The sequence below is a fragment of the Malus sylvestris genome, chromosome 10 (assembly GCF_916048215.2).
Source record: "Malus sylvestris chromosome 10, drMalSylv7.2, whole genome shotgun sequence".
Lineage (NCBI taxonomy): Eukaryota > Viridiplantae > Streptophyta > Magnoliopsida > Rosales > Rosaceae > Malus > Malus sylvestris.
This window is the reverse complement of record NC_062269.1, coordinates 25019312-25083570: the sequence shown is the minus strand read 5'-3', so window position 1 is coordinate 25083570 and position 64259 is coordinate 25019312. Positions and strand designations below refer to the sequence as shown.

At 39.6% G+C, this 64259-nt stretch overlaps 10 protein-coding genes across 11 annotated transcripts; 4 read left to right on the top strand and 6 right to left on the bottom strand.

Annotated features, from left to right (window-relative positions):
• Positions 1-1215: 1215 nt before the first annotated feature.
• On the bottom strand, positions 1216-4922 carry LOC126585668 (mitochondrial phosphate carrier protein 1, mitochondrial-like). Its single transcript, XM_050250132.1, has 6 exons — positions 4560-4922; positions 2778-3127; positions 2660-2703; positions 1796-2010; positions 1579-1703; positions 1216-1490 (listed from the first exon to the last, which is right to left on the bottom strand). Exons 1-6 carry the CDS (start codon positions 4695-4697, stop codon positions 1433-1435), a joined length of 930 nt encoding a protein of 309 aa, XP_050106089.1. The 5' UTR covers positions 4698-4922; the 3' UTR covers positions 1216-1432.
• Positions 4923-13105: 8183 nt separating this feature from the next.
• LOC126585662 (monosaccharide-sensing protein 2-like) lies at positions 13106-17244 on the top strand. 2 transcript variants are annotated; one of them, XM_050250125.1, is made up of 6 exons: positions 13106-13543; positions 13652-13868; positions 14148-14714; positions 15139-16070; positions 16162-16349; positions 16560-17244. In XM_050250125.1, the coding sequence occupies exons 2-6, from the start codon at positions 13790-13792 to the stop codon at positions 17002-17004; spliced, it is 2211 nt and encodes a 736-aa protein (XP_050106082.1). In that variant the 5' UTR covers positions 13106-13543; positions 13652-13789; the 3' UTR covers positions 17005-17244. The 2 variants fall into 2 exon arrangements, with proteins under 2 accessions (XP_050106082.1, XP_050106081.1); XM_050250124.1 differs by lacking the exon at positions 13106-13543 and having other exon boundaries at positions 13564-13868.
• A 393-nt stretch (positions 17245-17637) lies between these two features.
• LOC126585667 (homoserine kinase-like) lies at positions 17638-19136 on the bottom strand. Its single transcript, XM_050250131.1, has one exon. The coding sequence runs from the start codon at positions 19027-19029 to the stop codon at positions 17920-17922; it is 1110 nt and encodes a 369-aa protein (XP_050106088.1). The 5' UTR covers positions 19030-19136; the 3' UTR covers positions 17638-17919.
• Positions 19137-20615: 1479 nt separating this feature from the next.
• On the bottom strand, positions 20616-24362 carry LOC126585661 (glutamate receptor 3.2-like). The gene is given in 8 exon segments (XM_050250123.1): positions 20616-21012; positions 21014-21268; positions 21525-21919; positions 22000-22031; positions 22158-22432; positions 22627-23281; positions 23283-23964; positions 24113-24362. Coding segments are annotated over 8 exon segments (2817 nt in total). The 3' UTR covers positions 20616-20739.
• Positions 24363-29457: 5095 nt separating this feature from the next.
• Positions 29458-31928, top strand: LOC126585666 (probable protein phosphatase 2C 27). Its single transcript, XM_050250130.1, has 4 exons — positions 29458-29885; positions 29984-30178; positions 30310-30515; positions 31162-31928. Exons 1-4 carry the CDS (start codon positions 29670-29672, stop codon positions 31718-31720), a joined length of 1176 nt encoding a protein of 391 aa, XP_050106087.1. The 5' UTR covers positions 29458-29669; the 3' UTR covers positions 31721-31928.
• Positions 31929-32077: 149 nt separating this feature from the next.
• Positions 32078-32933, top strand: LOC126584357 (uncharacterized). The gene has a single exon (XM_050248762.1). It carries the CDS (start codon positions 32295-32297, stop codon positions 32931-32933), a length of 639 nt encoding a protein of 212 aa, XP_050104719.1. The 5' UTR covers positions 32078-32294.
• Positions 32934-33294: 361 nt separating this feature from the next.
• Positions 33295-38703, bottom strand: LOC126585663 (protein NUCLEOLAR COMPLEX ASSOCIATED 4). The gene is made up of 15 exons (XM_050250127.1): positions 38275-38703; positions 38076-38168; positions 37899-37972; positions 37739-37800; positions 37573-37624; positions 37008-37108; positions 36214-36281; positions 35990-36091; positions 35191-35249; positions 34886-35060; positions 34594-34767; positions 34303-34465; positions 34160-34217; positions 33967-34072; positions 33295-33758 (listed from the first exon to the last, which is right to left on the bottom strand). The coding sequence occupies exons 1-15, from the start codon at positions 38638-38640 to the stop codon at positions 33555-33557; spliced, it is 1857 nt and encodes a 618-aa protein (XP_050106084.1). The 5' UTR covers positions 38641-38703; the 3' UTR covers positions 33295-33554.
• A 1994-nt stretch (positions 38704-40697) lies between these two features.
• Positions 40698-41090, bottom strand: LOC126585672 (uncharacterized). Its single transcript, XM_050250148.1, has one exon. The coding sequence runs from the start codon at positions 41004-41006 to the stop codon at positions 40698-40700; it is 309 nt and encodes a 102-aa protein (XP_050106105.1). The 5' UTR covers positions 41007-41090.
• Positions 41091-42529: 1439 nt separating this feature from the next.
• On the bottom strand, positions 42530-55445 carry LOC126585664 (alpha-1,3-mannosyl-glycoprotein 2-beta-N-acetylglucosaminyltransferase-like). The gene is made up of 18 exons (XM_050250128.1): positions 55173-55445; positions 54987-55037; positions 54523-54610; positions 46615-46677; positions 46109-46220; positions 45953-45998; positions 45753-45815; positions 45597-45663; positions 45455-45523; positions 45292-45361; positions 45100-45161; positions 44554-44643; positions 44358-44452; positions 43800-43862; positions 43654-43692; positions 43398-43568; positions 43050-43178; positions 42530-42951 (listed from the first exon to the last, which is right to left on the bottom strand). Exons 1-17 carry the CDS (start codon positions 55239-55241, stop codon positions 43062-43064), a joined length of 1335 nt encoding a protein of 444 aa, XP_050106085.1. The 5' UTR covers positions 55242-55445; the 3' UTR covers positions 42530-42951; positions 43050-43061.
• Positions 55446-57133: 1688 nt separating this feature from the next.
• Positions 57134-58742, top strand: LOC126585665 (amino acid transporter AVT3B-like). The gene has a single exon (XM_050250129.1). It carries the CDS (start codon positions 57278-57280, stop codon positions 58559-58561), a length of 1284 nt encoding a protein of 427 aa, XP_050106086.1. The 5' UTR covers positions 57134-57277; the 3' UTR covers positions 58562-58742.
• The last annotated feature ends 5517 nt before the right edge of the window (positions 58743-64259 follow it).

The following is a 64259-nucleotide window of genomic DNA, read 5'->3' as shown; positions in this document are numbered from 1 at the left end:
CAAATTCAAGACCCCAATCTCAAAATCCTTCTCGTCTTCAACGCCAACCCACAAAATAGGTTTCTCAGAAAACAAGTTTATGAGCAGAAAATGGCTTATGCCGATGTGATTCGCTTGCACGGCCCCATTAGACAAAATCATGAGCCTCAAATTCAAGATCCCAATCTCGAAATCCTCTTGTCTTAAACACAAAATGGATTTCCCAGAAACCGAGTTTCTGCCGACGTTCTTTGCTTAAACGGACCACAGACCCATGACGACCTCGCACGAAGAAGAGTTTTCCAGAATGAAGAAAATAGGAGCGAAGCAGGGAGGGGCGAAGAAGATTTGGTCTTAGTAGTCCGCCCGACTTTGGGGGGCTCGCTAAGACGGTGTAGTGAAGCGTTTAGTCTAGGTGACTCCTGTCTAGTCTCATTTAATTTACCAATAAACAAACATGGGACTATTCTAATATTTAGAGTCTAGTTTAGTGAATGTTAGTGAGCGTAAACAAACATACCCTTATAGAAAAATTTTTAATTTTGTTTTCAGAATTTTTATTTTTATTTTTTACATTTTTTATTAAACTTTATTAACATAATTAATTTTTGCCGTTGGATTAAAACAAATTGAAATCCAACCCTCCATATTGTGCCACATGGCATAACGGTAATATATCTAAATTTTTTTTCCTTTTCTCTTTAATTTTTAAAGGCGAATAACGTGGACCGTTGATATAGAATCCAACGACTGATATTGTGCCACATCATCTAGCTGTTAGGGGAGGTTTGAATTTTTTTTTTACTGTTGGAAATCCAACGGTCCAAAAAAAATATCCGTTGAAATCCAAAGGCTGAGAGGGTGCCACGTGGCACCAGAAACGGTAACATCTCAAAGTTCAAACCGCAAGCCCCACCAATTGAAAAATTGTCGGTGATTTGCACCCATGCGCGAGTGTTATGCACGCACCTGACACAAATTTTTTTATAACATAGTTGACGTCAGCCTTGCATCGGTGTGCCCTCAGGCGCTCGGGCCGTGGATTCGTGCCTCCCCTCTCCCACGGGCCCGCCCCTAGCCCAATTGCCTGCATGGGCTGGAGCGAGGAAGGTTGGGGATTTGGGTTGCTGAGCAGCCGGTCCCCATGGCTATTGACAACGCTGGACTTGCTCTTAGCTTTCTATTGGACTCATTAAACCTCTTTACCAACAGAACATTTGAAGTATACAAAATGTCTTCCAAGGCAAAGCTCATACTTTATAATTGCTGCTGCACATTAACATGAAAGCATGCAGCACAATTTATTTACATCTTATGTACCCAAAATTATAACGTTCCACGAAGCTAGACTGCCGATCAACGACATATTATGGATATAACAAAACTATTAACCGTAGCCTAACGAAGGATCAAAGAAATTGATCCGATTCAACTGTTCTTTATCTAATCTATGTTATTCAGCTGATATGTTAGATTCTTCAAGACGCCTGGTAAGCCCTCCACTAGATGGCCTAAAATTTTCAAACCAAAACTTGTCATTTAGATGAAATGAGAATGATAATATGTCGGCGTTGTGTGTGAATCAAGTAAGGTACTTACAGTCCACAGAGAACTTTGATGCTGTCATAGAAAAACCACTGCAAGGTAACAACAGGGCCAACAAGTGTAATTCGCACAGGAAGACTTCGAGTAAATAGATTAACGAGGCCAATGTTCTTCACAGCCTGAAGATAAGATATAAAACCAACGCATTAATTGATGCTTTAACCTTGAAATGCAGGAAAAAACCAACGAAAAGCTTAATTCGAAGGGCTACCTGCATCACATTGGCAGCCTTTTTATTGTAAAGAGAGGAAACGATGTTGTCTGCGGGGTTGGAGATCACAGTACCAACAGCTCCTGCTGCATAGGCCGCTAAACATGTCACACCAAGCTGTTGGGCTCTTGAGCAATCCTCTTTTCTCCTTTGCATAATGTTGTGATAAATCAGATCCACTGAGTGCTCAAACGTCGTGAACATTATCACCGTGACTGTCAAGAACATGAATACAACAGAAAATTTAATATCTCTTGTCACTACTGAATGCTTGATCACAATAAATAAGAAAAGATAGTAACTTTGTCATGCTAAATGCCAGAAAGAAACTAGCTGATTGCTTGGGTCAGGCTTGATATAAGCCAACAGGGTACGATTTAGTCTCAAAGGTTAAATGTAATATTTTTCTGTTCAGAATAGATTTAAGACTATTTTATTCTTGTTTAACATTTTCAATCAAACTTCTTACCCAAAATCATTACTGGAAACGCAGGACGGCTTTGTCAGAAATCATGTATAGGTTTGTGTACATTAAAAATTTGAACGAGAACTAACAGAGGCAGACAGCCAAAAGAAGTTTATTTCTAATTGAAAACAACCACACTAGCAACAATGCAGCTCTAGTAATGTCATATAGCCAACTAGCGTCATGATTTCATACTGCTATTTAACAGAAAACATGTATTAGATTCTGTACTGAATATTAATCTATTATTTAAAATTGCGAGATGGCATGAACCTCAAAACTGCATTAACTGCCCATTATACTGGCAAATCAGGACAGCGTACACCTTGAAATTTCTACTGTGAAAAACCCTCCATAAAGTATATTTTTAATTTACAATGCAGAGAGAGAGATATTACATGGAAGATTTCGACCCCAAAGTGGTAAAAGTCCTCTGTAAAAGCTGCAGTGTAGATGAGCTGATAAGAATAACTGAGAAACTAAAAGGAGAAAAAGCACAAGTTTTTGGTAACTTACCCAGCAATCCCTTCGGTTGAGTATAGCTTTGGAACCCCATCAACCAAGCCCTTTGCAAAGTAGGGCTGTGTTTGAACTCGGACTTTGATGGCTTCAAAAGGACAGAGAGCCACATCAGCAAATACTTGAGCAGATGCACTGCTGAGGAAGAATATGGTACTCTTGTTTTGATCTATCAATGCATCCGAGTAAAGCTTCTTAAAGTATTCGTAGAGACCAAATCTACAGCCACCCTGAGCACCATATCCAAAAAGCTTTCCAGACCAACCTCTCCAAAGAGAAGAGGGGCCTTGTTCTTTCCAAAGAGTAGAAAACCCTGTACCCATCCTGTTATATTTAATTGGATTTACCTGAATTGAACAAGTTAAATTATCAGCATCCGTTTTAGAGAATAATTATGTTCTCGACTGTCAAAAAAGTAACGAATTTAAAGACAAATAAAAATAAGGGAGATCAATCCTTGAAACATTAATTTGCATCCCCCAGTAATGGAAATGGAAACTGAAATGAATATATGGAAACCAACAGAACCAGTAATGGAAGACCTAGTTTGGGAGTGAGGTGCTTAAAAAAAAAGCACCTATGAAAAAAAGCTGTGAGGGTTTTAGGTGTTTGGTAAACTGAAAAAAAATGGCTTATTTTGGAAGCTGCTGTAAGAATAAGCTAAAATCAAAGGAAAAAGCTGAAGCTGCTATTTGTAGCTTTGGAAAACTGGCTTTTTTTCAAAGCACTCGAAGCTACAGTGCTTCTTTAATGAAAAGACCCACTATTAGACTGCTTTTTTTTCCAAAAGCACTTTTACAAAAAAGTTTACCAAACACTCTGCTGATTTATTTCACAGCCGCTTATTCTCACAGCACAGCCGCTTATTCTCACAGCAGCTTTTTTTCAAAGCACAGCAATACCAAACCAGCCCGAAATGGGAAGCAATGTAGTTGGTTATACTGACCTGAGACCCATGCCATTCAATGTATTAAATTTATCTAGAAAAACCATCAGCACCGAGATCAATTTGCGAGGTTTTGGTCACGGAGAAACATACCAACATACCGCATAACACCTATTCCTTTTTTGGGAACTTCTATTCTTTAGAGACAGAACAATTTTTTCTGTAAGGGCAAGGACTAGCTTACTATGTTTAAACTCACCAAATGAAAACTTCGAACTTGGTATCTTATTATCCCAAACAGTTTCCTGATTTCTCATGCCAAATCCTTGCACATTATATTAATTCATCTCAAACTACAACTAAATCAATCACTAAGTATACAAAGAATACAGCCACCTCTGCAGCTAGTCTATTACTAATAAAAATTGGCAAGACATACAGTGGCACTCAACTGTACTAACCAGTAACATAAACACACAAGTGCAAAACTATAAAATGGGATTTGGGGGAACACGAATAACTAGTAGTCTAGTATCGAACTCTTGCAAAATAAACTAAGCATGGATCTTTTATTCAAAAAATAAAACTTGAATGATCACAGTGACGAACATGAAAACAGCTACAATTCCCTATAAAACAAATCCATGAAACACAATACTCGAAATATTGTCACACAGAGCTGAAGATTAACTGTTTAATTGCTTAAGATTCTTCAGCTTCCAAGAACAAAAACAGCAATGCCAGACAATACAAAGCAACAAAAACCCACCAAACATTTTGTCACCAAAAGGAAAAGTTCTCAACCTTAACACACAAAACATCCAAGAAAATTGGAGAGCAAACTAAAAAAGTTGATTAGCAACAAAACGCAGAAAAAATAATGGAAAACTGACCTGCATATTAACTTTCAAGACATCGAGAGGCGTGATTGCGAGATGGGTAGCGCCAGCACTGAGCATTCCCCCTACAGTGCAGAGCCCATAATATGCAGGTGAAAATTCCTCACACAACCTTCCTTCAACCCCTGCCATGATCTCGACAATCTCAACACTCTCTCACTTCCAATCTCACATCCCTTTAAGTTCCAACCCCAAGACGAGCAAAACCCAGCTGATAGATTCTTGGGTTGGAGGGCCGGAGCTCCGCCAAATGTCGAACAGCGGCGGTGCAAACAGATGCAGGGAAAATGAAGAGAGAGAGAGAAGAGCTTACTTGGTCGTAGTTGCAAACTTGCTACAAACTTGCTTTTGGGCGTTGGGGGAATAAAGAAAGGGTAAAAGGAGGTTCCAGGATCACGTGGCAGCGGGGATTTGTGCAAAAAATTTCGATGCCATGGACGACTTCTCTAGCTACGTATACGTCCACGTTTACGGTCCAAATACATGGCTTTGCCATAATTAGACCCTCTCTTAACTAAACCAAACTGTATTGCTCTTTAGGGCGTGGGCTATAAGCTAGCCGTGAACGTATTCAATTTGAGTTTAGTTGTTGGAGTCTTTGCTAGACTATTCTTTTATGCATAGTAGAGAGAAATTTCGGCATCATGGTTTATAACTAGAACAACTCTCGTATCAAGTGAATTTAGTGTAAAGTCTGATGAAATTGAAATGTAAGAGGCCTTTACTTGACCATGATGGTTTAACTAGAAATTTTGACGCTGCTCTTATCTTGCTAGATCTGTTGCGGCTTCGCTTTTGTTGGATTCAAGTAGCAATGGATTTTACATAAGCGGTATCGTCCTAGATAGAGAGGACCCGACCCGTGGAGATGAGTTGATAGTGGACTTCGTTCTCGTATTAGTTATGTTTTGTACGTGTCGTGTCTAGCAGGTAATGTCTCGTCTGGCGAGTGATGTGGTCTCGCTTGTCAATGATAATTTTTGTGGTCTTTTTTGCCAGTGACAACATTGTGTGTGGCTTGGTATAGGTTTGCAGCGTATGTCATATTTGTGGTGAATTTATACTGAGGCACTTGTGTTGGTACAGAGGTGCTTACTTAGGGTACCCGTTAGAAGTTTACTTTTATGCATATTTGTGCAAATTATCTCTAGACCATGTCATTGAAATATTTATTCATACGTCAACCTTTATAATTGTGTACTTATGTGTTAATGAAGGAGGCCCATTTTTTGTGAAAAGGCCCACATTTTAAAATTTTTAGCTTGGCCTTGTTGTATTTGTGTGTTTGAATAGCAAAAAGAAAAACTTTTTCACACGATGTTGGGTAAACATTTCTCAACGTACAGAAAAGATGTTTTGAGTTCGAATTCCTTATCCAATAGATCCAAAAAAACATTTCTTCACATGCTGGTCACATGACTATTCATTGATTATGTGATCATCTCCTCCTCATATGTTGGTCACATGACCAAAATGGCGGGATTACATGCGGGTTGCAGTGCATGGAGTTCTTTGTCCCAGCCAATTTTGAACAATGCATAGCTTTAATTAGGGTTTTACCACAACTTACAATCTGATTCTAGAAAGATCTTATTCAAGTAAAATACCATACAAGCATCATCTTCATCGATGTCCGATTGAGCCAATTATCTCAGTCTATCCAACTCTAAACCACATCGCTTCTTGTTTATGCGTCATTTCTTTTTGTTCTATATGTGTTAGTAATACATAGAGGAAATCATAAATTAAATTAGATCTAATATTTATGTCCTAGCAAAAAAATGAATTCAAGAGTCTGAATAAATTCAATAGACATTTTAGAGTCTCGTACACCATCTATTAAAAGGTATCAAATCCTTGATTACTAGGTGACAAAGAGAACATTTCTGAATCATTTCGTGTACGCAAACATGTCATTGTAGTATGTAAGAACTTTTTTGTCGTATCCATGATAGGGTTATCAGACCATAAAACAAATTAGGAAGAATTTATCTACAATGTTATTTGGGCTCAGCCCAATGGGCTTAACATTATATCTTCTAATTTACAAAGGAAGGTCCAAGTTCTATCTCAACCCTGCATCATAACCCTATAATTCGACAGATTTGAATAGAAAGGAACAGAATCAAGATCAAGTCACATGGCGCTAGTTTTCAAGTTTTCCTACCAAATTCAACGGTTCTTAATTATTTGCTAATTACACAAATGATATATTGAAAAGTATAGATTTCCCTTCGTTCTCTCCATTCAATTAGGTGGCTAGCTGTAAGGCATTGATAAATGGTGATAGATGCCACATTCAACGTACTTTTTTGGAAGAGAAATTTCGTAAATGATAAACTTGTTGGGATCGGTTTGAATTTGAGTTTTGACGATTATTTGTTTGAGATTGTTCCTGCTATTGTGGGACGTCTAGTTCAAGAAGATATTATGGGATTTAGACTCGTGCTTGTGATTGTTTAGGGTTTTTCTTGGGCTGTAACTCGTCTATTGAAATACTTTTTTTTTATAATTTTTTTTAACAAAATAACTTTTGTTCACTTTGATATTTATTAACCATCTATGATGCTATGATAAATGTTTATAGTTAAAATAATATAGAAATTTAGTAATCACATATTTACATGTACAATTTATCAAAGAAAAATTATGATTTGAAGGGTGACTTACACGACAAGCAAAAGCTTATATGTGACAGCCCGTCCTGGAATCATTGTTATCGTTGATGTGAATTGACGGAATTGCCCTTGAGCGTTGGGGTACAATTGCATTTTCAACTAAGGTATTGGCCCAATTTCATAATTTCCTAAACAATTGGGATCAATGGAAACAAATGCTCTCTTAGTTGTGATTGGGTGGAATTGGACCACTCACTTTCCTTCTCTCTCTCCCGTACTCTCTCTCTCACAGAACTCTCTCTCTCCCATTTCGTACGGATACACCCACACTCAAACATCCAGACACATATCGAGAGGTTGGAAGTTACCATTACACTCCTGGAGACCAGAGGAACACACTGGTACCCATTTCAGGTAAGAACTCGTCCGTTATCGCGCTGAAATCTCAAGCTCCGAGTTGAGCACTATTCACGAACTTTGTAATGGTTGATTTTTAGGACAATCCAAACTCACAGCGAGCTTAAGAAGGTTCCCACGAAGCTCGGAGAGGTCCGTTTGACTTGTGTGGACGTCGGGAAACCTCAGTTCGAAGTTGGCCGGTTTTGGTGAAATTGTCCAAACGCGTTTTCAAAGGATTTGGAAGTTTTAAAAGGCATAGTCTTCTTCCTCTTGAATTTTGTGAAGTTCTGGTGAAAATTTCATGAAAAATGGTGTAGAAACGAGTGAGAAATCGTTGGGGGTGGGTTCAAAAAACCGAAAACCGAAAAAATCCGAGAACCGAACTGAACCAAAACCGAAAAAACCGAACCAAATGAAAAAACCGAACCGAATTGAAATAACCGAACCAAACCGAATTCTTTTGGTTTGGTTCGGTTTTAGTGATCTAGAAACCGAATCAAACCGAACCGAACCGAATTAATTAAATTAAATTTTTATTTAATTATTTGTTTTGGGTATTATTTTCTAAACCCAATTTGTAAGTTAAAATGTGCTTAACCCAATGTGTTGCCAAACTTTAAGCTCAAAATATTTAAAAAAAGGCCTATAAAAACTCTAAACCCTAACCTATTATTTCTCCCCCATATAAGGTTTCAGAACCAAACCTCCTCCTGAAGTACCTACATCCATCTCCATAGCACTGTCTACTTCTGCCCCAGCTTTCTTTTCCAAATCTACTCTCATATAACATGTAACAGAATCCATAAACATTTATTTCGGGTAGATTACTTGGGTAATTTGTGATGGAAAAGAATCCAACACACACTAAATAAATCCACCCACGCATTACTTTTACTAATCAAGTTGTCAACATGCAGTTACAAGCAAACAACCCTGATCTTTGAACAACATCATACAATTTAACTTTTCTAAGTCATTTGTACGATTTTTGTGTTGTGAGGTTGTTAGTTTGGACTTTGGAAGACTTGATTGATGATTTTAGTTCAACTTTAAATGTTTATTTTCATTGTCTTTGATTTTAGTTAGAATGCTTATGTTATGATTGTGTTGGATATGTTAAAATTTAAAATTTCAATGTTTTTCATTTTTTGAAAAAAAAAACAAACAAAAAACCGAAATCGAACCGAAACTAAAGCGAAAAAAAACCGAACCGAAAAAAATTGAACCGAACCAAACCGAATCGAAATGTCGGTTTGGTTTCGGTTTTGGCAAAAAACCGAACTGATTTAAATCGAACCCACCCCTAGAAATTGTCGATTACAAGGTTGCCTAGTTTTCCAGCACCGGTGAGTTTTCCGGTGTCTGGACGAAGAAGATGATGTGCATGGGGGGCGCGTGGCACAGTGGCCTCCCTGACGCGTGAGGGCGCGTGGACCCTAGGAAAATTATTTTAAAAATATTTCGACGTCCGCGACGTCGAGTAGATCACTGTGGTATATTCAAATCCCCAAATTGAGTAATGTATGAGAAGTTATTAGATAGTTTTGCCTATGTGCTTTAAAATAACGTTTTTATAGTTAATTCGCATATAGGTGAGACTTATCCCGAGAACGAGCGTATCCACGGGCGACTCGGGGGCTACGACCCGTCGACATACCAGTGAGTGGGCTTTTGTTTTCAGTATATAATTATATACTTGATATATTTCCCATAAATGTGTTTTAATTGAAAGTATGCCTTGAAATAATATGCCAAATGCCTTTATTTTCTGAATATACATTTCATGGTTGCATATATATATATAATTGTGGTGCTGTGGAGGCACAGGTAAGTTCAGGTGCATTATGTTTGGTATATGTGAACTACGAACTACTTGATCCCTATTTAGGGTACGTAGGCAGCCTAACGAAATGTTAGGTGCAGCCATACAATATATGACATGAAATAAATGAGATATAAGTTTATTTGAAGAATTGAGTAGTGTGATGAACATGTTTGGTTGGATATATGAGATGTGACTGAGAAACGATGAGCTCATAAACCTGCACCTCGGGTGATTGCGATTTAGCCAGAGAGAGTTGGCACAGGCCTGTAAATTATGTCACCTCCCGCACCATACGCTCACTTTGGATCCAATTAGATGCACAATCTTGTCGTACAGACCACTATAGGTGGTTCCGACTCGTAGGTGACTAACGTATTATCGCACAGCTAGTATTGAGAAAGTATAATTGAGCATAACTGTATCTCACCCAACCTTGTCGTACAGACCCTTTTTAGTGGTTCCGACTTATATGCAGTATATTGCCGTATAGGTCATAGTAATGACTCCGGCTAGATTGAGTTTGAGTTATGAATTCAGCCGCACAGACTACTTAGGAGTTTCGGCTAACATGTCATACTTCTATGAAATCATTATTACCTGGATTGTTACTTATTATATTTTGGCATGACATACATATGAAAATGATTATGTGAAGCATGAATTGAATGGTTATGATTTCGGATATATATATATATATATATATATATATATATGTATATGCTTACATCTTGATTATGGGAAAATTATACATGTTTTACAGCGAGGGGTAGATATGTTGATAAATGAAATGATTTTGTAAAACATTTGTTTTTGCCCACTCACGTTTTCTGTTTTGCACCCCTCCAGGTTTTAGGTAAGATTGTTGTGGGTGGCTCGGGATCTTCGGCAATTCTGACCTATTCGAATAATAGTAGGACATTCCTGGTACTGTGTAACTAGTACTTGTCCTACTGGATTGCACCTAGACTTATTATGCTCTGATTAGGAGAGTTTACGGTTGTAACTAACTCCTATCACTCCCTGCTAGTAGTGCACTTAAATAATCTGGTTTTTTAATTATTCGTATATTTGCTATCTTTATCACTTCCGCACTGTGCACATGGCTACGTCACTCTCACGTGACAGCCAACATGCCTTGACCTCGGTCGGAGTGTGTCATTATAAAATTCTCTTCTTCTTCTTTTTTTCGACAAACGATATATCTACACTTAGGGGTGGAGAACTAAGCTTAGTATCACAACAAGCTAGTAATAATATAGTTAAGATTCTTCTTTCAAATTTGCCTTTCAAAATAAATAATTGAAACCCACAAGTACCCTACCACATGGAATTACATGACCCACACATAGCTGGCTTTCAAATTGTTGGTAACTTTGACATGCCATCCATGGAATAGACCCAATACTTGTTGGCTTTAATTATGCAAATCCCTAACTTGTTAAATTTGATGCCCCAACCATTGATATAATTGTAAATAATACTAACCAAATACAAATAAAAAAATCAACCCAATTTAAAAAAAAAATACTCATTTCTTACCAATTACGAGTCATTATAATGACTCGCAAATTATAGTCTCATTCGTGCACAAATCACTTATAAAAACACACACAAAGAAGAAAAGAATATATGCACTTGTTAAACTGCAATTTGTAGCCACTTAGTACTACAGTATAGTGATATACCTCTTCACTTGTAAATGAGAGGTCTTAGGTTTAATTCTTGCCAAAGACGAATTTGAACTTCATTATTGCTAGCCTATTGTGTGGCTTAGCCCACTCCCTCAGCCTTTTAGTGTAGATAATATCGTTTGTTAAAAAAAAAAAAAACTGCAGTTTTGTAACCAATGCTAATTTTGGTCAAGCCTGTCTATGAGAATTTGGGGCCCTAGGCAAGCATTCGAAGTGGGGCCTTAGAGTTATTTGACCCCTATCCTTTATACATTGATATCTATAAAACGAACTCGCTAAATACATGAAATGTCTATTTCTACATCAATATCAAATAAATTAACATAAAAAAAAAGAAGAAAGATATACAAACATTACTTAAATTTTATACATCTTGCATTTTTAGACGCATGTGCTAATTTTGAGTACATAATCTAAGTTTTCAACCAATTCTTTTCAATTGATAAAATAACTAACCCATCCAATCTTTCTTGTAACATAGTTGATTGAAGCTAAGATTTCATCAACTTCAATTTTTGAAAAACTTATTTTTGCAAAAGCAACTGTAACTTGTGTGGCTAACAAAATTCTACGCACAAGACTCAATGACTCAAAAGTCTGTAAACTTCTTATTTGAACGAACACAAAGTTTGTAATATTAATTTTTATATAAACACCTATATAATAAAAAAAATTGAAGCCCCTCGAAAGTGAAGACCCTAAGTGGCCCGCCTACTCCGACTACCCTAAAAATGGATCCTATCAACTTGTTCTGACCTAGTATAATAATAAGCTCATGAGCTTAGTCTTACTTCACCGTTGAGAACAAATGAAGATTTTCATCTCCAAGTTTAACTTAGATGTAACTCGCTTCTTTTTAGATATGAAGTACTATCAAATCAAAATACTTAACAAACATTAGCTTATCCTAAAAAAGAGGTGATCCAGCCGCACCTTCCTGTACGACTACTTTGCTGAGGGCGGGCCCTGATTTTGATACTTATAACAGGTAGAAGGTAAGAGTAAAATATTTTCTGTTTAGAAAAGCAAAAAAATAAAACAAAATTAAAATAAAGGAACTCAAAGAAAGGGAAGAAAAAAGGCAAGCCGAAAGCCCTGCATACTGGAACTACACTTACGCTTGTGGGAAAAGGATCCTAACCGGATTTTTTTTTAGGGATTCTATAGATTTCATGAATGTGATCGTTTATCGTACTATCAATTTTCGTTAAGTACTATTTATATTTAATTTTAAATTTTAAATTTTAAATTTTAAATTTTAAAATAATTTCTGACTACATAATATACAATAAACGGTCATGATCACGAAATCCCTAAGATCTCTAGAAAAATAATCTGGCGATGATCATTTTCCCACTTGTGGATTCCTTGTCCTCTACTTGTGTTCCGTTACCATACGATTCGATTCACATCAATCTCTCAAATCAATCATTGCCTTAGTGTTATTTTATTATTATTTAATAAATAATATTATTTACATTAAAAATAAAAAAGTAGACTAAGTCTCAACAATAATGTGATTCAAATTCGTTTTAGCGAGAATTGAATTTAAAATTTTTCGCTTAAAAATGAAAATAAATATCACAAAATCGTAATAATAAAAGACTTCTTCTTTTCTTAATACAAGATTGATTTCAGCTTTAATACATGTCTTACACAGTTACACAGACAGGGACTCTGATATTTACACAAACAAATCCCAGTTAAATTATTAAAAAATTCTTCTAAACATGCTTTTGATTTGATTTACTTTTTTATTGGTCTTGTCCATTACGTAATAATGGCATTAATTGAAGATTTGAAGGTGGGAAATATTCAAGAGCTGAGCTGTGTTGGTGCTGTCCTCTGCTGAGACTGCAGGCCAATCGTTACGAATTTCTTTTAATTTTTTACCAAATCTTTATTTTTAGCAAATTCTTTAACTTGTTTTCTTTATATTTCTTTTGGTTTGTTAAAGTTAAACCTACACGGCCTTGGTTCAACTGGTTCTCTCCTCTCAAAACCCCATTAGTTCTTCTCACATGCTCTTCTCTAAGAAACAGAGCATCGTGTTCATTGGCCTTCTTTCGTTTTCGTTCGAGCAATATTCCAATCTAATCAGTATTAAAAGTTGATAATTCGTACTTGAGGAATATTGTTGTAGCCAACTTAATTACGTAAAACACGCGTTTAGAGGGTGATGGAACATGTAGCAGAGAGCTCAGCAGGGAGGGGGTGACGTGCAGGGCGAGGACAGAGGGAAAGGGGCAGGTGTCCAACAGCCACAGCTCTGTTCCGAAAGCTGCTTAACGAATGAGAATTGCTTTATTTTTTATTTTTGCAATAACCCTCCGTTTCGTTTTCCGTGGAAATTATAAAAAAAGGAGTGGGAATATCATCCGCAAAGAGTCAAAGTCTCGAACACAACGGAACAGACCCACCATCAATCAAACGCCTATATTTCAGGTAAAAACCTTAATCACCTTTTGTTGTCGTCTTTTGGTTTTTGCTAATGTTCTTCCTTTGTGTCTGATTTTTGTCTTGTTTTATGCAATGGGATCACTTTGTTGCTAGGATTGCTGACCTGGGTGATCAAGAACTGGTTCGATTCGTTGATATTTGATCTGGTTTTTTGTTTTTTGATTGGATTGGTTGGTTTTTCCTGAGATTTTGTGAAAGGGTTGCAATTGGTTTTGATTTTTGAGTGGAAAGATGAGTGGAGCCGTTCTTGTTGCTGTTGCTGCTGCAATCGGTAACCTGTTGCAAGGATGGGACAACGCTACTATCGCAGGTAAATCTCTCTTTTAGTATCTACAACTTATGCCTGTCTTTTTTCAACATTTGAAAGTTGATGCTTCTAAGATTGAGAGAAATAGTCACTTAGATGCTTCAAAGATTGGCCTTTTTAGCTTTGCTTTGATTGCTAATCGAGTTCAGTTCATGGGTCTATCCCCGAAATTTACTTCATTGGCAGTCCTTGATTCGTTTTTTCTTCCAGTAGTATTGGTTTTAGGTTAAGCTTATGCGATTATGGAGCTTGGTTGAGTTAACTTTTTGGTTTTCCTTGCAGCTTCTGTTTTGTACATAAAGAGGGAATTCAACTTGGAAAGCGAACCAGCTGTGGAAGGGCTGATCGTGGCCATGTCGCTTATAGGGGCAACTGTGGTAACATTTTGTTCTGGGGCTGTAGCAGACTGGCTAGGCCGCCGTCCTACGCTGATAGTCTCTTCTGTCCTTTACTTTCTTAGTGGTCTTGTAATGCTGTGGTCTCCCAATGTTTATATCCTTCTCTTGGCACGGCTTTTAGATGGATTTGGAATCGGTTTGGTGGTTACCGTGGTTCCACTTTATATATCTGAGACAGCCCCACCTGAGATAAGGGGATCGTTGAATACCCTTCCACAGTTTCTTGGCTCTGGTGGGATGTTCTTGTCGTATTGCATGGTTTTTGGGATGTCGTTGACAGATTCAGCCAGTTGGAGGTTGATGCTTGGGATTCTCTCTATTCCTTCTCTTGTTTATTTTGTATTGACTGTGTTCTTCTTGCCCGAGTCTCCACGATGGCTTGTGAGTAGGGGACGGATGCTTGAGGCTAAGCAAGTTTTGCAGAGGCTACGTGGCAGAGAAGATGTCGCTGGTTAGTCATTTTGTTCTGATTATCTTCGATTATTTATTGTGATACTTAGTTTCTAATTAATTTGCATTGATAGTAAAGTTTTCAGCAATTCATTTCTAGATCAACATTGACAGATAGCTTTCTGAAACTAAATTGGAGAACCGGTTTCAAAGGCAAGTTTTGGGTAATTGGAGCCGTCATACTTAAAACCCTGCCTTCTCACTTTGTCTATTTTTGTGAAGCAGAAGTCCTTTCTGCTTTCTTTTACGAAACCTTTTTCGAGTTAGCATAAAGGTGGTACTTTTTCTTTCTTACTTCAGATTGCACAATCTGCTGTGGTAGCCATTATAGTAGGAAAGTATGTGCTATTTGCTTCTGCTATATAACTATTCCACATGCAATGCTGCATTGTTTGAATGGTATTTGATCCTTCTTTGGCCAACAGGTGAGATGGCTTTACTTGTTGAGGGTCTTGGAGTTGGGGGTGAAACGTCTTTTGAGGAGTACATAATTGGCCCAGCAGACGACTCTGCTGATGACCACAATTTATCTGCTGAAAAGGATGAAATCAGATTATATGGGCCTGAACAAGGACAATCCTGGGTCGCCAAACCTGTCACCGGGCAAAGCACTCTTGGACTTGTGTCTCGACATGCAAGCATGGTAAATCAAAGTGGGCTTGTGGATCCTCTGGTCTCGCTCTTTGGCAGTGTACATGAGAAGCTCCCCGACACAGGAAGCAAGGGAAGTATGCTTTTTCCGCACTTTGGCAGCATGTTCAGCGTGGGAGGGAATCAGCCTAGACATGAAGAGTGGGACGAGGAGAGCGTTGACAGAGAAGGAGAGGGTTACACATCTGATGCAGCCGGTGGTGATTCCGATGACAATTTGCACAGTCCATTGATCTCGCGTCAGACAACAAGCATTGAAAAGAACGTGGGCCCACCTCCCCATGGAAGCCTTGCTGGCATGAGAAACGGCAGTCTCATTGGTGGAGAGGGAGCTAGTAGCACCGATATTGGTGGCGGTTGGCAACTGGCGTGGAAATGGTCTGAGAGAGAAGGCCAAGATGGACACAAGGAAGGAGGGTTTAAAAGAATGTATTTGCGCCAGGAGGGTGTCCCTGCATCTCGCCATGGATCTATTGTTTCGATACCTGGTGGTGATGCACCGAACGACAGTGAGTTCATTCAGGCTTCTGCTTTGGTGAGTGAATCGGCTCTGTACTCACGTGAACTTATGAATCAGCATCCAGTTGGACCGGCAATGGTTAACCCAGCTGCAACTTCTGCAAAAGGGCCAAGTTGGAGTGATCTTTTTGAACCTGGAGTGAAGCATGCCTTGGCTGTTGGGGTGGGAATGCAGATACTTCAGCAGGTATTGAAAATTCGTTTACTGAGAAGTCTAATAATTTGCTCGTGTAACCTCGACTGGACCAGTCATGTTTGTTTTTTTCTTTTCCATGCAGTTTTCCGGTATAAGTGGGGTTCTCTACTACACGCCTCAAATTCTTGAGCAGGCGGGCGTTGGCATCCTTCTTTCGAACTTGGGCATTAGTTCAGCTTCTTCGTCTCTGCTTATCAGTGCAGTGACAACCTTGCTGATGCTTCCTAGTATAGCCATTGCCATGAGGCTCATGGATATAGCCGGCAGAAGGTAAATATATATTTTTTGGTTATATCTTGACATCTTGCTTGAATGGCTAACTGAACGCGTACTGGTTTATATTTGTTGTTTGAAGCATACGATTTCGTGATCCTCAAAATAAGATGTTGAACATCAGTTATGTTTCAGTTTTGTTATGTCAATGTTAAATTTATGCATCACGTTTTCTCATGTAACAATTTGGAACCATTCTTAATTCAGGAGCTTGCTGCTCGGCACAATCCCTGTCTTGGTAGTGTCTCTCGTCATCCTAGTCCTCGGAAGTCTTGTGAATATGGGCAGTGTTGTAAACGCATCAGTTTCGACTGTCAGCGTTGTGCTCTACTTCTGTTTCTTTGTTATGGGGTTTGGTCCGATCCCCAACATACTCTGTGCAGAAATCTTCCCCACCAGAGTTCGAGGCCTCTGCATTGCCATCTGCGCCCTCACTTTTTGGATTGGCGACATCATTGTCACCTACTCACTTCCAGTGATGCTCAAATCTGTTGGCCTTGCTGGTGTCTTTGGCATGTATGCAGTTGTGTCCGTCATAGCGTTTATCTTCATTTTCTTGAAAGTTCCGGAGACCAAAGGTATGCCCCTTGAAGTGATTACCGAGTTTTTCTCTGTTGGTGCGAAGCAGGCTTCAGCTGCCAAGAACAATTAACTTGATCCATGTTGGGTTAAAAGTTTTGACGGCTGTTTTATCTTCCTACTTTCGCTTCGAATCTACATTTTCTTTACTTGTTTCGGAATTGGTACGGTTGATCCTTGTAGAAAGGATCATTGTATAATTATCCCTCATTTGTTATACCAGATAAAAATGATAAAGAGTTGTGTGTACAATTTGTTCCGAACGAAAATTGTGGGTTAACCAACCTTCATATGAAAGGTGATTGCTTCACTATTTTACTTCTCGAAATTTATCTTCCTCTCCCTATTGGAGCTCCAAAATCTGGAATCCATGAGTTCGTAACCAACTTCATCTCTCTTCCACAACACATTGCGCGACTAGACGGGCACGAAGAGTTGCACTGCAGCCACCTATCAACACAACTCACATGGAATCCGTGACAACAATATGGCTACAACCCTATGACATCTCCATCCACAAACTCCATCAAGCAGATTGCACATTCTGCGAGTCTTGCATCAACTGCTGCTTCGAGTGGCGACGATCGGAGGTTTTCCGGTGAAAAACATTTAAAAACCAGCTAGAACCTTTAACCACAAACTGTGAGTTCAAACATCCAAATCCAACTCTGTAGTATCCAACTTTAGAGCGTTACTCAATAAAAGGTGATTTCCAAACTCGTTTATTTTAGAGCAGAAAAAGAAAAGTGCGGAAATCACTTCGCTTCTAAAGCCATGCATTAAAGATGTCACAAGAGAGCTAACTACATTGATATATGTGGGGCAGCCAACACTTGTGCTCGAAACACTTCGTTACGCGGTTCTCAATTTTTATGTGAATACAAAATGCAACAGAGACACAAAAAACACCTCCTTCCTCGTACTACATTTGTATACAAAACGACCTAATCATTTTGATACCGAGCCGCTCTTAGTCTAGTGATATTTCTTATCTCGGAATGGTGCTGACAAGTCTGGCGCCAACCCGGTCGAGTCTACTAACACTCGCCGCGGCCTTCAACTTTCCCTCCTTTAGAAAGGCCGCCACCATTTTTTCTCCGATCATCTTTCCTTTCTCGGGATCATCCGTGACCGCCACGGCAGTGGGACCTGCCCCGCTAATGGTGCACCCGAATGCCCCGGCCTCGATTGCTGCCTTTTTTACAGCGTCCATACCGGGAATCAGCGGAGCTCGCCGCGGCTCCACGATCTTATCGCTCGACAAAGCCCTGCCGAGCCCGGGCAAGTCCCCCTGCAACACTGCCGCAACAAGGGCCCCGGCCTGGCTTGAATTCCAGACATGATGGGCCATCCCCACCTCCGCAGGCAGCGCCGCTCTCATCTTCTTCGTCGGAGCTTCAAACTCCGGCGTAGCCAACACAAAAAACAATTCTTTACCATCTGGAAAGATCAGCGGAATCAAATCCAACGGTTCATAGCTCCGAATCAATACGAACCCGCCCATAATAGCCGGAGCTATGTTATCAGCGTGGTAACCTGAAACCTTCTCCTCCGATTTCAACCCCGCGATCACCAATTCCTCTATACCCAATTTCCCGCCAAAAATTTCGTTGACCGCAACAGCCGCGGCGGCCGCGCTCGCCGCACTGGATCCGAGCCCGGAGCCCAAAGGCAAGCCCTTTTCCAGAGTGAGGGAAAGGCCCACCGATCGGACTCCGAGCATCTTCATGACTTCGATGGCAGCGATTCCGGCGCAGTTCCAGAGAGGGTTCTTGCTGAGCTTCTTGGAGTTGTGGTCACCGGAGATCTCGGAAATGGAGATCTCGCCCGGCGATACCTGGGGGTCGAGGGTGAGAGAGACGAAGTCGCCGAGGCCGTCGACGGCGCAGCCCAAGAAGTCGAAGCCGGGGCCGAGATTGGCGACGGTGGCGGGGGCGAAGGCCTTGACGGAGGTGAAGACGGGTTCGGGCTCGGTGGAGGTGAGGGGAGGTCTGGAGGGGAGGGAGAGGTTGCAGCGGAGGTGGAGGGGTTTGGGCTTCGATGATGGTGATGGGATTGCGGCGAAGAGCTTGAACGGAGATTGGTGGCAGATCGCCATTGGTGTACGGACTGAGCAGCTGAGGGAGCTTGAGGGGTTTTAGGATGGAGGAGAAGATGCTTGTTGGGAAATGGTAAGGATTTTTGAGATTTTTGAAGAAATGTTATGGGCTGGGCCGGGGGTTTTATGTAGTGGCATAGCCGCTACTAAGAGAAATTGAAAAGATACTTTTTTTTTTTTTTTTTCCTATGACTTTCATCTTAAACCGCATGAATCATCTTACCACTTTTATCTTCGAGAGCAGTTTTGTTCACTGCCATAATTCAGGTGTATATTCATTATATATCTAATCATTTGTAATGTGTTCTTTTTATTTAACTCTAGTTAACTTTTTCATAAATGTTATTCTTTTAATTTTGAAAAAAAATTAACCAAAATTTAGTGAAAAAACACGTGGTAGAAGATTAGGTGCATGTTCAACATACACGTAATAATCTGTCACGTAGTATGACTGTTCACTTTTATTTTAATCGATGACGTGATGGGGTGTCTAGGAAAGAAAAACCATACAAATATTATCGTAAATGCATTAATATCATGTACATTATTGGTGACAATATAATATCGATATAGCTAATCAATTGATTTGCCTCTTAAAATGGTCATTTAGTCTGACTTTACCTTTTAAAGCTGTTTTGTCTCACTTTGCTTTATAAAACTGTTATTCTCGTTTTATTTGGTCTTAGTTTACCCCACTTTTATTCATTTTGTTAAATAAATGTTGAATTAAAGGGTAGTATGGAATTTTATTTTTGACACAACTCTTTGCCTCAAACTTACCGGCTAAAACAGTCCCAATTCCGTCATCGATAACTCTAATTCAACCTCCGTCTGTCTCTCTTGCAGATTGATGTAGAGCTGTTGCAATCATTGGAATCAATGAGTGGCTTGAATTAAATTTTGAAACACAACTCATTATCTGCTTTTGAAACACAACCCATTATTTCTTTTTGCAACGACTGTAGCTATAGTTCCACACCAATCCACAAAAGAGACAGACAAGGCTTTGAATTAGAGATCGAAAATGGAATTGAGATTGTTTTAGCAGCCAAGTTGGAGGCAAAGAGTTGTATTAAAACTAAAATGTCTATACTACCTTTTAATTTAACGTTTATTTGACAGAATGGACAAAAATAAGGTGAACTGAGACTAAATGAGACGACAATGACACTTTCATGGGATGAAAGTGACAGTTGGGGGTAAATAAATTAATAAGCCTATCGATATATACATTTTTTCGATAATGAACATCGATATGTATATTGCATGTGATCTAATATCTTAGTGGATAGAGTGCTTGGTTTACAATATATAACTATCCATGCGTCCTAGGTTCTCCTTCCTATAAACTATTGTAATAATTTCGAATCCTTGCCCCTCCCCCGATAATAAGAAATTAAAAAAATACATTGCTATGTAAATTAACAATAACAAATCGATGGTCCATTTCATAACCAGATACACCAACTAAATGACAGCAATATATTACTCGAAAAATGAAATGACAATTCATTACCAAACAAAATGAGATGACACCACTTTATTTATCCAAATCACATGATTCTGTGTGTAGTGACCAAATGATATAGAAAACAAATTTGATGATCCATTTTTTCCGAATATTAATACAAAGGAGTAAAAGATAAAGTATGATATGAATCGTTTTTGGTCAGAAAAATATGAAATGATTCACTTCTTAATCATGTTTAATTAACGAGTTGGCCAAGTGTCACTGTCAGCCCTACGCATCTCTTGAGAGTTGTTGATTTGTATTCTCTTGGAAGCACTCCTTACCGATTGATCATCTTCCTTTTCATTCACATTTGGTACCACGCTTTCGTTGCGTTTCCTTTTCGACTTATTTCTCTTCGATTCGTCTCTCTTTTCGTCGACGAAGGACAAGAACGTGAGGAGATGTGTTAAGGTAGAACGAGAGCTGATGTTTCCGTGGCTCGAAGGCTCAGAATGATCTTCAGCTTCGGGCGGTATGGCGTTTGAACTGGCGTAACACGGAGAACAAGTGAATGAGTAGAGCAATAAAACATACAGCGCCGGCGATAAGGAATAGCCCCCAAAAGCTTTGTAGTTGAACCTGGTCGGATACGATGTCGGAGGTCTCTGAAGCACAAATCTTTCTGGAGAGCCATTTGTTATAAATTCTCTGGAGATCACCATTCTCAGAGAGAGTGAGTATGGCAGTTGACATGTCAATTGCCAAAGGAGAGTCTCTTGGAAATGCCTACAAAAAAACATGTATGATGTAGTCGAAACAGTTAAATGATCGTTCTCTGATATCTGACATGTTATGTTGTCAAACTGTAAATACGAACTCAACATGCAAACAAGATTTCACTTCGTTGAGTGGTCTAGAATGAAGTTTGATAACGTAAAGCATGTCAGACTGCTCGGCAAGAGAAAATTTTGAAACGGAAAGTATTAGTCTCCGGGCGGATTAAGCAATTTAAGACCAAAAGTAGTTAAGTTGAGGTACTCACAAATCCCCACCCACTTTTGGTGAACTCCGACCCCCTAATTGAGAACTCGCAATTTACTGAGAGGAAGAGTTCTATGTATGCTCTTTCATCAACCACAGCAGCAACAGTTTTGTCCTTAAGCGCGGTTGCATAAGCTTCTGGTGAGCCGAGAGGAACTAGTCTAGACTTTGGGATGTTGAGCTGTTCAACCAAATAGCTCTGAGCAAAAGATCCGATTTGGAATCCTATAGGTGCTGTGCTAGTTATCAAGGTATCGATGCCGGTGATGGGGGATGATAATTGTTGTACTGTGAGCATTGATGTCAGGCTAGCTGTGTAGCTTGAGTTGATCACTAGAACTACGAAAAGCCAGATGATAAGCACCGTGCGGCCTAGTGTGCTCCCGATGTTTTCTCCTGAAAGTTCGAAATAGATCTTTTAAACTCGCATCAAGTTCTTGGTAAGGACACAACATTTGGGGCAAAATTGAACTTACTATGAGCAAAAAACATGGTAGAGAAGCTAAACCTGAAAAACAAGAGAATGAAGGCAGATGAGTCAACAAATTTTCGTGCCACCACGAATCCCAGTCTCTGTAAATTAGTATCTATATGCAAAATCCGTGTCGGAATGTTAAATGTACAAAGTACTTACCATAAAATTGTGACAACCTGTTTCCTAGGAGGGCCTCGGAACTCATCGTTTTTTCTATGTTCAAGAATCCATATCACCAATCCAATGACTAGGAAGAAAAATGCTGTGACACCCCACATAAATGAAGAAAATGGCTTTAAGAATGTCCAAGCGGAATTTGAACCCCTAACTGGAGCCACCACAACTAGCCCTGACTCTATATACGGCTGAGTGAAATCCACAGTCCTTGTTCGGTTTGTGACGATCGCAATGTCACCCACAGCAGCATCAAACTTCTGCAAAAACAAAGGTCTAAATTAGATGAAAATTTGGAAACTTTGTGCTTCCCAATTTTATTGTGACAAAATAAGTTCCGGATACCCCTGTTTGTTTTTATTCTCTCTTGATTTATTCAAACAAAGGTCAGGAACAAACAGGGGTGTGCAGGAAGATAAAAATAGTGTGAAAAAATTGTTGAATTTTTACTTACGCCTGAAGCAACCATGTTTACAAGCTCATTGTAACTAGGGTTCTTGAGGCCATCACCAAACAGAATAAACCTATATGGAACTGCATAAGGAAGCAACTTTATGGCCGCAACGAATATCTCAATGCAGTATCCTTCAACTACATCAGTACCACTTGTTCGTGACACAAAGTCTTGAAAGCTGACTCGATTTGGTACTCCAATTCTCAATTTCTCTCCATTGTTTGGAAAAACCCACCCCCGAGGCTTAACTGTTGTCCCTCCGGGCCATACAACAGTGTCCAAACTGTGGTTCACCTTAGACCGGTTGAATAATTTCTCAGGGGGCACAAGAGATATACCAGAGTAGTTAGACCAGTATCCAGTTCTTTGATATCCATTTTGGTTTGTGTTAATGATTTCATAAGAAGGATTGAACAGCGACCTATCTGGATGAAATGCCACCGGACCGGTCAGACCGGTGGTATTTGTGCGCAAAATATTGTCCAGCAACTGCTTCCCACCTTGAAAAATGCTCAATGCACCCAGATTCAAAGTCCCTCCTTTAAGACCACCAATAGGTCCTGTACTAGTAATGTTGGAAAAGGCAATGCTGCCCCCTCGTTCCAAAAGCAAATCTATAGCATGAGCAAGCATCCAAACTGTGTCATAGGCATAGACCATAAGGATTCAACCCGATAGTGCCATTACTTAACTCGTTCCACCTCGATATGAAATCTCTTTTTCTCTTAGAATCCGGCGTGTGTGGACGAAGAGTCAGAGCGCCTTGGATGGAGCTAGCGGTTTTTGAAGAAAGAGGGGAAGTGGAATCCAAAACAGTGGACAGCCAAGTTGTGGCTATCCAGACATATCCACTCTCCATCATCCCAAGTTCTTTAGCCACATCGAAAACTAGGAGACCAGATTTGGAGAATGTGTGTAGAATAATCACTCGAGACTCCATCATTCGAACCTTTATCAACAATTTTTTTACATCCTCTCGAGTTGGTGTCGGGTCAGGTGGAAGCACTGCCTTGTATGAAATCTTGTGGCGTTTTTCGGCGAGTTTGTCACCGAGTGCAGCAACACCATTTCGGCTGTTATCATCATCGGTGAAAATCGCAATCACCTCTGACCAACCGAAATAACTAACAATATCTGCAATAGCAGCCATCTGGAATTGATCATTGGGTGCGGTTTGAACAAAGTAAGGGTACTGCAGACTTGCTAGGGTGGGGTCCAGCGCCGTGACTGACAGTAAAGGGACACGTAGGTCATTGGCAAGATGTGCAAGTATGTGAGCCATCACAGAATTTTGTGGACCAAGTATAGCGAATGTATCAGACTCCATGTACCTTAGTGCTGTGATCAACAAAGAAACAAGAACTACAAATTCAAGTACATGTTATTGATGCATTTTCGACAATATTAGTATAAATATCGATGCACCTCCTGCGCAGAGAATTTCTGTTGTAAAAACAGGCTTACACAAAGCGAAAAAGAATATTACCTCCAATGAGTCCAAGAAATCCGCTGTAGTTGGAATCATGAAAAGATATGGACAGTTTAGTTTTGCCAAGAATGCTTGGATCAGCATTCACATCATTCCCGGCAGCCTCAATGGCAATCTTTAAGACTTTTCCGTTGATGCTGCCAGCTGCGAACATTGCGCCAACATTCACGACAGCAGGTCTTGAGGCTGCTTCTGTGGAGCCTTGTATGCAGACAATGAGTATCAACACAAGCCAAACTAAATTCATCGCGATACTAGAACTGAGAACCTCACAAAGTTTTGTATATCGAAACAAGGTGGACAAATGAAACAATCGAATTCAGCTTTGAAATCACATTCAAAGTAAGAGTTAATTACAAGAAGCTTGACATTCAAGGGCCTTTTCATTCAGAAAGCATAATGAAGAAGAAAAAACAATTGGTAATTCAGACAGACAGACAATTTCCACCAAAAGCAGAAATCTGTCTCCGTAAAGCAATATTTTAGATATATAAGGAATGCCCACCAAACTCAAAGCATGAATAAAAGTGAAAAGTTCAGGTGGGAGGCAGGCAGAGAGGAATATTACCAGAGCCAGAGTAATGCTCACCAAGTTTCACACTCCTGTTTTCTCCTTCCGCACTTCTCTCTTTCTTCTAGCTTTTTTGGATTGCTGAAGGTGAAGCAATGAAAAAAAAAACGAGAGTATGATAATGACTACTGATGGATTAATTAGAAGAAACATTAGTTGAAAGAACAGTTCCATAAGAAAAAGGAATAATAATTATATTTATAAAAAAAAAAAAAGGAATAAACAAAAATGAGCACTCAGTAAAGTAAAGCTAGCTAGAACTTCAAAACTCGAAAGAGAGAATGGAGCCGAGGCGAGTTCCATTAATTAATTAATTCTTATGATAAGATTACTTCAATCAAAGGAAAGAGGGCAACTTGGCACGAGTTTGCTTCTCTTTTGTATCAGTCACACTTTGAAACAATGGCATGATTGAATAGTTTAAAGCTAGTGGGAGGGAGTGGTAAGTGAGGTACAACGTTAGTCTATAGGCCAGAAGGTGTAAGACAATCACTAGCCCTAAAAGCTTAAGATCGCGTGGAGAGGTAGACCAATAGGGGATGCAGACAAACATATAGCTGTCGCTGCACCTGCCTACTCTCGGAATACTCTGATACCATGTTAGACAACCACTAGCCTCAAAAGCTTAAGTTACCGAAGAAGGGCTTAACAACGTATATCAAGTTTGAGTCAAGAAAATAACCAAAGGAGATTTTCTTCTCCTTTTGTGATTGTGGGGAAAATTTGTACTGGTGAGATTTTCTTTCATTTTGTTGGGAAAAGGCAAGAAGTTGGAGAAGAACAAGGTTTAAGCTCGGTACTTGTCCCATTGATCATACGATGACATGGTGAAGAGATCATTTGAAGATATGACGTCTCTGAGTTACTTTGCCAAAGGTGCTGTGGGTTTTCAACTTTTCACTTGGAGTGAAAGCTCTTGCTGCGACTGCAACCAGGAAGCGCTTTAGGGTTTGTATAAAAGGGACTCTCCCCAGTCCACGGCAACAATATTCTTCATCTCAAACTTAAGTTTGTAGAACCTACATTGGGGTAGTGATTTGTTCTTTTAACTGTTACCCTTGCTCCAAGTTATGCGGGGGGTTGTGACAGGAGGGACTAACACACCGGCACATAGGCCGGCATAATTGGGGTTGATCTCAAAAGTAAGCTTCTTGAAGCTGCTAAATCTGCTTACATTCGGATCTTTCAAATCCAAAGAGTTGGAGCAGTGTTCACGATGATTTTCAGCTCACTAGGGTTTTTAGTCTTCTCTCTACTGGGGAGAAGATTGATATGAGTTTTTGCTTAAGATTTCTGATGGAGAATTGGATTTGGAAGAATTCGCATTCCATGTGATGATATGTAAATGAAATGAACATATAAAAGTTAAACCTCATCGACTCATTAATCTTTAACATTAATTTTTAAGCACATTTACATACTGCAAATAAAATTGGACTACTGTTTTTCTTATACAAACGGAGTAAATGCTGTGTGTCTAGTCAGAGTTTATGCATCTACTCGCGGATGCTCTTCTATATTTTGTATCCTTGTGTTCTGTGCAACTCTCATTTCTCTTCGCTTCTCATATGCAGTTGAAGCATACAGATAAATAATAATGATGCCAGAATAAAGGGTTGGCTTTACAGGATTTCCAACATGCCGAATGTAGCAAACATAAGGAACCGTCGAGAAAATGAACGTGCAGATGCAACTAAGTACTGCAGATATATGTCAATTTCGGTAACAAAAGGCATGCGAGAGGGGCGTGGATAATACAACAAGTGAACCACCACCTCCTAAATTCAACTTTCTCCATTCTACCTTTGCTCGAGGAATATATTCGTCGAGCATGTATTTCTTATTTGATTTTTTTTCTTTAAATTAACTGCTTGATGAATATTTCTTCAGGCTAAATATCTTTAGATATTTTTATTTTCAAAATCTCGACAAAATGGCATTGGGCAAGTTTCATTTGTCATTATTTTTTTTCCTTCATTGCATGAAACATTAACAATGATGCATGAACTCAACTTTTACGCATTCCGAACTATAAATTCTGCTTAAATTGTGTTCACATTATTTTATACACATACTATTTTGTGAATTGAGGATTGTGAAAGGAAAATAGTAGGAAAAAGCAAGAAAAATTAGGGGTTTTCTATCCTAAACTTGCATGAGCCACAACTTCTTGCCATTTGAGCTGCGTCGTCAATGAGCCACGACCTGCAATCCGCGCCGTTCTACTGAGCTGTCAAGTCTCTAAAGCCAACTTGTTGCACTTTGCCTGACGAATTTTATTATTTGTCGGCCAAACATCTAAGTGATGGGGTTTACGTGACGAATTTTGTCCGACGAAATGTTATCGGGCAAAATTATAGGCGATGAAAATGTATTTGGGTTGACAAAATTATTTCGTCCGGAAAGGGTTTTATATATGAACCAAAACTAAGGTCTAAAATATCGATGATATCGGAAATATCGGTAGTCCAAAAATACGGAAATTTCGACGGAAATATCAGGATATTATCGATATCGATAAAAATTGAATAAAAACCATGGAAATTTTTATTGAAACTGTGCATGATGTTTATTTAGCCAATTATCTATTAGTTTATCACAAAAAATTAGAAGGAAATGAATTGCATGATGGATTTAACTGATTTAAGTTGATTATATAGCGAGTTGGCAAACATTGTGAGTGTAGAAAATATGTAGTAATTAATGAAATAAGTTTAAACACACCATAATCATTTATATATAATGGATTAGTACAATATTTTACACTTTATGCATTGCATGGTAAGATACATGAATGACTTAGTACCACATAGAGTTCCTATCAAGGTCTAAAATATCGATGATATCGGAAATATCGGTAGTCCAAAAACACGGAAATTTCGATAAAAATATCGGGATAATATCGATATTTTAGACCTTGATCAAAACCCATGTTTTACTTACTAAAAAGAAGTTGAGAAAAGGTATGGAGACAACTATATCGTGGACACAATTGAAGTGATCAAGTTTGAGTAAATGACATATATTACCCATATATAATTTTTAGACAATTTCTGAATTTCAAATGTAGAGATTTCAATCATAATGAACTGGAATCGCATAGGGTAGCCACACCTAAATCTCCTTCATCAAATCAAACACACGACATGTTGTGAAAATGTGTTTTAAGTTCTTGGGCTGATTAATGTGAAAATAAAATTGTGAAAGACCTTTCTCTTTAATGTTTCTACAGTGTTTGATGATTTATGTGAAAATTTGATATTTAGTATAATTTTTTGCTCTCTTGACATGTTAAATAATATTGTCAATTGATAAATTTTTTTTTTAATTTTATTGAGACAACAAATCAAATACTTGAAACACACAACAACGTTTATTATATATTGCATCTCATCTATTAAAACGTCATTAAATGATTTTGACAGCTGCTATCAAGTTTAATAGCAAAAGGCTTTGCCTTTAAATGATTCAATGCCATGTAAAAAATTGAAAACTCGATTGGAGAGAGTTTGTAGCTATTTTTTTACTGTTATATGTTTATGTGACAATTTTGACCACTCATGCTTTAAGGTATCCGATGAAAAAATAAATTTAAAATAATGTGATGTGTGTGGATGGATGACATTGGTTTGGAATAATAATATATTTAGGATTTAGAATCTCCACTTTCTGCAAAAACCTATTTCCAATTTTACCGCTTTGAAAAACATGAACTAAAGATTGGCGCCGTCAACGACCGTCAACTACCGGTTTCCCCACTTTTGGTGAGAACCGTCCACAACTGTTATAATCCAACGGCTGCAAAAACACCCCAGCCGCAATTGTTGATCTCCCACACCTGAACTCCCACCCTCCTTTCCCATCATCCGGTTACCAACCCAAAATATCAAACACCATCCCCGCCAGGTGTCAGTCTCCCATCTGTCCGTATTTACGACTCCAACCGGGCGACCCGCGATGACCGGTTGAAAATACACACGTAGCCGGTTGCCCTCTGTTTTCTTCATCCACCAGAACTCTTTCAACGTCAAATCCTGCACACATCAAACCAAAAGAATTCAATTAAATAGAAAATAAAAACAATTTTCCCAGTTTTTGAGTTGAAAGCTTTGTGGGTTTTGTGGGCTTATTTGTTCCCATCAATTTCCAATTTCTCTTTCCGTGATCTTTGAAGATTTCGTTTAGCTAACCAAAACAGTAAGGCAAGTATTTTCCATCTCATAATCTCATCGCCCACCAACTATTTTCTTCAAATTTTATCTTTTTTATGTGTAAAGTTTGAATCTTTATGTCTGAGGAGTTGTAATCTTTTGTGTGTGATCTTATTAGGGTTTTTGAGTAATTGATTTTGTGAATTTGGGTTTTTTCTGGTTAAGTTTTTTGCTTGGTCTGTGATGGTTTCTGTATTTGGATTTGGTTTCTGTAGTTCTAAATCTGTGAGTTATATGAGTTGTATTCTACAAATAATAGCTATGAACTTTATGCTTTACTAAAAATAGAATAGAGTCGTGATTATTATGGGTTTTTCTGTTTTGTTCCCCGAAATTTGATATGGTTGTGGCTGATTTGGTGGTTTGGATTGTGATATGGATTTGTGGGTAGTCCTGGAAATTTCAAAGTTCTTTTCTTTTTAGGGAGTTTATATTTTCAGTACAGTTTAGGCTTGTAGCTTGTGGTTCAATAGGTTAACTGCGCTGTTTGATCTTTTATCTTTTAGTTTAACAAGTTATTGAGAAGTGAGTTGAGAATTTTCGGGTACTTTTCTGCTCAGATATCTGAAGGAACAACACAAAAGGAAGACGCGTAATTGGAGCTGTTGTGTGGTGTCTGTTCCTGATATCGAAATTTGTTTGCTTGAGAATAGTACGAAGCTCTTGAAGTTTGAACTACCTGTATGTGGAAAGAGTCCTTGAAAGGGTATACTTGAAGTCCAGTTGGAAAGGGTATACTTGAAGTCCAGTTTTTTTAATCCAGGAGTGGATTATGTTTTGGAAGAAAATGGCTGCAGGCACTGATTATCCACATCCGCTTTCCATGTTGGATGGCAGCTTCAGAAAGGAGAACGTTATTGTTACAAGAGACGAGAAATCAAGTACTTTTGAGAACTTAAAGCAACCGAGCGTTGGCAAACCTCCTCGGCGCCTCTCAGCTATTAGATACTGCGTGAGCACTGCCCAGTTGGCTCCTGCAGCTGAAGTGGTGAGATTGATTTCTATCAGCTATAACAATTGCATTTTATTATTCATTTCATATTAAATGGCATGAAATTTGATGTTGCCTTTTCACTCCTTGCTTAGGAGTTGGATATTGAGATTGTTAATTCAAAGTCCCCATCAAATAGTAACTCAGCTTTTGTACCTGTTTTTCGCTCTGGAAGCTGCTCTGAGATTGGATCAAAACCATTTATGGAGGATGAGCATATCTGTATAGACAATATACTTGATCATCTAGGTGCAACTGAGAACTTCACTTCTCCAGGAGCATTCTACGGGGTCTGTATTTCAATCATCGAACTATGTGTAAAATTGTGATTATAAAGATTAATACTACTTTCATGTGATTTTTCTTAGTATACAACTACCCTGACATGCCATTATGTGTCAATCATTTTGTTCCATTGCAGGTTTTTGATGGCCATGGTGGTACTGATGCAGCTTCTTTTATTAGAGAGAACATTTTAAGGTTTATAGTTGAGGACCCGGATTTTCCCTTCTGCACTAAGAAGGCTATTAAGAGCGCTTTCCTAAACGCTGACCTTGCTTTTGCTGATACCGGTAGTCTTGATAGTTCTTCTGGTACCACTGTACTTACTGCCCTCATTTCTGGAAGGTGAGTGTTATTATTATTCTATTGTCTCTTTACACATCTTTTGTTGATAAAGTGATTTTAAATTGTCTCGGTTCTGCTAGCGGCTGTATGTTAGTTTTCATATTTGCAATGTGCTTTATCTGCTCCCTCGTTGAAAACTTTCTGTTTTGGGGTTGTTAGAAACAATTTTCGAACAATTGCCAACGGATCGATTTTGAAGCTTATGGAGCTATATGCTGGAGAATTGTTAGTAGGAAAATTTGAATTCTATTGAGATCGTTGTACATTATAAGCTATCTTATTGCGCCACGTCCACAAGTAATATTTCATCTTTGCCAACGACATTTCTTGCTGTTACAATGTCATCCATGGTGCTTTCATCCAGGAATGCTCTCATGGCTTTATATCTCATGGCATCAATATAGAGCTTGTAACATGGTAATAAACGTTTTAGTGGGAGGCAGGGGGTCACATTTTAAACACTTCCGTTGTGCGATAGATGTCCGGCTATAAAATATAAAGTCATACCGAGGTAAACTTGATAAGTTTTTTTCTGTATGAAGAATGTACTGGAGGCTTGTAAGATTTTGACCACAAAGTTCTCTTCAATTACTTGTGTCTTTATAATTGGTATGATCCTGATGTGCATATGATTTCTCCTTTTCAGGACGATGTTAATTGCGAATGCTGGGGATTGCCGAGCTGTGCTGGGAAGAAGAGGTAGGGCAGTGGAGCTTTCCAAAGACCATAAACCCAATTGCGCCTCAGAAAGAATAAGAATTGAGAAACTGGGAGGTGTGGTGTACGATGGCTACCTCAATGGTCAATTATCGGTTGCACGAGCTCTTGGGGACTGGCACATGAAAGGCTCTAAAGGTTCCTTGTGTCCGTTGAGCGCAGAACCAGAGCTTGAGGAGATGATTCTAAGCGAGGAAGATGAATTCTTGATCCTAGGCTGTGACGGGCTGTGGGATGTGATGAGCAGCCAGTGTGCAGTCACAATCGCAAGGAAAGAACTAATGATTCACAATGATCCCGAGAGATGCTCAAGAGAGCTGGTTCGGGAGGCACTCAAGCGCAACACGTGCGATAACCTGACGGTGGTTGTGGTATGCTTCTCGCCAGATCCACCCCCGTTGCTTGAGATCCCAAAGTTAAAATTCAAGAGGAGTATATCGACGGAAGGCCTGAACCTTCTGCAGGAGGAACTAGATGGTAAATCATGATTAGATTAGATGTTCGATCAATCACAGTTTGAGGATGGTATTGAATGATGAGTTTTCTTTTTTCTCTTTTATTTATTTATCCAGAATTGCCATCAAACAGCCAACCATCTCTTGTTTTGATCTGTCTTATGATCTAAAGATTTCTGTTGGCTTTTGATTGAAATTTGTTGTACATAATAATATAGCAATAAATCAGGTTTTTCTTTCTTTCTTTTCCTGGTAACTAATCCACCCGTCTTCTCAAATCATAGAACCCTAATTTCAATTGCAGAAGTTTTAATTTAGAAGGGGAGCAATGAGAAAGGCATCATAAAACAAGCAATATCTTTTTGGAGGAATTTGGATGCGGTTGTGGGAACAGCCGGATTTGTTGTTTATTAAAAAAATTAATTTTCTTCAGTGGTAATTATTTCAAGATAAATTGGATTAATTTTTGAAGGAAAATCCTATGAGATGGATTCCAATTCCTAAAACCTATCAATAGACTTTCCCATTCCATTACGACCTACATCATTCTGTGGACTAGTAGTTGCTTTTCATACAAGTTAGGGTTTCGACTTCGGGATCGGAAAAGATGGCTGCTGTAGTTATGCGTCCTACTAAGGCAGAGCAATTGGACTTCCTTCACCTGAGGCAGCAACTGAAAGATCGCATTCGCATGAAGAAATCAGGAGGCTCTGCTGCTGCTCACTTCTGCTCGGTTAGTAGTACTGCCGATGATAACAAGAAGAAATTGCCTTTCGACAACTTCGGATCCTTCTTCGGCCCATCGGAACGTGTTATGATGAAGAGAGTGCGCGAGGAGAAGAAGGATTTCATGCCGGAGTTGAAGAAGTTGGCTTCTAGGGTTTTGAATTCCGGCGACAAGTCTAAAGCCAGCGTAAAGAGTCCTGCCCCCTTGAGCACGGCATTGAAGTGTAAAATGATCAAGGAGTCCCGAGTTACTCCTTTCTGCAATCGGACGGTGCAAAAATTCCAAAGCCTTCAAAATGAGGAGAGCCTGAAGAAGTTGGCAAAACCAAACCCTCCTCGGCAAAGTCTGAATCTTCTTAAACAATGCAAGGCTTGGAGCAAACAAAGCAATGTAGCGCAAAACCAAAGCCGGAACAGAAAGAATCTGTCTCAAAACATCCGATCAAATATCTGCGCTCCTTCTCTTTCCCTCTCCACTATTCCATCGCTGCAATTGTCAAGGCTGAAGCAGGAACTGTAGGTGGTTCCTATCAAAAGAAGCAGGCCAAAGACCGTGTGATGGGGGAGCAATCAGTTGATGTTTCTTCTGTGATCCAGGAGATATTCGGACGCAACCGCAAGCTCCCCAGGCCAGATGACGGTCATGAGGTTGCGATGGCGTCCACGTTTGACGACATTTTGAAGGAAGAGAGCAAGAGTGCAAAAATCGCAAGGGAGGAAGACTGGTTGCCACTCGAACAAGAGGAGAAGCAAGAAGAAAGGTTCAGAGCAGCAAAGAAGCTCAAGATTAAGATCAAAGTTTCCAAAAATTGATGTTGCATTTCTTATTGGAGATTTAATTAGGTTTAAGATATTTGGATTCTAATTAATGAAAGTATCAGTTTCTTACCACGAAATCCCATATATATTTGACTGTTTGAAATTAACAGGAAGAATTCAAATACTAAAAAACTGTCTAAAATTTACTAGTTATGCCAAACTTGTAGACCACGTCACTGGGTATCTAAGGTAACAAGGATACACCAAGAAAAATACATGTACAATGATAAATTGTCGTAGACCTATAACTCTATCGTTGTTGCTCGACATCATATGATTCACGAGCATATTCCGGCCCCCTTGTGTGAGTACATTTCAGTTATCAGCACTTGACGCGTTGTCGTTTGGCCGGACTATGGTCACATTCTTTATCTATTTTCCCATTCTCATCAGCGCTGTCGTTCTTTCGCTTACTGTCTTCACACGTGAAAGTCCAACCGAGAAACTGAGACTCGGAATCTGAGAACAAAGAGGTCGGAGCTGCTTTGTAGTATGCTAGTGGAGCCGACTTTATCCTTCGTCTCACCTGCAGTATAGTCAACACAGTGAACTAAGATGCCTCGAGATGAAACCATCAAATTAATTGCACAAGGCATATACTAACAGTAGCTTTCTACAATTTATGTTCTTGGGCTGCAAGTACCAGTTTCCACTACTTTTTCTTTGTGAGGATAAATTCCCAGAATGCATAAAGTCTAATATACTTGAGGAATTCCAAGACAATACAACAATACCTGCTCTCCAAATATTGTCGCATATGAACCTGAGCTAAAATCTCCAACAGATATTTCAGTGGTTTTGGCTCTGACTGTCAAATCATTCTCAAGTGATAAAACAAACCTAAGAGCAAAGGAAAATATATCAGGAAAAGTTCAAAGATATAAAGGACCATACAGTAATCGCGTGATCAGGAGTCGAGCATGAAACCTTGAAACAGCAGGGCAGTAGTGGTGACGGAGGGTATCAATCTCCCAAAGTGAGCTTCCTGTTTAAAAAGATATCTCATGAATATGTAAAAGTTATATGAAATGCAAAAGATTTGGAAATTAGGGGGGAAGTAAAATACTTACTCATGGCATTTGATTTCATAGGATCACTTTGTTCATTATCAAAAGGATCAATGCCTGATTTTTTGATTGACTTATCTGCCGAACCAGTTCCAGTGCCATCAGCACCATCAGCAGCCCTCTGTTCTGCTTCTGGATCATCTTTCACAGTTTCAACACCACCTCCCTGCACGAACATTAACTCCTCATATGCATCATGTATGAAAAAAGAAATAACAAAGAAACACCCACGAATTCAGGCCAAGAGGATAGTAAATTCATTGACAAAGAAACAATTAAAGATTGTCTTCATACCCGATTCACCAAGCAATTGATTGAAGGATGTCTACGTAGAAGATTATGAACCAGTGCAATAATAACTAATGCTCCAGACGGAGGAACTGAGATTGACAGCCTACTCAATTTCTTGGCAAAAGCAGCAGCCAAATATGCAGGAAGAAGTGGTGATTTTAAGCAAGCATCTACAAGCTACAAATAAAATAGCGATCATAAATTAACCAATCAGTTCAATGTAAATATTACCATTTAGTCCTATATGGCTTGTGTATAGAAGCTTAAACTGTTACTGCAGTAAGATTAGTATTACCTGAAAAAACTTTGATCGATGCTTTGCCATAAAAATAGAGGGAGCCAGTAATGCATAAAGTTTCTCATAAAAGTTGGGGTACTCTAGACCATGTTTTGTCATGAGGATAAAGAGACTGCTAAGAGCCATGACACTAATAACACCACCAATGTCATATGATCGAGTTAAGAAGTCACTGCACATGTCAATATATGTCATATGAGCTTATAGAAAGGGCAGTGCATGTTTTGTCAAGAAATTAAATACACTCAAGGTCACAAAGAACAAACTGAAAACCATAAATAAAATATGTTCAGTAATTTTACCATAACAAGACGGGGTTGGCTAGAAAAGGAATGACTGCCTGATGGAGAGTGGCAAGAACCTGAGAATCAAAACATAGCCCAGTCAGAGAATTATAAAGTAGAAAACTATATGTAAATGCAAGGTAAACAGAATGAACAGACAGGCACTAGATGAAAATAACATTTAGTCTTTTTTCCTGTTATAAGAGACTGAAATTTCATAATAGATTACAAAACAAGATGGACAAAAGATCCATCATACAAAACGAAAATCAAGAACAGCGAGGGGAACCAACTAGACCCCTGAAGCCAAACAAGACCAAACTAAACCCACCCTTGAGACAAAGAAAAGGGGTTGGGCTCGTGCGCGGGGGGGGGGGGGGGGGGGGGGTGGCACGAATCCAATAGAATCAAGCCAAGGCGAACATCCTTAAATGATTAGATATGGAGCCCAAATAAAGCAAAAAAAGCTGACTTTATCTCAACTCGTAAATTGCAATTTTGAAGGATTCTACCTTTGTTGGCCCTTTCTAACCATCTTGGTTATCAAAATAACACTAAAAGAAACAAAAATTCTGTGTTTATATGATAAAATTTTGTCAGAGAGACTAAAGGGGACGAAAGTCACAAAACCAAAGCGCATGAAGTACAGTACCACACATCAGGCACTGCTTCTACAAATATACTAGAACAGCATTCCATATAAAGGAAACAAGTATAGTCCAAATAAAGTGTATGGCTGGTAAAAGGCATTCAAATTAGGAGCTATGAAGAAAGGGAGAGAATTCATCACGTTGTGGGTAGTGGGTATGAGTCTTACCTCCTTGTACACATCAATTGGAAGTGGTAACCTTAGAAATGATAACCATGCTTTAGTAAATTTCAATTTCATCTTTTTGGCAATATTGTCTGCAGACAACACCTGAAGACATTGTGAATCCATAAGGAATGCGGACCTTTAATCTCATAAGCAAAATACAGAGGGAAATCTAGTGAATGAATACACAAACTATTTTGATAGTTGCATTGACACATCTAGATTACCTTATCCTTGTGCCTCTCAGTCTGTTTACCATCTGCCTTCATCTTCCCAGCAAGCTCTTCATATTCACCTTTAGACAAAAAAAAAAAAAAAATATCAATAAACAAAGAAACTTAAAAGCTCAAATGATCACAAAACAAAAAGATGTTATAGAATAGGAAATAGGGACGAAAGTGCTTGCTTATAGTTATCACTGATCACCATGTTAACTAGTCTGAAATTGAGACGTGAGGCATGAGGATACTCACAGCCCTCTGTTTATGTAGAAAATACTTAATCATGCAGGAAAACCCCACGCACACATTCACATAGATTACTGTGAACTTGGGTAGGTGAAACTATGAGAATCGTATATTAGAGCAACCAATTTGAAGCAGAATTGGCAGTGTTAATTGCCAGAACTTAAAGAGACTTTTCTCTCATGCCATGTTAGATCACAGAAGCATACAAAAAATACAAAAGAAAGATAACACTTCCTTCTAATGTTTATGGAATTATCCATGTATTACTCACTTTTTCGACTAATTATAATACTGTCCAATGAACTGGAAAAAAGGATCATTTTTCAGCATCTTTGCATTTCATTAAGTTAAAACAAAAGGTTGGCCATAATCATGTTTGAGGCCATAGCATGGATTGACTAACTGATGCATACTCTATTTTCCCTTTTGGTAGGTGACTGACTCATCCATTATAATATTAATAATAATATCTTCCACCAATATAAGCATTAAAAGGAAAGTAAAGTATGAGTTTAATTGTTTAATCACTGAGGGCGAAGGCAGAGAACACTAACCTGATCCACTCCACATCTCATGATCAGTTTTTTCAACTGAGCTTTCCAGAGAGGGGATGTGTGATATCAAATAATGAATCTTGTGAATTAATTGATCCATGCTGTAAGTAAATGATTTTAGCAGTCAAAAGCTAACCAGTTAAAGCATCAACATACTAAAGAATCTAACACCTATGCATTATAAATTAGAATTCATTGACTTGATCACAAAATTAAAGAATAGCACAGATGAAAAATGGACTTTGAGTCAAAGAAGAAGCCAATATTACGTAGAGGCATACAAGGATCTCAGTAACTTAAAAGTAAAATGTTTAATTCCAAGAAATCTTGATGTGAAACCAAAACATCTATAGTGTCAACAATCTGCATATGGCGAATGTAACAATAAAAATCTACGGTTATTATTACCCAAGAACTTCACCACTTGGCATTACCTCTGACTTAATCAAAGCACAGAAGGAAACGTTCTATATTAGGGTTATGTACATCTCTTAACAAGGGAAATTCAATGAGAGAATAAAAGAATCGAAATTTCCTATGTGATAACGTTGTGGACAATACTAACCTTTCTCTGGGATGCTCCTCATCATTGCCGTCTTTCTTCACATTTTTGTCCTCTAAGAGAGAGATAGAAACAACAAAGCAACCAAGTTAATACTAACACCACCACCGCTCGAAAAGATGAAAAAATGAAAAGCCAAACGTTTTGCAAGAACCCCAGCACAATGTACCAGAAATTCCATTTGCATCCAGAGTTTTAGCAAGCTTTTCCAAGCTAATGTAGGTAAAATAACTGCAAAAAATAGATGCAACAATTACAATACTTTTTAAGTGGTCAGTACCACAACTTTCCTCAATAAAATTACTATAATTAATGGAATGTGACCTTACCGGACATCGATATACTTGAAATACTTGGATGAGAGCAAGTCTAACAACAAATTAACCGGTTCCGTAGTGTAAACCTATGGATGACAACAGAAAATTATAACTTACTCTTCAAATTACAACAGAGAAACATGAAAAATAAAACTCAAATTAAGCTTTTGGAGAATCAATAAAACTTACAATACTTCGAAGCAGCCTATGGTACATTGCAGAGTGAAACTTTCCGCCATTTCCGAACTTCACAAACTCCATTATCGTGTCCAACACCACCTCCTAATCACATCACCAGCAAACCGAATTAAAAAATTGAATTCAAAATAACATAAAAAACATAAGAGAAAAGAGAAAAGAACTGAAATTCAAAAAATGGAAAAGCGACCTTGAGAGTTTCGTCAGATTGCGGCGAAAGCAGGACTTCGACGAGGGCCTCAACGAGCTCGTCGAACTTGGAGCGGAGCCAGGTGCGGTATATGAAGTCGGGGTCGTCGTGGGAGCCATCGGCGGCGGAAGGCTTGGAGGAAGAGGGAGGTAGGTCGGGGAGGAGAGGGGTAAAGAAGGACTGGAGAGAGAGGAGGGACTCGACGACGAACTGAGGCGGCGAGGCCGGGGAGACGAAGGAGAGGAGCTTCGGGAGGTTGTTGATGTGGGCCCGGGACGAGAGGAGCTGGTTCCCTAGTGTTTTTAGGTCGGAAAGCTTGGTGCTTTTTTGCTTCTGCTTCTGCTTCTTGGAGAGGATGGAGGCCATGGCTGCTTCTGGTAAAAGCTCGGCGGGAACGGGAACTGAAAGAGAGAGTGAGCGTAAGGGTTTAGGTTTTTAGGTGCAAGGCGACTTCAATTCAATGAGAACGACATGTCGTAATAGGTTGGTATAAATATAAACTTTTTCCTCTTCTGACAAAACATAAATATTTCACCAAAAAAAAAAAAGAAAAAACATAAATAATTAACAAAGTCCTCTAAAGTTTTTATTTTTTATTAAGGGACTAGCTGGTGGTCTTGTCATGACAGTCTTTCCTTTCGGGACCGGGAGTATTTCAGTATCTTTTGGCCACCATCGTGTGATTTACTAGTACCATGAATTGAACCCAAGATGTGCCGTATAGAATGCGGGCCTGAGATTCGTCTCCAACCACTGGACCACTCAGTGTGGTTAACAAAGTCCTCTAAATTTAGTACCTTCCAATTTGCAGTAGCTTTCATGAGGCGTTGTTTCGAAAGGGAATTTCACACAGAGGTGCCTCGAATGCGGATAATCTCTACAAGCAATCTGCCTCTCTCACCAACAGCAGCAATATCATCGGACGTCACGGATATTTTGGATAACTGAGTCACCGGCTCAGATGGGTCGAAGTCTGAGACGAAACAGTCCTCCACATTTTCCAATTGCTTAACATCGACATTGCTTGCGGCACAAGGAACGTTGGAACAAGACGAAGATGGAGTTTTCTTGATTGTTGCCACTTTTTTTTTTTTCTTATTTCTGTGATCATCCTCCCAAGTCGCTTATGATTGCGTCGTAATGTTTCCTTAATCACACTGCTTTTAACCTGATTATGTTCAAGAATGGTTTTTCATCCAGTACTTCTAGCAAGGAGGAATACCAAGTCTCCGAAATTAAAAGGATAGAAGCCGGCCTCTTTGTATCCGGCATGAAAGCTTTCATCTCTTTGTTCAACCTTTAAAACATGACAGGCTTCCAGGCGCTAAAGTGGGATCCAAAGTTGTTGAAAGGAAAATTCTTGTTATCGATACTGTCCGAGTAAGCCTTGAGCAGCAGCAGAGCCTCCTAATTTCTTCATGTCAGGTTCTCGTCTCTTTTATTTGTTGAAAGGAAAATTGCTCCACGTCGGCAGGATGCAAAACTTCAGCAGTTTGAAACCCTAACTTTTTCTAAAAGCAACTAGTTCACTTCACAAAAGACAGTGACCAAAAAAAGTGGTAAAGTGCAAAGACTGTAAATTGGAAATTATCAGGCAACTTGCATCAATAATTTCCTTAAAAATAAAATCTTACATTAAGATCAATTTCTTTAAAAAGCACTTGATATTAAGGAAATGAAATCCAATTTTCTGAATAAATAAAATCTCCAAAATCTAAATGGAACAACATCAGTTTTTCGAAACTTTGATCTTAATCTTCAGCTTCAGCTTCTTCGTTGCTCTTAACCCTTCTTCTTGCTTCTCCTCTTTTTCGAGCAGCAACCGCTCTCTTTCATCTTCCTCCTTCGCGATTTTTGCACTCTTCCTCTCTTCGTTCAGAATGTCATCAATTGTGGGCACCATCGCACGATCATCTCCGTCATCATCGTCCCTAGGGCGCTTACGGTTACACCCAAATATCTTCTGGATCACAGAAGAAACATCAACTGATTGCTCCTCCGTCACACGGTCTTTGACCTGATTCTCGAGACAGACTTTTTCAGTTTTAGCATCGGCTTTGCTATGCATTTCGGGTCAACAGATTGCTTCGTGTGCTTCAAGCCTTGCTTTGTTGAACAAGACTCTGACTTTGCCAAGGACGGTCTGGCTTTGCCAATAAAAACCTCCGGACGCTCCTCCTTCAAACGATATTTGATTGAATGTTTCAGGACAGGTTTGTTCTGTTTCGGCATTGGTTTCATGCTACATTGCTTTGCTGAAGAGGATTCAGACTTTGCCGAGGAGGATTTGCTTTTTCCAACTTCTTCATGCTCTCCTTTAGAAGGCTTCGGAATTTCTGCACCGTCAGATTGCAAAAAGGAATAATCCCGGGACTCCTAGATGATTTTACACTTCAATGCCTTGCTCAAGGGGGCAGGACTCTTTATGCCGGTTTTAGCCTTGTCCCGGAACTCAAAACCCTAGAGGCCAACTTCTTCAACTCCGGCACAAAATCCTTCATCTCTTCGCTCACTTTCTTCGCCATAACATGTTCCGATAGGCCGAAGAAGAATCCAAAGTTGTCGAAAGGCAATTTCTTCTTGTTATCATCAGTAGTACTACTAACGGAGCATCCGTGAGCAGCATCAGAGCCTCTTGATTTCTTCATGCGAATGCGATCTTTCAGTTGATGCCTCAGTTGAAGGAAGTCGAATTGCTCCGCCTTGGTAGGACGCATAACTACAGCAGCCATCTTTACCGATCCCAAAGTTGTAGAACTCTAACTTGGAAACCCTAACTTGCTTTCTAAGCAACTACTACTTGACAGAGTGATCGAACGTGGAAAGAGAAAGAATTGGAAATTGTGGCTTGTAAGTTGTAATGTAATTAATGGAAGGGGAAGTCTGTATTATAGTTGAGGCTTTGGATTGGCAGTGCTTTCTTTTTTCGTAGGTTTTCCTAATATCATTTGTTAAAAAAATAAAAAATAAAAAATAAAAGGGGGAATTGGAGAGTTTGTAAATAGAGACATCTATTTATTTATTTTCCTTCAAATGGAATAGACAATATCTTTTCACTCGGTTTCCAAAATATATTTGGGTAAGTGTTAGATCATTTTGGTGGTTAGAACATTGCGTTTCGATTTCAAACCCTTCCCTCTCTCGTAATGTAAATTGGTGTAAAATATTGTTTGTTCTGACAAATAGAGTATGAACATGGTCAATTTTGTTTTCTTTTTCATTTTCAAATTTAGTAAATTAACAAAAAAAAAAAAAAAGAAGGTCATGACACTTTTCCAATGGTCCACAAGTTTGTTAAAATTAAATAAATAATAATTTTAACAAAGAAATAAAAAGTAATATTTTGGAAGGGTAAACTGTCGGTTTACCCCCTGAACTTTCACCTCACTTTCGATTTCCCCCCTGAACTTTTCTATTGGAAAATTAAGGACTCAAACTAATTTTTTTAGCCAATTTGCCCCCTACCGTTAGTTTTTCATATATTCCATCCATATTTCCGTTAAGTGAGACCATGTGCATAACATGTGAGGATAGTTAAGTCATTTCAATTTAAAAATGATTAAAAACTGAAAATAAATAATAATAATAATTTTCCCTCTATTTTTTCCCGCTAATTCCTATCCTCAATTTTAATTTTCCCTCTTATTCCTATGCATGAGAAATAACATATGGTGTTATTGTCTTCATAAGTAGCTAAGTTAATCTTTTTTTTGAAGCATGTACTACCATTTTTATTTTCTCTAACAAATTAATAATTTGACAAATGCTAATGGTGTTATTGTCTCCAAAGCAGTGCATTAATATAAGAAACATGTCCATAAAAAAGACTAGGGTTTCTTATATTAATGCACTGCTTTGGAGACAATAGCACCATTAGCATTTGTCAAATTATTAATTTGTTAGAGAAATAAAAATGGTAGACAATAACACCATATGTCATTTCTCATGCATAGGAATGAGAGGGAAAAAAAATCGAGGATAGGAATTAGCGGGAAAAAATAGAGGGAAAGTTTTGCTTTTTTTATTATTTTCAGTTTTTTAATCATTTTTAAGAGTGAAATAACTTAACTATCCTCACATGTTGTGCACATGGTCTCACTTAACGGAAATATGGATGGAATATATGAAAAACTAACGGTAGGGGGCAAATTGGCTAAAAAAATTAGTTTGAGTCCTTAATTTTCCAATGGAAAAGTTCAGGGGGGAAATCGAAAGTGAGGTGAAAGTTCAGGGGGTAAACCGACAGTTTACTCTATTTTGGAATTCTGTATGCTACTACTACAAGAGTACATTCTGTCAAAATATCATACATGAAGGATTAGGATTACAATCTTCTTTCAGAAGGGAACAGTATCTGTTAAGGAAACAAAAATGTTCAAAACTTTCAACACTTAAAAAAGATTGGACACTACCACCTAAAGACCAACTGAATATGGAGACTGCTACTCGTTGAATGTGGTAACCCGGTAAAGTTTCCGAACAACTCAAATTACAGGAGAGTGAAGACATAGCTGGCTGCAGAGCTCGAATCACGAAAAACGCACCTGGCTCTCATCTAGGTTTAGTTAGCATTGGTTATCGATTTTGGTATGAGTTGCACTTGTGATTCAAGAACATACGTTTAGCATGAACATCAAGTTCTTGAACTTCGGAAGCAATGTTTTCTCCTTATGAACACTGTCCGGCAAAGAAGAGAAGAAAAATCTCACATGCTATTAATTTGTGAAACTTCAAAACTTTGAGCAGAAAATGGCGGCAATTTGAACCATACTAACCTCAACTTTGCATCAAGAATCATTAACTCCGAGCTGCTTGAGAGAATCTGGACCAACAAGGAATATACGTTGTGGGATATGGTACCGGAAAACAACTATTCCTTTATATGCTGTCCGTGGTACACCATCCTGAAAACAAAGGAAACACAAACAATCAACTTCAGATTGATAATTTAACAACTGGGGTTTAAAGAGGCATTTAGCGCATTTTATTTCCAGAGCTACTTGCATACTTAATGGAGACAGGACTTATCGAATCGAAAATTCTCCAGTCATAAAATCAAATGCATTATTCCTAATTTCAATGATAATTGAAGGAAAGTTGCACAATAAAAAAAGAAAAATGACCTTCCACTCTTCAAAAATACCAAACTGGCCAGCAATGTATTCGAAGTCTGGCTGGTTGTTGTACTGTATGCGAACATCACCACCAATGTTGCGTGCCTTTAGTACAAGATCAGATCCACTAATAGGTTTAGCTTTTTTCACAATGTCAGCAAAGTGTTTTATATACTTGTCCTGCAAACAGGTTGAAAAATGTATTGATTATAGATGTAAAGAGAGAGCATTCCAAGTCCAGCCAATGTATTAAAGCATCCATTACCTCCATCAGGTAGCTCAAATCCATTGATTTCCAGTCAACCTTTAGAAGCAAAAGGTAGAAAAGAGTAATTCAATATGAAAATGTTGAATAATGATAAGGACAAACTTAGAGTTGAGGAATGATACAGAAGAGAGATTGGTAATTACCGGGACATCATTCAGCTTTATTGGCTCAAGATATTGTTTGAAAAACTGTCCCAGACTAGAACCCTGCATTACAAGACATGAGAAATTTGACAATCCTACGAGGAAAGGTGAGGGGTTGGGGGGACTATTTTAAAGCCATCGTACTTGACAATATCACTTAGGTTTAGTTAATCACAATGCAAAACTACTATATAGGGATTAAAAAAAGAAGTTATATACGGCAATAAAAAGATGGGAGAAGAAACAAAGAACCATTTTAATTCAGAATATGAAAGTTGTTCCTCTAACATTGTTTGCATTTACAAAGAACAAAGGACCACCTTAAGATAACTCAGAACTTTATGAAATCTATTCCCCTAACAATGTTTGCAGTTTCAAGGAACAAAGAACCGCTTTAAGATAAGACTTCCTGACTTCCGGGATAGATATTAAATAAAGTCGGTGCAGAAATCAATACACTAAATCACTGAATTGTACGAAAAGTAAAGGCGTGACTGCTTGCACTATATAACGCTTAAGGTTAGGAGGCAATGAACAAGAAAAAGTAAGAATACATACATGTTCTCCAAAATTATATGTTCTGCACACTTCTGGCCGAATAAATTGTCGACCTTTATGATTCTCTTGTAACCTCAACCAGTCATCCCAGTAAGTGAAGCATAGTGAAAGCAAACATTTAGAGGATATGGATCTAAATTTAAAAGCATAGAGAAGTGTAAATCAAAATAAAAGTCATTTCAGCAACAAGGATATGCCTTTGGCCATTTCGGTGATAGCTCATCCCATGTAGATCTAGCCAGCATCCACCCGAGTCCAGGAAAGAAATCCGATCTATAAAGTATCTCTGCACAGTGATCAGACAGCGGATCAGAAAGCATAATGGCTCTGACAGTTTCTATTTCTGATAGCTGCCAATGTCTTTTGCCCAAACATCAGTGGAAAATACTGAGGATGCATGCACTTGTTAGTAAGATGATAGTAATGTAACGTGTTAACCGATAAGGTTAAAAAATGTAGCAGAAGACCTAGATGCAAAGATCATTGTCAAACCTTAAAAATAGGAGCAATAAGTTACAAACCTAAATGAGCCAGGAACCTGAACAAACATGCCTAAATAAGCATTGGGTCTCCCACAAAAACAAAAACATTTTCTCTATCCAGTCACAGAGGACAACAAAAAGGGGGTGTCGGATAGTGATCTTATTATTACATTATGCAATTGGTCTTGAAAAAATAAAAGTTGTATTGTGCTTGATTCCAATCTTAGGAAGATTAACTTGAAAAATTAACGAGAACTCACTAGGATCATGCACAAACTGCTTTTGCCCATTGTCATTCCACGAGGAAACGGCCATGATAGACCTACCAGTACCACAGTTTAATATACAAAATAAAATAAAAAAGTGAGGAAAAGTCAGAATTTCTCGAGTCCAGAACATTTATATAATACGTATTTAAGTCACAAGATCTCAGATTCATCTAGAAGACATACTTATCCTTGTCAAGAAGAGCTGCTGCAGCCTCAAAATAATTGAAAAAATCAGGAGCAATTTCCATATCATCTGTGTTCAAGGATGATGGATTGTATCATACTTAAGGTGGAAATAAAATAAAATTAAAAGATCGACAAGATAATCCAAGGAACACTTTTTCACCTTCAAGTATGATTACACGGCTGAACTTATGCTTGTAGAACAATCCATCCAATGCCCATTTGTAATGACCTAAATAAATAGGCATGTGATAGTGAGATGTACTAGTGATGCTAATATAACTGAAGAAGCAAAGAATCCTTACGCGCAATTTTGTAGTATGCAATCAACTCCCCAGGTCTTTCAGCATGAACTGGTTCATAATCCAAATGCTGCAATTAATCAAAGTCTGAGTTGATGGCTATCCATGTGTGTTTCCAACATCAAGGATACACAGCTTGATTATAAATGTACAACTTACTTGCATATAGGTAAGCTGATCATAGCTCAAAGCCGTTTGTTTGACAGCTGGATGCGATCCGTCCTATGAAAAATGAAGCTACCATGTTGAGCTATTGATTCTCTACATGGTCGCTATTGATTCTCTACTAGATAACTTCTAAAGAATAACAAGTGTCAATGACACCTATAATGTTTTACCAAAAATTAAGCACATGATACCTGGGAGACAAATAGAGGAAACTTTGAGGCAACAGAACTCTGATATCTGGATAATTGGATAATTAGGCCAGTGAGTCAGTACAAATCTAAAAACTGTGCTGTGTGGTGTGGTGTAAGAAAGAAACTTACTTTTTATGTGACGAACATGAAACTTACTTTAAAACAGACTTAACCGTTCTTTCCAGATAATCAGCACGATTGCATGCCATAATTACAACTGCTGCCACTGGCACCTGGTTTTTGTCAATCAGCCGACCTAGGCCTTTCCCTGAAAATAAAAAGTGACAAAAGAATAATCCTAAGTTCGTTGGAAAGTGTTATGGCAAAAAAATAAGTATCTGGAATGTGCCGAACAGCTCAATCATAGTGAAAAGAGAAGGGGGATTTCAATCTAAAAATTTAATTAACAAGATCTTCCTCCCCCCCAAGAGAAGCCTCTCATTCTGTCAAGCGAGTTAAATTGGTTCAAGGGGCTATTATAAGAAATAACTATTTGTCTAATAGTTGAAATCCACTTCAAATACATTCATCTAGCCTAATTCTGGTTTACGAAAAGGATTTTTTGAAAGCACACAAGATATCTTCTAAGACTAGAAAATAAGTAAATGGAGGTGCCTCTTTATATCACTATAAGAAAAGGACTTTGTCTAATAACCACATACTTTCAAGTTCTTGAACTAGGACCTTCAATTGTCCACACTCTTGCTCTAGCCGTTGCTTTTCTTCTACAATTGCAGCAGTCTAGTGTCAGAATTGAAAAAAAATAAAACGAATAAAAAAGTATGTCATCACTTTTTTTACAGAAAACCAGAATCTTACAAAAAATAAGGATGAGAAAAAATACAGACAATAATTTCATCAAAACTAACAGACTACCAAAGAGTAACAAAAGTAATATACAATCAACACAATAATCAGATCTGATCCAGATAAATTACAATAGAAGGGGTATCTTAGTATGTTTTGGCAAAGAAGCAACAAAAGGATTAAGCACCTCCAGAAACCATGTTGCTGCCTTAAGATATATGACAGTAAAGCACAAATCGAAACTACAACAACAACAACAACAACAAAGCCTTTTCCCACTAAGTGGGGTCAGCTATATGAATCCTAGAACGCCATTGCACTCGGTTTTGTGTCATGTCCTCCGTTAGATCCAAGTTTTTATTCTTCTGTTGAGATCTCCATCTAATTCTCCGTTCTCTTGCAAGATAGATCCTAGGTAGCGAAAACGGTCACTTTTTGTGATCTTCGCTAGATTGCTCCGGTCATTAGTGTGGATAAGTATATAAATGGATAGAGATAGGAAAGCAAACACAAGATGTACGTGGTTCACCCAGATTGGCTACGTCCACGGAATAGAGGAGTTCTCATTAATTGTGAAGGGTTTACACAAGTACATAGGTTCAAGCTCTCCTTTAGTGAGTACAAGTGAATGATTTAGTACAAATGACATTAGGAAATATTGTGGGAGAATGATCTCGTAACCACGAAACTTAAGTACCGGAGTGTGGTATCGTCTTGACTTGCCTAATCTGTCTCATTGGTAGATATGGCATCTTCTCTGGAAGTACTCTTCCTCCATCCAGGGGTGGTATCTGTAACTGGTGGAGATGCACAAGGTAATGTATCAATTTCACTTGAAGCTTACTTGTAGTTTCAGGCTTGGTCAAGCGCGATACAAACCATGTAGTAGGAGTCCCCCAAGTCGCCGAGCTAGGGTATCTGCTGAAAGAGGTGACAGACAAGGTAAGCAATCAGAGCTCCAGCTGATTGTTCACATTCTCCCTATCTTGCAGGCAGCATGAAGGATAAAGAGAAGAAAAATGAGAAGAGATGATATGGGATACTTTTGCTTTTGAAGAAGTAACTTTCCACAGGCTTATTCTTGAACTGGGTTGGAGGGTTTTCTGGTTTCCTCCAGAGTATAAGGCCGACTGAAGAATTTGAGGGTCAAAACAAGTCCATCAAATCTAGAGTACGTTCGACCCTGCTGATATGGGATACTTTTACTTTTGACAGAGTAGTGGATGTATCGGCACGTGTGCTGTTACGCTTGTCTCCACATGCTTCCTTGTATCCTTCTCACTTGCCCTAGCTGTTCCTCAGGCAGATGTGGTATCTTCCCTGGAAGCCTAAGATGTTGAAGATGAGTACTCGAGAGCAATGCCAGGTAAGTAATTCCAGGCAGTCAGTTCCTGGCTGGATGCTTGATTCCAAGTGCTGACTGATTGCTCTCTTTCTCCCTGTCTTGCAGGTAAGAACAAGGCCAAAGGAAAAGACAGGGAAAAAGCATGATATGGGATACTCTTGCTTTTAACCCTGATGATATGAGATATTCTTGCTCTAGTATAGCTTGTTTACAGAGGTATTATCGGGGGGAAAGAAAGCTGAAAATTTCGAAAGGCTTCGTTGGGAGTGCCCTCTCAGATAAGAGGAAGGGTTGAGCATTTTTGCAGGTCTGCCTGTCCGTTGGGGATGGAGGTTGACATATATAGGAGTCTCCCTAACATCAAGTAATAATGCTATTCCTTTACCCTGCTTGGTCATAGCACGGTAGTGGGAGCTGTCAGCTTCACATGTTTTAACTCTGTCAGAGCACTTTGAAAAAGTGGTCTATGGTATCTGGAAAGCTGATGTTGCGTGTGAAGATTACAGACAAGCTTTATCCAAGGAGATCCAGCTCTTGAAGTTGGGAAAGTGGTGCCTCTTCGGTTTTCGAACAAGCAATCCTGTCGGGGATCTGGCTCTCGAGATTCGGAGAACGATGCCTCTTCGATTTTTGAGAAAGCAATCCTGCTGGGGGTCTGGCTCTCGAGATTCGGAGAGCAGTGTCTCTTCGATTTTTGAGAAAGTAATCATGTTGGGAGTCTGGCTCTCGAGATTCGGAGGAAGGTGCCTCTTCGATTTTGGAGCAAGCAATCTTGTTGGGAGTGTTTTCTTGAATGTGAGTAAAGGTTCGGCATGTTTGCTAGTCTACCTTGCCACGAAGCACAGAGGTTGACACACAGGGACTTTCCAACTATCCAGCAGTGGTACTGTTCCTTTACCCTCTCTTTGATTTTTGAGAAAGTAATCATGTTGGGAGTCTGGCTCTCGAGATTCGGAGGGCGGTGCCTCTTCGATTTTGGAGCAAGCAATCTTGTTGGGAGTGTTTTCTCGAATGTGAGTAAAGGTTGGGCATGTTTGCTAGTCTACCTTGTCACGAAGCACAGAGGTTGACACACAGGGACTTTCCAATTATCCAGCAGTGGTACTGTTCCTTTACCCTCTCTTCGATTTTTGAGAAAGTAATCATGTTGAGAGTCTGGCTCTCGAGATTCGGAGGGCGGTGCCTCTTTGATTTTGGAGCAAGCAATCTTGTTGGGAGTGTTTTCTCGAATGTGAGTAAAGGTTGGGCATGTTTGCTAGTCTACCTTGCCACGAAGCACAGAGGTTGACACACCGGGACTTTCCAATTATCCAGCAGTGGTACTGTTCCTTTACCCTTGTGGGTAATAATATGGTAGCTAGACCTTCAAAATTTATGTGTCTAAACTTTGGTAGTGTTGTTTCTTTGCTATTCTTTTACCCTTCTTGGTCAGAGCGATGTAGTGGGAGCTGCAAGCTTCACGTGTCTCAACTTTGTCAGAGAACTTTGGCAAAGTTATCTGTGGTACCCATGAGCTACTGTTGCGTGTGGGAAGTGGGTAATTGAACAGTACGATTCATGTGCTTTCTACTTCGCCATAAATCTTCGACAGAATGCCCATAATTTCCGCAAAGCTGAGTGTGCGTGTGACAGGTGCTGACGAGGCTGGAAAAGTAGGTGCCTCTTCGATTTCTGAGATCGGCCCTCGTGGTCTCTGAGCAGCCCAGCTTTTGAGAAAGCAAGCCTCTTCGATTTCTGAGATCGGCCTTCGTGGTCTTTGAGCAGCCCAGCTTTTGAGAAAGCCAACGCCTCTTCGATTTCTGAGATCGACCCTCGTGGTCTCTGAGTAGCCCAGCTTTTGAGAAAGCAAACGCCTCTTCGATTTCTGAGCAGGCGCCTCTTCGATTTCTGAAGCTTCGTCGAGTGCAGATTTTTATAGGGGCTGACATTAAGTTCCAAAGCACACTTGAATATCCACCAGTAGAAGCTCCATTCTTGCACTTCTAAGATCTTGATTTGTCCGACCTCTTCTCTCTTCAACACCTTTGAAAATGTCTGGCCCCTCCGACCGTCGTTTTGACTTGAACCTTGTTGAAGAGGTAGCCCCGCCTTCTCCAGACAACATATGGCGCCCATCCTTCGTCTCCCCTACTGGTCCTCTTACCGTTGGGGATTCCGTGATGAAGAATGATATGACCGCTGCGGTAGTGGCCAGGAACCTTCTCACTCCCAAAGATAACAGACTACTTTCCAAACGGTCTGATGAGTTGGCTGTTAAGGATTCTCTGGCTCTCAGTGTTCAGTGTGCAGGTTCTGTGTCTAATATGGCCCAACGCCTATTTGCTCGAACCCGCCAAGTTGAATCATTGGCGGCTGAAGTGATGAGTCTCAAACAGGAGATTAGAGGGCTCAAGCATGAGAATAAACAGTTGCACCGGCTCGCACATGACTATGCTACAAACATGAAGAGGAAGCTTGACCAGATGAAGGAATCTGATGGTCAGGTTTTACTTGATCATCAGAGATTTGTGGGTTTGTTCCAAAGGCATTTATTGCCTTCGTCTTCTAGGGCTGAACCGCGTAATGAAGCTCCAAACGATCAACCTCTGATGCCTCCTCCTTCTAGGGTTCTGTCCAGTACTGAGGCTCCGAATGATCCCCCTCCGGTGCCTTCTCTTTCTGGGGCTCTACCGACTGCTGAGACTTCTTCTAAGCAACCTTTGTGAAGGCTCCCTCTTGTTTGTTTATTTTGACTCAAGTATATGTACATATTTGTAACTGATCGGGGATATCAATAAATCAGCTTTCCTTCATTTCAACGTATTGTGTTAAATACACCAAAGCCTTCTTCGCTAAGTTCTTTGAATTTTCTTTTGTTGAAGCTTGTATGTTGAAGCTTTGTGAGTGGGGCATGTAGGTTGAGGTAGTGTTCCCTTAATTTCCCGAGTGAGGAAAACTTCTCGGTTGGAGACTTGGAAAATCCAAGTCACTGAGTGGGATCGGCTATATGAATCTTAGAACGCCATTGTGTTCTGTCCTGTGTCATGTCCTCCGTTAGATCCAAGTACTCTAAGTCTTTTCTTAGGGTCTCTTCCAAAGTTTTCCTAGGTCTTCCTCTACCCCTTCGGCCCTGAACCTCTGTCCCATGGTCGCATCTTCTAATCGGAGCGTCAGTAGGCCTTCTTTGCACATGTCCAAACCACCGTAACCGATTTTCTCTCATCTTTCCTTCAATTTCGGCTACTCCTACTTTACCCCGGATATCCTCATTCCTAATCTTATCCTTTCTTGTGTGCCCACACATCCAACGAAGCATCCTCATCTCCGCTACACCCATTTTGTGTACGTGTTGATGCTTCACCGCCCAACATTCTGTGCCATACAGCATCGCCGGCCTTATTGCCGTCCTATAAAATTTTCCCTTGAGCTTCAATGACATACGGCGGTCACACAACACGCCGGATGCACTCTTCCACTTCATCCATCCAGCTTGTATTCTATGGTTGAGATCTCCATCTAATTCTCCGTTCTTTTGCAAGATAGATCCTAGGTAACGAAAACGGTCGCTCTTTGGTATTTCTTGATCTCCGATCCTCACCCCTAACTCGTTTTGGCCTCCATTTGCACTGAACTTGCACTCCATATATTCTGTCTTTGATCGGCTTAGGCGAAGACCTTTAGATTCCAACACTTCTCTCCAAAGGTTAAGCTTTGCATTTACCCCTTCCTGAGTTTCATCTATCAACACTATATCGTCTGCGAAAAGCATACACCAAGGAATATCATCTTGAATATGTCCTGTTAACTCATCCATTACCAACGCAAAAAGGTAAGGACTTAAGGATGAGCCTTGATGTAATCCTACAGTTATGGGAAAGCTTTCGGTTTGTCCTTCATGAGTTCTTACGGCAGTCTTTGCTCCTTCATACATATCCTGTATAGCTTGGATATATGTTACTCGTACTCCTTTCTTCTCTAAAATCCTCCAAAGAATGTCTCTTGGGACCCTATCATACGCTTTTTCCAAATCTATAAAGACCATGTGTAAACCCTTTTTCCCATCTCTATATCTTTCCATCAATCTTCGTAAGAGATAGATTGCCTCCATGGTTGAGCGCCCTGGCATGAACCCGAATTGGTTGTCCGAAACCCGTGTCTCTTGCCTCAATCTATGCTCAATGACTCTCTCCCAGAGCTTCATTGTATGACTCATTAGCTTAATACCCCTATAGTTCATGCAATTTTGTACATCGCCCTTATTCTTGTAGATAGGCACCAAAGTGCTCGTTCGCCACTCATTTGGCATCTTCTTCGTTTTCAAAATCCTATTGAAAAGGTCAGTGAGCCATGTTATACCTATCTCTTCCAAAACTTTCCACACTTCGATTGGTATATTGTCTGGGCCTACTGCTTTTCTATGCTTCATCTTCTTCAAAGCTACAACCACTTCTTCCTTCCGGATTCTACGATAAAAAGAGTAGTTTCTACACTCTTCTGAGTTACTCAACTCCCCTAAAGAAGCACTCCTTTCATGTCCTTCATTGAAAAGATTATGAAAATAACCTTTCCATCTGTCTTTAACCGCGTTCTCTGTAGCAAGAACCTTTCCATCCTCATCCTTGATGCACCTCACTTGGTTTAGGTCCCTTGTCTTCTTTTCCCTTGCTCTAGCTAGTTTATAGATATCCAACTCTCCTTCTTTGGTATCTAGTCGCTTATACATATCGTCATAAGCCGCTAACTTAGCTTCTCTCACAGCTTTCTTCGCCTCTTGCTTCGCTTTTCTATACCTTTCACCATTTTCATCGGTCCTATCCTTGTATAAGGCTTTACAACATTCCTTCTTAGCCTTCACCTTTATTTGTACCTCCTCATTCCACCACCAAGATTCCTTTTGGTGTGGGGCAAAGCCCTTGGACTCTCCTAATACCTCTTTTGCTACTTTTCGGATACAACTAGCCATGGAATCCCACATTTGGTTAGCTTCCCCCTCTCTATCCCACACACACTGGGTGATTACTTTCTCTTTAAAAATGGCTTGTTTTTCTTCTTTTAGATTCCACCATCTAGTCCTTGGGCACTTCCAAGTCTTGTTCTTTTTTCTCACTCTTTTGATATGTACATCCATCACCAACAAGCGATGTTGATTAGCCACGCTCTCTCCTGGTATAACTTTGCAATCCTTACAAGTTATACGATCCCCTTTCCTCATTAGAAGAAAATCTATTTGTGTTTTTGACGACCCACTCTTGTAGGTGATCACATGTTCTTCTCTCTTCTTAAAGAAAGTGTTGGCTAAGAAGAGATCATATACAACAACAACAAAGCCTTTTCCCACTAAGTGGGGTCGGCTAAGAAGAAGAGATCATATGCCATTGCAAAATCCAAGATAGCTTCCCCATCCTCGTTTCTCTCCCCAAAACCATGGCCACCATGAAAACCTCCATAGTTGCCTGTCTCTCTGCCCACGTGTCCATTTAAATCTCCTCCTATAAATAACTTCTCCGTATGAGCAATTCCTTGCACCAAGTCTCCAAGGTCTTCCCAAAATTTCTCCTTCGAACTCGTATCCAACCTTACTTGAGGTGCGTACGCACTAATCACATTGATAAGTTCTTGTCCTATTACAATCTTGATTGCCATGATTCTATCTCCTACCCTCTTGACATCTACAACATCTTGTGTCAAGGTCTTGTCCACGATGATGCCAACACCGTTTCTCGTTCTATTTGTGCCCGAATACCATAGTTTAAACCCTGAGTTTTCTAGATCCTTTGCCTTACGACCAACCCACTTAGTTTCTTGTAGGCACATAATATTTATCCTTCTCCTCACCATAACTTCTACTACTTCCATAGATTTTCCTGTCAAGGTTCCTATATTCCATGTTCCTAAACGCATTTTGCTCTCTTGAACTCTACCCTTCTGTCCTAGCTTCTTCACCCTTCCCCGTCTAATAGGATCAAAGTACTTCTTTTGTGTGTCCCGTGTAAAGTTGATAGGAGCATATGCTCCCAAACAACTTTGAGTGGAGTCGTTCGAAAAGAAGTTTCTATAGCCCCCTTGCTCATTTAACACTGCATCCGGGTGCCGATGGAGATACAGCGACCCTTGCTCACTTATCACTGTGCTCGGGCCACACAGCGCGCCACTTACGGGTGACGCCCTAGCTTTAGCGCAATTTCGTTCTGGATTCATTTTCATAAGGATTCGACGTAATCATGGAGTGCTAGCTGTCGACTACCTGACGCCCTCCCCCTCCTCCTTTATCCGGGCTTGGGACCGGCAATGTAAGATAAAATTACGATAATATGCACAGCATAATTGATAAATTTAAAGCATACTCATTAGTACAAGACTAAAGAAAGCATAATCGTCGTGCACCAAATAATGTAAAAACAGACATCTAAAAGGCTCATGTGCTAGAAATATATCACACCATCTAGGGATACAATTTGTCCTTGTTGCAAGCTTATTCGATCAATAAATGTCCTCAACTGAAATGTACAATGGTTCTCTGATTCTATCTGCAAAACGAAAAACAAATGTCATTCAAGATAAAGTAACCAACTTTTTAACCGTAGAAGCTTCAAACGCATAAATACACCTTATGGTTCCCGAAATACAAGCAGGACCCATCTTGCTGGTCTCAAAGTAGATTAAAAAGGAGATATAAAGAAACGTTAACTTTGAAAATTACACAAAACGGATGTGAAATTGCGTAAAAGTTGCTCCTTTTGCTCAATTTCTTTAAGCAGACCAACAACACAAATTGATCCTACTACGCAATGTGCAACTTAATTCACATTTCTCATCAAATGAATAAATAAAAAGAGTTCAAATTGCAGACGAATTTCTCATGAACTACTCTGATACAACAACAGACTCATAATTTTGACATACCGCATCTGCGAGGCGATCAGCGTACTGCGATTGCGTAGCGAAAAGCCGCATCTGCAACCAAACAGACACACAAACACAAACAGAAGAAAATTTAGCAGTCATTTCTTACAACTACTGCAGCAACAACTCCATATAACATTTCAATACCATATATTCGTGTGAGAATTAGGGTTTTGGGGTGCCCACCTGAATATAGATGAACGCCGCCGCTGCAAGAAACAGGAGGAACCGAAAATCGCAGAGAATTTTCTTCATTTTGTTTAAATTTGGTGCGAAAACAAATTACGGGAGCTTCCGATCTCATATGAATTTGAATCGGATGGAACTATATTAAAGATCAAGGATTGCAGAGAATTTTCTTCGTTTTTTGGTGTTTGGTGAATTTTGATCGCGTTTAATTTACTGGCAGTCAATTTTCCTGACTCGCTAACCTGCGCCGGCTGTTCGTGCTCGAAGCACAGTGATGACAGTCCCATTTTTCCTTTGTTGGGACCAGAAATGTGAAATGGGCTTTCTGGGCTGAAAGGAAGAAATGAAATGGGCTTTGGGTTTAATATAGGCCCGATAGGTTCCCTTTTTCATTTGCTTTTCTAAAGAGATCATGAACAAAAGCTGTAATTGCACACGAAGGACAAGAATCCCAACACCATCTACACCAAAGTAGGCTAAACAATCAACCGCCTGATTACCTTCAGGATATATATGAGAAACTTGAATCCTCATGGAAGAGAGATTGGTACAATAGTTGGACCAATCAACCTATAAACGCCAAAGCACCTAAATAAATGTATTTGAAAGAAAATGTACTGCCAAAGTAGAATCACACTCAATTCAATGAAAATGTCAACTCTCTTCCGCATCCATACTGACAACATGAATAATATCCTTAAGCTCTGACTCCAATCCAGTAACAATATTGAAAGAACCCACAAAACACCCTAGACAATGACCCAAATGGTCTTGGGAAATAGCACCAAATTTAGCATTGCCTGGAGAACCACAAACCTAACCATTAGTATTTACTTTGACTTCAAATGCAAATGAGAACACAAAGAACACATTGATGCAAATGAGAACCCGTGACGAAGCAATAAGTCATCAGTTAAAGGCTTTCTATCAAGAAATCGCCATGAAATAATAGAGTTACACGGATGAAAATATTGACGCCAAACCCATCTATCCCAAGTAACAACTAATTGTTTCCTTGGCTTAAAATCATAGGCCATGGATAAAGTGCACTATCAGAAGAAGGCAACCAAATTAATTTATCACCCATTCATCACAAAAGAGGCTTAATTTCTGAAATTTCTGACCAGATAGCAACAAGAGTAGCAGTTAAATCAACAGAGCAACACCTTGCACGAAAAAAAAAATGAGGAAATACAATACATATGGAAGAACTTTGAAATGCCTCAATTGTATTACTCAAATCAAATGTTTGAGATCATAATTGCACTACAGTGCATTGCTAATATTTGACGTCCTTTTGTAATCGAACTTTATTTTGTAGATCATAATCGCAAAAGACTTGGTAGATGATACAAAAAGAAATATTAGGTGGCGATGTTAATTCGTATCTTCATCTAAATAGAACAATTTATCTCTAATCAATATGTAATATCTGTTTCATGCGAATTATTATCTAACAGTAAAAAGATAAGTGAAACCGTGACAAATTTGAGGCAAACGTAATGTCATATGGGTAGGGGGATTACTATTTCTAAAATCCCCTATTATAAGTTGTGTTTGTTAAGGATTGGTTACATAGTTATCATTCATTTTTTTGCTTAATTAAGTTAAATGAAAAATAAGTAATTTCCATGTATATCCATCAAACTCTCTAAAACTCTAAAGCCAAAGAAAGGGATCCTCTCTGCATTCCTTCCTCCTAATCCATTAAATCAGAGAATTTGTACCATTGAATTTTGATCAAACGGCTGAAGTTACTATAACTTTAAAGTGGACCCTTGTATATAGCCGTTAAATCAATTTTCAACTGTACAGATCCTTTAATTTGGTGGATTAGAAGGAAGGGATAAAAAAAATCTCTTTCCAAAGCGAAAATATCCCAAGACAGCAATCAGGTGAAAATATAAACAAAAACAAACTAAGCGCATCACGGTTATCCGTAACTCCCCTCCCATATTTTCCCCAATCTTTTGGCAACTTCCAAACGTATAAGTCTTTCAAAACTCTCCCCCCAGGCCCCACCACACCATCACCCCCGACTTTTGTTATTGATCTTTATCTTTTGTTAATTCAGGGTCGAGAATCAACACAGAGATCAAAACATGGGTGGCGACAAGGAGGCAACCTCCTCGTCCAAGCGTCTCAGGCAGCCGCCCCTGACGGAGAACACGCCGCTGATCGGAGACCCCAAGCCGCTGTCTTCCCAATCAAAGACCTTCGCCAACGTCTTCATCGCCGTCGTCGGAGCCGGCGTTCTTGGCCTCCCGTATTCCTTCAAGCGCACCGGGTGGCTCATGAGCCTCCTCACGCTCCTACTCGTTGCGTTCCTCACCCACCATTGCATGATGCTGATTGTTTATACCAGAAGAAAGCTCGAGTCTTCCAATGGGTTCACAAGGATCCCGTCTTTTGGGGATTTGGGTTTCGCCGTCTGCGGCGTTTGGGGGCGCTTGCTGGTGGATGTTCTGATCATTCTCGCTCAGGCCGGGTTCTGCGTCGGGTATCTCATTTTCATCGGCAATACTTTAGCACATTTGCTCAATGCACCCACAGCATCCGATTTGACACCCCAGATTTTGGGATTGGCACCCAAAAGCTTCTACATTTGGGGGTGTTTTCCCTTCCAATTGGGGTTGAATTCGATTGCAACACTGACCCATTTGGCCCCGTTGAGTATTTTTGCTGATGTGATTGATCTCGGAGCAATGGGGGTTGTGATGGTGGAGGATGTGGTGGTTATGTTGAAAAAAATGCCGGAAGTGAAGGCATTTGGAGACCTTTCTCTGTTCTTTTACGGACTAGGCGTGGCGGTGTACTCCTTCGAAGGGGTTGGGATGGTTCTGCCATTGGAGTCCGAGGCGAAAGACAAGGACAAGTTTGGGAAGGTTCTGGCTTGGACAATGACATTCATTTCTCTGATGTATGGAAGCTTTGGAGCTCTTGGTTATTTTGCATTTGGGGACCAAACCAAGGATATGATCACGGCTAATTACGGTGCAGGATTGATTAGTACCCTGGTGAAGCTTGGCCTTGTGGTGAATCTGTTCTTCACATTGCCTATTATGATGAACCCGGTGTATGAGATTGTCGAAAGGCGGTTTTGGGGAGGGAGGTATTGCTTGTGGATGAGATGGGTGCTGGTTTTGGCAGTGATATTGGTGGCATTGTTGGTCCCCAATTTCGCGGATTTCATGTCGTTGGTGGGGAGTGGTGTGTGCTGTGCATTAGGGTTTGTGGTGCCGACTCTGTTTCATCTGATCGTGTTCAAGAGTGAGATGGGGTGGGGGCAATGGTGCTCTGATGTGAGCATTTTGGTGTTGGGAGTTGTTCTTGCGGTTTCAGGAACTTGGTCTGCTCTCCAGGAGATATTTGCTGCCAAAGTATAGGAGGGTTATACGAGTTGATGTGTATTTTGATTAGCATAGATTGAATGATTTTATCTGTATGACTAAAAGATTTGTCATCACAGTTTGATTGCATCATTATTCAAAACCTGTAAAGGTCTGATGTTTAGAGAAATTTACCACAATCTAATGAAGGGCTTGCATTGGCATTTGTCACGGAAAATGTTTGAGTTTTTGATTTGGGAGCTTTTTCTGGTTTTGTAATGGTCTGTTTCATTTGCTGTTTATGAATCCTCATTATTCTTCTGTTGCGTGCTGGTAAAGTACGTTAAACATAGAATACATCTTGCACAAAGAAAAATTGAAGTCACTTGTTTGAGAACGAACGGGATAGAAACTAGAAAGAGAGAATTAAAATGCCAACTCTGCCGAGGTTTGTTGTGCTGAAATCAAACCACAACAACAAATATTTGCGCTACATACATGAAGAAAACAAGAAGGTGAGACCCTGATACCCTCATTTGCATAACCTCATTACGAGATTAAGAGTTGAGTGGAACCATGATTAAGAGCATACCTGCAAGCATCAAACAAGCTTCTCAGCTGTCTCGCCTTCTCTTAGTCAATTGCAAGAGGCTTTGATCTCTACCAGAGCTTCCAGTGTTGCAACTCCTTGAAGCGGATGGCTGCACATCACTGAAGACTGTCAAGTTTAAGGACTACACTCATAGAAGGTTGGGATAAATATGAACAAGCGGATGGCTGCACATCACTGAAGACTGTCAAGTTTAAGGACTACACTCATAGAAGGTTGGGATAAATATGAACATTTTCGAGGGGAATTTAAATTTTATAATTGTCGAGCATTGGATTGGAATGAAAGGAGCAACATAATGGCCGATGCACAGCTTAGACTTATGCAAGTGGCAACTGCATCATTGGATTGGAGTCTCCCTTGTTGAGGAAAAAGAGTATACAACTCTAACACAAGTGTTGGAGAGACAACACAAGTAAACAAATTACTTGTATTACACTCACAAAATATTACGACACTCACAAGGACACAACTTTAGAAGCAATGACACTCACTTACTTTCTAGAGATACACTCTAGATCACTCACACTCCTACAAGTCTACTCTTAGTTCTCACTCTCACTTGGTTGCCTACTTCTTCTTGGTTTCTTACTTCTTGTTTACAAGCTTACAACACCACACCCATATTTATAGGGCATGTTTGCCGACTTATACATTCACTAGAATTTTCTAGTGTATTGATCATGCACACTTTTCCATCTCTTTTGCTAAACCGACTTGGGCTTTTTATAATAGCCACACAATTTGGCTTCTAGGTCTTTCTACAATCACCCCACCGACTTGGGCTTGCATGACAACCTTACAATTGTGCACATTGCTAGAATTTTCTGGATTTGTGTAGAATGGGCTGGGGTTGGTCTCTTTTAACACTCCCCCTCAACACCAGCTCATTCTTTTCTCCATGCTGAGTTGACGATGAAACTTTTCAAACTTGCTGGTACTTGCTGGTACTTAAAGCTTTAGTGAACAAGTCTGCAACTTGTTCATCTGTATTGATTTGTCTCATCTTAATCTCTTCTTGCAAGACCTTCTCTCTAATGAAATGATAATGTACCTCCACATGTTTAATTCTTGCATGAAAGACTGGATTTTCCGCCAAGCGAATTGCCGATTGGTTATCACAATACAATGGTACTGGATAATCTACTGGTTTATGTAGATCACTCATTAACTGTACCAGCCATGCATTTTCTTGAGCTGCCATTGCTGCTGCTCTATACTCTGCTTCTGTGGTTGATAAAGACACCGTTGGTTATCTCTTGCTGCACCACGAAACTACTCCAGAACCAATTCTGAAGACATACCCAGTGGTCGATCTCCTGGTGTCATGATCTCCTGCAAAGTCTGCATCACAATAGCCAACCAACTTACTGTCTTCACCTTTCATGTACAAGAGACCATAGTCAATTGTACTCTTTACATATCTTAATATTCGTCGAACCGCTTCTAGATGAGGCTTATTTGGATCTTGTATGTACCGACTCATCACACCAACTGCATAAGAAATGTTAGGTCGAGTCAGAGTCAAGTAGATTAGACTACCTACCAATTGTCGATACATTGTTGCATCTTCCAAGCCTCTGCCTTCATGTGCACACATCTTGGCATTAGGTTCCACCGATGTTGAGATTGGCTTGCATTCAAGCATCCCAAACTTCTGCAACAAGTCTTTTGCATACTTTTGCTGACACAAAAATATCCCTTCTTGTGTGCGATCAACCTCTAATCCAAGAAAGTGCTTGAGTTGTCCAAGTTTTTTCATCTTGAACCGAACTGACAAATTCTCCTTTGTTTAACGAATTTCTGCCTCATCATCGCCTGTGATGATTAGGTCATCCACGTACACTAGTACGACAACTAACTTTCCTCCATTAGCTTTAACGAACAAGCTGGAATCTGCATGCGCCACTGAGTAACCACTTTGTGTGAGAAACTTCGCAATCTTAGCGTACCACACTCTTGGTGCTTGTTTCAAACCGTAAAGTGCTTTCCTTAACTTGCACACGTACTCAGGATGACCTTCGCTTTTAAAGCCCATTGGCTGCATCATGTAGATCTCCCGATCTAACTCTCTATGCAAGAAAGCATTCTTCACATCCATCTTGTACACCTATTTACAGGATATGGGTTTCACATCCCTTGGCTTTGGCACCAAATCCCAAGTCTGATTCTGCTTAAGCACAATGATTTCTTCTTCCATAGCTCATATCTATTCAGAACTCTGTGATGCATCTTCAAACGTCTTAGGTTCTTTTACTGCTCCATCAACTATAGCAGCATTGACATATCTAGGATTTGGCTTTTGTACTCTTGTTGACCTCCTTAGTTGTGATTGTGGAATTGATTCTTCCACTTCACTAGGTCTAAATTTTCCTGGTTATTGATACACACCAGTTTGCCAAGGGCTCTTAGGTACTTCTTGATCGACATCGTCTCCAGGAAACAAATCTTCAGACTCATTTGGACTTGATTGGATTTGGGTAGCTTGGTCTCCCAGTTTCCCCTGTAACGTATCTTCAAACTCTTCGGGTTGGGCAACGCCTCATTTTCTGAGCACCAATAAGATGATGCTTCTGCGTCCCATTCTTCCTCCACGGCTAGAGACACTACGACATCCCAATCATCTTTACTTTTCTTTTTTGAGTTGGTGAAGTTACTTTCTGCAGGCCTTTTGAACCAGCAATCCTTCGCCATATGGGCCTTCTTTCCACAATTGTAGCACTTGCCCTTAAACCTTTTATTATTTTGGGACTGACCATGGTTGCCATGATACTTCAGAGCTCCCCTTGACCAAGAACTCCCTCCTCCTTGATGACCTTTCACCTTGTCACCATTTGTTTTAGATCCTCTACCAGCACGCCGCTTAAAGCGGCCTTTACTTTTGGTGTAAAGTGCTTCCTCCTCACCTTTTAATGAGACCCCTCCCATTTGCTTTGCCAAAGCTTCTTGATCGGCAAACAAATTCTCAAACTCAACAAGTGATGGTTGGGTCAGCCATCCTTGTACAATGGCAATGAAGCCTCGATATTCGGGTCTCAATCCATGGATAATTATTCTTTTTATCCTGGATTCTACAATGGCAGCACTAGGATCTAACTCAGAAATTTCACGGCAAATATACTTTACCTTGTGGAAATATTCGACAATCGTCATGTCTCGTTGGGCCACCGATAGCAACTCGTTCTCGAGAAGCTGGAGTCTTGTATTGTTCCTCTTTGAAAAGAGTGTGGCGAAGGTGTCCCACGCTTCTTTCGGTGTCTTGGCCTTTCATATGTGCTCCAACATGTCATCCTCGACCATGGTTTTTAGGGCGAACATGGCTTTCCCTGCCTTGATTTTCCACTTTCTTAAAATGTCGCTGGTGTCTTCTTCTGGCTGCTTAACTTCATTACCGCCGACGACATCCCAAAGATCTTGGCCTTGTAGGTAAGACTCCATACATGTCGCCCATGTGTTGTAATTTTTGTTGTTCAACTTCTTGATTGCTCCAACAACTTGAAGATTTCCCATCGTGTCGGCAGAGCTTCGATAAGCCGAACAAGATTAACCAATAATCTTGCGAAGTACTAAACTTTTCACGATTCTAAAAACTTCACTAGAGACGATCCGCGATCATACCACTCTGATACCAATTGTTGGGGAAAAGTTTAGAGTACACAACTCTAACACAAGTGTTGGAGAGACAACACAAGTAAACAAATTACTTGTATTACACTCACAAGGACACAACTTTAGAAGCAATGACACTCACTTACTTTCTAGAGACACACTTTAGATCACTCACACTCCTACATGTCTACTCTTAGTTCTCACTCTCACTTGGTTGCCTACTTCTTCTTGGTTTCTTACTTCTTGTTTACAAGCATACAACACCACACCCATATTTATAGGGCATGTTTGCCGACTTATACATTCACTAGAATTTTCTAGTGCATTGATCATGCACACTTTTCCATCTCTTTTGCTAAACCGACTTGGGCTTTTTATAACAGCCACACAATTTGGCTTCTAGGTCTTTCTACAATCACCCCACCGACTTGGGCTTGCATGACAACCTTACAATTGTGCACATTGCTAGAATTTTCTGGATTTGTGTAGAATGGGCTGGGGTTGGTCTCTTTTAACATCCCTTTCTCTCATGCGCGCATACACACATACACATGCACTTCTCTTGGAGTACGCAGCTGCTATTTTCTCGCTAATAAGAATATTATGATGTTCATCAGTGTGACAGGAAAAGTACTCTTATGGGCCTTTAGTTACCATCATATGTCAGGGGTATGAAATTCCATTGGTTCAGCTATCAGAATGAGGGAGCTTCCATAAAAGTCAAGCTTCATTGCCATTGGTTTTGAACAGGTTTCAGAACCTCTCTTTTTCATTGTTGTTGCATTCCACCGACATATGGATTCCAGCTTAGGAGTCAAGTTCAATTTCACAATGAATAATGGCAAAATGCGTGACATAAGTTGTTCTTACAAATTTCCATGTGATGAAAATTAGTATGATATCAATCCACATCATGTACATGTGTGGTATAATGGCTTTGAACTTGAAGAGGGAGCGAAATGCTCCACTGATTTTTATGAACTTGTCACTGCTGCATCCGTTCACTTCTTCCCTCTCGATAATTCCAGCCAACCTGTTTCTTGTGATGGAGGAAAAGTGTGGTGTCTGCCTGTTGCACGGCGAAGATGCTGCGAAATTTAAATTTGATGTCGTGTGAAGGGAATTAGAAGCTGAAGAATACATGGGAACACATGAGTCAGAAGCATTATGAGCCTAAAGCCAGTAGAAGTGATGAGCGTGAAGAATCAAGTGACGAGTCCGACGTTTCTCAAGTTCTGGAAAGAACAAGTGGAAGAAGATATGGAACAGAAAATGTACCCACTTTTTAATCTAAAATGTACCAGTTTTTTTATATATAGAAAGTACCCAATTTTCTTTTATAGTAAATGTACACATTTGTTATGCTCTGTTATTGCATATGACCTATATCTTCTGATTCCACTTTTGAGGTTGAAAGTTCATTTCAATTTCAAAAGTAATTGTGGTGAATGCCGTGAAATCAGTAATCCCTTCATTTTCCCGTCTGAATATGAAGAAGGGTGTGAACGCATTCATTTTCAATCCATATCACATGCA

Excerpts from the sequence above, each read along its gene's own strand:
- LOC126585666 (XM_050250130.1), top strand. The coding sequence starts at position 29,670 with ATGTTTTGGAAGAAAATGGCTGCAGGCACTGATTATCCACATCCGCTT. Across the intron at positions 30,179-30,309 it reads CTCCAGGAGCATTCTACGGG|GTTTTTGATGGCCATGGTGG; the intron begins GTCTGTATTTCA and ends GTTCCATTGCAG. Across the intron at positions 30,516-31,161 it reads ACTGCCCTCATTTCTGGAAG|GACGATGTTAATTGCGAATG; the intron begins GTGAGTGTTATT and ends TCTCCTTTTCAG.
- LOC126585665 (XM_050250129.1), top strand. The coding sequence starts at position 57,278 with ATGGGTGGCGACAAGGAGGCAACCTCCTCGTCCAAGCGTCTCAGGCAG.
- LOC126585672 (XM_050250148.1), bottom strand. The coding sequence starts at position 41,006 with ATGGCTGCTGTAGTTATGCGTCCTACCAAGGCGGAGCAATTCGACTTC.
- LOC126585664 (XM_050250128.1), bottom strand. The coding sequence starts at position 55,241 with ATGAAGAAAATTCTCTGCGATTTTCGGTTCCTCCTGTTTCTTGCAGCG. Across the intron at positions 45,999-46,108 it reads ACGGTTAAGTCTGTTTTAAA|ATATCAGAGTTCTGTTGCCT; the intron begins GTAAGTTTCATG and ends CCAATTATCCAG. Across the intron at positions 45,524-45,596 it reads TGCATACTACAAAATTGCGC|GTCATTACAAATGGGCATTG; the intron begins GTAAGGATTCTT and ends CTATTTATTTAG.
- LOC126585663 (XM_050250127.1), bottom strand. The coding sequence starts at position 38,640 with ATGGCCTCCATCCTCTCCAAGAAGCAGAAGCAGAAGCAAAAAAGCACC. Across the intron at positions 38,169-38,274 it reads AATCTGACGAAACTCTCAAG|GAGGTGGTGTTGGACACGAT; the intron begins GTCGCTTTTCCA and ends TGATGTGATTAG. Across the intron at positions 33,759-33,966 it reads CGACAATATTTGGAGAGCAG|GTGAGACGAAGGATAAAGTC; the intron begins GTATTGTTGTAT and ends ACTATACTGCAG.
- LOC126585662 (XM_050250125.1), top strand. The coding sequence starts at position 13,790 with ATGAGTGGAGCCGTTCTTGTTGCTGTTGCTGCTGCAATCGGTAACCTG. Across the intron at positions 14,715-15,138 it reads TGGCAGAGAAGATGTCGCTG|GTGAGATGGCTTTACTTGTT; the intron begins GTTAGTCATTTT and ends TTTGGCCAACAG. Across the intron at positions 16,350-16,559 it reads ATGGATATAGCCGGCAGAAG|GAGCTTGCTGCTCGGCACAA; the intron begins GTAAATATATAT and ends TTCTTAATTCAG.
- LOC126584357 (XM_050248762.1), top strand. The coding sequence starts at position 32,295 with ATGGCTGCTGTAGTTATGCGTCCTACTAAGGCAGAGCAATTGGACTTC.
- LOC126585667 (XM_050250131.1), bottom strand. The coding sequence starts at position 19,029 with ATGGCGATCTGCCACCAATCTCCGTTCAAGCTCTTCGCCGCAATCCCA.
- LOC126585668 (XM_050250132.1), bottom strand. The coding sequence starts at position 4,697 with ATGGCAGGGGTTGAAGGAAGGTTGTGTGAGGAATTTTCACCTGCATAT. Across the intron at positions 3,128-4,559 it reads TCTTGAAAGTTAATATGCAG|GTAAATCCAATTAAATATAA; the intron begins GTCAGTTTTCCA and ends TGTTCAATTCAG. Across the intron at positions 2,011-2,659 it reads TTGGGGTCGAAATCTTCCAT|TCACGGTGATAATGTTCACG; the intron begins GTAATATCTCTC and ends TGTTCTTGACAG.